This window comes from Phyllobates terribilis, unplaced genomic scaffold (genome assembly GCF_046119375.1).
Source record: "Phyllobates terribilis strain yellow unplaced genomic scaffold, ASM4611937v1 Scaffold_12__6_contigs__length_324123572, whole genome shotgun sequence".
Classification (NCBI taxonomy): Eukaryota; Metazoa; Chordata; class Amphibia; order Anura; family Dendrobatidae; genus Phyllobates; species Phyllobates terribilis.
The window spans coordinates 88,917,845-88,989,933 of NW_027362772.1; positions in this window are offsets into that span (position 1 = coordinate 88,917,845).

A 72,089-nucleotide genomic window follows, 5' to 3' on the forward strand; every position below is an offset into this window, starting at 1 on the left:
CCATAAGGGGGAGCTCCCTATATACAAAGATACATGATAAGATCCTGTCTGCAGTCACCACAAGGGGGAGCTCCCTGTATAAAGAGATACATGATAAGATCCTGTCTGCAGTCACCACTAGGGGGAGCTCCCTGTATAAAAAGATACATGATAAGATCCTGTCTGCAGCCACCACTAGGGGAAGCTCCCTGTATACAGAGATACATGATAAGATCCTGTCTGCAGCCACCACTAGGGGGAGCTCCCTGTATAAAGAGATACATGATTAGATCCTGTCAGCAGTCACCACTAGGGGGAGCTCCCTGTAAAAAGAGATACATGATAAGATCCTGTCTGCAGCCACCACTAGGGGGAGCTCTCTATACACAGAGATACATGATAAGATCCTGTCTGCACCCACCTCTAGGGGGAGCTCCCTGTATACAGAGATACATGATAAGATTCTGTCTCCAGTCACCACTAGGGGGAGCTCCCTCTATAAAGAGATACATGATAAGATCCTGTCTGCAGCCACCACTAGGGGGAGCTCTCTATACAGAGAGATACATGATAAGATTCTGTCTGCAGCCACCACTAGGGGGGGGGGCTCCCTGTATACAGAGATACATGATAAGATCCTGTCTGCAGCCACCACTAGGGGGAGCTCTCTATACAGAGAGATACATGATAAGATTCTGTCTGCAGCCACCACTAGGGGGAGCTCCCTGTATACAGAGATACATGATAAGATTCTGTCTGCAGCCACCACTAGGGGAAGCTCCCTGTATACAGAGATACATGATAAGATTCTGTCTGCAGTCACCACTAGGGGGAGCTCCCTGTATACAGAGCTATATAAGACCCTGTTTGCAGCCACCACTAGGGGGAGCTCCCTGTATACAGAGCTTTATAAGATCCTGTCTGCAGTCACCACTAGGGGGAGCTCCCTGTACACAGAGACACATGATAAGATCCTGTCTGCAGCCACCACTAGGGGGAGCTCCCTGTATTCAGAGATGCATGATAAGATCCTGTCTGCAGCCACCACTAGGGGGAGCTCCCTGTATACATAGATGCATGATAAGATCCTGTCTGCAGTCACCACTAGGGGCAGCTCTCTATACACAGAGATACATGATAAGATCATATCTGCTGTCACCACTAGGGGGAGCTCCCTGTATACAGATTACATGATAAGATCCTGTCTACAGTCACCACTAGGGGGAGCTCCCTGTATACAGAGATACATGATAAGTTTGTGTCTGCAGCCATCACTAGGGGAAGCTCCCTGTATACAGAGATACATGATAAGATTCTGTCTGCAGTCACCACTAGGGGGAGCTCCCTGTATACAGAGATACATGATAAGATCCTGTCTGCAGCTACCACTACGGGGAGCTCCCTGTATAAAGAGATACATGATAAGATCCTGTCTGCAGCCACCACTAGAGGGAGCTCCCTGTACACAGAGAGACATGATAAGATCCTGTGTGTAGCCACCACTTGGGGGTGCTACCTGTACACAGAGGCACATGATAAGATCCTGTTTGCAGTCACCACTAGGGTGAGCTCCCTGTACACAGAGATACATGATAACATCCTGTCTGCAGCCACCAGTAGGGGGAGCTCCCTGTATACATATATATATAATAGAATCCTGTCTGCAGCCACCACTAGGGGGTGCTCCCTGTATACAGAGATAAATAATAAGATTTTGTCTGCAGCCACCACTAGGGGGAGCTCCCTGTATACAGAGATATATGATAGGTTCAATCTGCAGCCACCACTAGGGGGAGCTCCCTGTATACAGAGATATATGATAAGGTTCAATCTGCAGCCACCACTAGGGGGAGCTCCCTGTATACAGAGATATATGATAAGGTTCAATCTGCAGCCACCACTAGGGGGAGCTCCCAGTATATTGAGATACATGATAAGATTCTGTCTGTAGCCACCACTAGGGGGAGCTCTCTATATACAGAGATACATGATAAGATCCTGTCTGCAGCTACCACTACGGGGAGCTCCCTGTATATCGAGATACATGATAACATTCTGTCTGCAGCCACCACTAGAGGGAGCTCCCTATATACAGAGATACATGATAAGATCCAGTCTGCAGGCACCACTAGATGGAGCTCCCCAATTATAGAGATACAAGATAAGATCCTGTTTTCAGCTCCACTAGGGGGAGCTCCCTGTATACAAAGATAAATAAGATTCCGTTTGCAGCCACCACTAGGGGGAGCTCCCTGTATACAGAGATACATGATAAAATCCTGTCTGCAGCCACCACTAGGAGGTTCTCCCTGTATACAGAGATACATGCTAAGATCCTGTCTGCAGCCACCTCTAGGGCGAGCTCCCTGTATACAGAGACACATGAGAAGATCCTGTCTGCAGCCACCACTAGGTGGAGCTCCCTGTATACAGAGATACATGATAAAATTCTGTCTGCAGCCACCACTAGGGGGAGCTCCCTATATACAGAGATAAATGATAAGATCCTGTCTGCAGTCACCACTAGGGGGAGCTCCCTGTATACAGAGATACATGATAAGATCCTGTCTGCAGTCACCACTAGGGGGAGCTCCCTGTATACAGAGATACATGATAAGAACCAGGCTGCAGCCACCACTAGGGGGAGCTCTCTATACACAGAGATACATGATAAGATCCTGTCTGCAGCCACCACTAGGGGGAGCTCCCTGTATACAGAGATGTATGATAAGATTCTGTCTGCAGTCACCACTAGGGAGAGCTCCCTGTATACAGAGATACATGATAAGATCCTGTCTGCAGCCACCACTAGGGGGAGCTCCCTGTATGCAGAGATACATGATAAGAGCCTGTCTGCACCCACCACTAGGGGGAGCTCTCTATACACAGAGATACATGATAAGATTCTGTCTGCAGCCACCACTAGGTGGAGCTCCCTGTATACAGAGATACATGATAAGATTCTGTATGCAGCCACCACTAGGGGGAGCTCCCTGTATAAAGAGATACATGATAAGATCCTGTCTGCAGTCACCACTAGGGGGAGCTCTCTATACACAGAGATACATGATAAGATATTGTCTGCAGCCACCATTAGGGGGAGCTCCCTGTATACAGAGATACATGATAAGATTCTGTATGCAGCCACCACTAGGGGGAGCTCCCTGTATACAGAGATACATGATAAGATCCTGTCTGCAGCCACCAGTAGGGCGAGCTCCCTGTATACAGAGATACATGATAAAATCCTGTCTGCAGCCACCACTAGGAGGTTCTCCCTGTATACAGAGATACATGCTAAGATCCTGTCTGCAGCCACCTCTAGGGCGAGCTCCCTGTATACAGAGACACATGAGAAGATCCTGTCTGCAGCCACCACTAGGTGGAGCTCCCTGTATACAGAGATACATGATAAGATTCTGTCTGCAGCCACCACTAGGGGGAGCTCCCTATATACAGAGATAAATGATAAGAACCTGTCTGCAGTCACCACTAGGGGGAGCTCCCTGTATACAGAGATACATGATAAGATCCTGTCTGCAGTCACCACTAGGGGGAGCTCCCTGTATACAGAGATACATGATAAGAACCAGGCTGCAGCCACCACTAGGGGGAGCTCTCTATACACAGAGATACATGATAAGATCCTGTCTGCAGCCACCACTAGTGGAAGCTCCCTGTATACAGAGATGTATGATAAGATTCTGTCTGCAGTCACCACTAGGGAGAGCTCCCTGTATACAGAGATACATGATAAGATCCTGTCTGCAGCCACCACTAGGGGGAGCTCCCTGTATGCAAAGATACATGATAAGAGCCTGTCTGCACCCACCACTAGGGGGAGCTCTCTATACACAGAGATACATGATAAGATTCTGTCTGCAGCCACCACTAGGTGCAGCTCCCTGTATACAGAGATACATGATAAGATTCTGTATGCAGCCACCACTAGGGGGAGCTCCCTGTATAAAGAGATACATGATAAGATCCTGTCTGCAGTCACCACTAGGGGGAGCTCTCTATACACAGAGATACATGATAAGATATTGTCTGCAGCCACCACTAGGGGGAGCTCCCTGTATACAGAGAAATATGATAAGATTCTGTCTGTAGCCACCACTAGGGGGAGCTCTCTGTATACAGAGATACATGATGAGATTCTGTATGTAGCCACCACTAGGGGGAGTTCCCTGCCTATGGAGATACAAGATAAGATCCTGTCTGCAGCCACCACTAGGAGGAGCTCCCTGTATACAGAGATACATGATAAGATTCTGTCTGCAGCCACCACTAGAGGGAGCTCCCTATATACAGAGATACATGATAAGATCCAGTCTGCAGCCAACACTAGGGGAAGCTCCCTGTATACAGAGATACATGAAAAGATTCTGTCTGCAGCCACCACTAGAGGGAGCTCCCTGTACACAGAGATACATGAAAAGATTCTGTCTGCAGCCACCACTAGGGGGAGCTCCCCAATTACAGAGATACATGATAAGAGAATGTTGGCAGCCACCACTAGGTGGAGCTCCCGGTATACAGAGATACATGATAAGATCCTGTCTGCAGCCAACACTAGGGCGAGCTCCCTGTATACAGAGATAAATAAGTTTCTGTTTGCATCCACCACTAGAGGGAGCTCCCTATATACAGAGATACATGATAAGATTCTGTTTGCATCCAACACTTGGGGGAGCTCCCTGTATACAGAGATACATGATAAGATCCTGTCTGCAGACAACACTAGGGGGAGCTCCCTGTATACAGAGATACATGATAAGATCCTGTCTGCAGCCAACACTAGGGGGAGCTCCCTGTATACAGAGATAAATAAGATTGTGTTTGCAGCCACCACTAGGGGGAGCTCCCTGTATACAGAGATACATGATAACATTCTGTCTGCAGCAGCCACTAGGAGGAGCGCACTATATACAGAGATACATGATAATATTCTGTTTGCAGCCACCACTAGGGGGAGCAACATGTATACAGAGATACATGATAAGATCCTGTCTGCAGCCACCACTAGAGGGAGCTCCCTGTATACAGAGATACGTGATAAGATTCTGTTTGCATCCACCACTAGGTGAAGCTCCCTGTATACAGAGATAAATGATAAGATCCTGTCTGCAGCCACCACTAGGGGGCGCTCCCTGTATATAGAGATACATGACAAGATTCTGTCTGCAAACACCACTAGGGGGAGCTCCCTGTATACAGAGATACATGATAAGATCCTGTCTGCAGACACCTCTAGGGCGAGCTCCCTGTATACAGAGACACATGAGAAGATCCTGTCTGCAGCCACCACTAGGTGGAGCTCCCTGTATACAGAGATACATGATAAGATTCTGTCTGCAGCCACCACTAGGGGGAGCTCCCTATATACAGAGATAAATGATAAGATCCTGTCTGCAGTCACCACTAGGGGGAGCTCCCTGTATACAGAGATACATGATAAGATCCTGTCTGCAGTCACCACTAGGGGGAGCTCCCTGTATACAGAGATACATGATAAGAACCAGGCTGCAGCCACCACTAGGGGGAGCTCTCTATACACAGAGATACATGATAAGATCCTGTCTGCAGCCACCACTAGGGGGAGCTCCCTGTATACAGAGATGTATGATAAGATTCTGTCTGCAGTCACCACTAGGGAGAGCTCCCTGTATACAGAGATACATGATAAGATCCTGTCTGCAACCACCACTAGGGGGAGCTCCCTGTATACAGAGATACATGATAAGAGCCTGTCTGCAGCCACCACTAGGGGGAGCGCTCTATACACAGAGATACATGATAAGATTCTGTCTGCAGCCACCACTAGGTGGAGCTCCCTGTATACAGAGATACATGATAAGATTCTGTATGCAGCCACCACTAGAGGGAGCTCCCTGTATAAAGAGATACATGATAAGATCCTGTCTGCAGTCACCACTAGGGGGAGCTCTCTATACACAGAGATACATGATAAGATATTGTCTGCAGCCACCACTAGGGGGAGCTCCCTGTATACAGAGAAATATGATAAGATTCTGTCTGTAACCACCACTAGGGGGAGCTCTCTGTATACAGAGATACATGATGAGATTCTGTATGCAGCCACCACTAGGGGAAGTTCCCTGCCTATGGAGATACAAGATAAGATCCTGTCTGCAGCCACCACTAGGAGGAGCTCCCTGTATATAGAGATACATGATAATATTCTGTCTGCAGCCACCACTAGAGGGAGCTCCCTATATACAGAGATACATGATAAGATCCAGTCTGCAGCCAACACTAGGGGAAGCTCCCTGTATACAGAGATACATGAAAAGATTCTGTCTGCAGCCACCAATAGAGGGAGATCCCTGTACACAGAGATACATGAAAAGATTCTGTCTGCAGCCACCACTAGGGGGAGCTCCCCAATTACAGAGATACATGATAAGAGAATGTTGGCAGCCACCACTAGGTGGAGCTCCCGGTATACAGAGATACATGATAAGATCCTGTCTGCAGCCAACACTAGGGCGAGCTCCCTGTATACAGAGATAAATAAGTTTCTGTTTGCATCCACCACTAGAGGGAGCTCCCTATATACAGAGATACATGATAAGATTCTGTTTGCATCCAACACTAGGGGGAGCTCCCTGTATACAGAGATACATGATAAGATCCTGTCTGCAGCCAACACTAGGGGGAGCTCCCTGTATACAGAGATACATGATAAGATCCTGTCTGCAGCCAACACTAGGGGGAGCTCCCTGTATACAGAGATACATGATAAGATCCTGTCTGCAGCCAACACTAGGGGGAGCTCCCTGTATACAGAGATACATGATAAGATCCTGTCTGCAGCCAACACTAGGGGGAGCTCCCTGTATACAGAGATAAATAAGATTGTGTTTGCAGCCACCACTAGGGGGAGCTCCCTGTATACAGAGATACATGATAAGATTCTGTCTGCAGCCACCACTAGGAGGAGCGAACTATATACAGAGATACATGATAATATTCTGTTTGCAGCCACCACTAGGGGGAGCAACCTGTATACAGAGATACATGATAAGATCCTGTCTGCAGCCACCACTAGAGGGAGCTCCCTGTATACAGAGATACGTGATAAGATTCTGTTTGCATCCACCACTAGGTGAAGCTCCCTGTATACAGAGATAAATGATAAGATCCTGTCTGCAGCCACCACTAGAGGGCGCTCCCTGTATATAGAGATACATGACAAGATTCTGTCTGCAAACACCACTAGGGGGAGCTCCCTGTATACAGAGATACATGATAAGATCCTGTCTGCAGACACCTCTAGGGCGAGCTCCCTGTATACAGAGACACATGAGAAGATCCTGTCTACTGCCACCACTAGGTGGAGCTCCCTGTATACAGAGATACATGATAAGATTCTGTCTGCAGCCACCACTAGGGGGAGCTCCCTATATACAGAGATAAATGATAACATCCTGTCTGCAGTCACCACTAGGGGGAGCTCCCTGTATACAGAGATACATGATAAGATCCTGTCTGCAGTCACCACTAGGGGGAGCTCCCTGTATACAGAGATACATGATAAGAACCAGGCTGCAGCCACCACTAGGGGGAGCTCTCTATACACAGAGATACATGATAAGATCCTGTCTGCAGCCACCACTAGGGGGAGCTCCCTGTATACAGAGATGTATGATAAGATTCTGTCTGCAGTCACCACGAGGGAGAGCTCCCTGTATACAGAGATACATGATAAGATCCTGTCTGCAGCCACCACTAGGGGGAGCTCCCTGTATACAGAGATACATGATAAGAGCCTGTCTGCACCCACCACTAGGGGGAGCTCTCTATACACAGAGATACATGATAAGATTCTGTCTGCAGCCACCACTAGGTGGAGCTCCCTGTATACAGAGATACATGATAAGATTCTGTATGCAGCCACCACTAGGGGGAGCTCCCTGTATAAAGAGATACATGATAAGATCCTGTCTGCAGTCACCACTAGGGGGAGCTCTCTATACACAGAGATACATGATAAGATATTGTCTGCAGCCACCACTAGGGGGAGCTCCCTGTATACAGAGAAATATGATAAGATTCTGTCTGTAGCCACCACTAGGGGGAGCTCTCTGTATACAGAGATACATGATGAGATTCTGTATGCAGCCACCACTAGGGGGAGTTCCCTGCCTATGGAGATACAAGATAAGATCCTGTCTGCAGCCACCGCTAGGAGGAGCTCCCTGTATATAGAGATACATGATAATATTCTGTCTGCAGCCACCACTAGAGGGAGCTCCCTATATACAGAGATACATGATAAGATCCAGTCTGCAGCCAACACTAGGGGAAGCTCCCTGTATACAGAGATACATGAAAAGATTCTGTCTGCAGCCACCACTAGAGGGAGCTCCCTGTACACAGAGATACATGAAAAGATTCTGTCTGCAGCCACCACTAGGGGGAGCTCCCCAATTACAGAGATACATGATAAGAGAATGTTGGCAGCCACCACTAAGTGGAGCTCCCGGTATACAGAGATACATGATAAGATCCTGTCTGAAGCCAACACTAGGGCGAGCTCCCTGTATACAGAGATAAATAAGTTTCTGTTTGCATCCACCACTATAGGGAGCTCCCTATATACAGAGATACATGATAAGATTCTGTTTGCATCCAACACTAGGGGGAGCTCCCTTTATACAGAGATACATGATAAGATCCTGTCTGCAGCCAACACTAGGGGGAGCTCCCTGTATACAGAGATAAATAAGATTGTGTTTGCAGCCACCACTAGGGGGAGCTCCCTGTATACAGAGATACATGATAACATTCTGTCTGCAGCAGCCACTAGGAGGAGCGCACTATATACAGAGATACATGATAATATTCTGTTTGCAGCCACCACTAGGGGGAGCAACCTGTATACAGAGATACATGATAAGATCCTGTCTGCAGCCACCACTAGAGGGAGCTCCCTGTATACAGAGATACGTGATAAGATTCTGTTTGCATCCACCACTAGGTGAAGCTCCCTGTATACAGAGATAAATGATAAGATCCTGTCTGCAGCCACCACTAGGGGGCGCTCCCTGTATATAGAGGTACATGACAAGATTCTGTCTGCAAACACCACTAGGGGGAGCTCCCTGTATACAGAGATACATGATAAGATCCTGTCTGCAGACACCACTAGGGGGAGCTCCCTGTATACAGAGATACATGATAAGATTCTGTCTGCAGCCACCACTAGGGGGAGCTCTCTATACACAGAGATACATGATAGGATCCTGTCTGCAGCCACCTCTAGGGGGAGATCCCTGTATACAGAGATACATGATAAGATTCTGTCAGCAGCCACCACTAGGTGGAGCTCACTGTATACAGAGATACATGATAAGATTCTGTCTGCAGCCACCACTAGGGGGAGCTCCCTGTATAAAGAGATACATGATAAGATCCTGTCTGCAGTCACCACTAGGGGGAGCTCCCTGTATGAAGAGATACATGATAAGATCCTGTCTGCAGCCACCACTAGGGGGAGCTCTCTATACACAGAGATACATGATAAGATACTGTCTGCAGCCACCTCTAGGGGGAGCTACCAGTATACAGAGATACATGAAAAGATTCTGTCTGTAGCCACCACTAGGGGGAGCTCTCTTTATACAGAGATACATGATGAGATTCTGTATGCAGCCACCACTAGGGGGAGTTGCCTGCCAATGGAGATACAAGATAAGATCCTGTCTGCAGCCACCACTAGGGGGAGCTCCCTGTATATAGAGATACATGATAATATTCTGTCTGCAGCCACCACTAGAGGGCGCTCCCTATATACAGAGATACATGATAAGATCCAGTCTGCAGCCACCACTAGGGGAAGCTCCCTCTATACAGAGATACATAATAAGATTCTGTCTGCAGCCACCACTAGAGGGAGCTCCCTGTACACAGAGATACATGAAAAGATTCTGTCTGCAGCCACCACTAGGGGGAGCTCCCCAATTACAGAGATACATGATAAGATCCTGTTTGCAGCCACCACTAGGTGGAGCTCCCTGTATACAGAGATACATGATAAGATCCTGTCTGCAGCCAACACTAGGGCGAGCTCCCTGTATACAGAGATAAATAAGTTTCTGTTTGCAGCAACCACAAGAGGGAGCTCCCTATATACAGAGAACCATGATAAGATTCTGTTTGCATCCAACACTAGGGGGAGCTCCCTGTATACAGAGATACATGATAGGATCCTGTCTGCAGTCACCACAACGGGGTGATCCCTGTATACAGAGATACATGATAAGATCCTGTCCGCAGTCACCACTAGGGGCAGCTCTCTACACACAGAGATACATGATAAGATCCTGTCTGCAGACACCACTAGGAGGAGCTCCCTGTATACAGAGATACATGAAAACATCCTGTCTGCAGTCACCACTAGGGGAAGCTCCCTGTATACAGAGATACAAGATGAGATTCTGTCTGCAGCCACCACTAGGGGGAGCTACCTGTATACAGAGATACATGGTAAGATCCTGTCTGCAGTCACCACTAGGGGGAGCTCCCTGTATACAGAGATACATGATAAGATCCTGTCTGCAGTCACCACTAGGGGCAGCTCTCTACACACAGAGATACATGATAAGATCCTGTCTGCAGACACCACTAGGAGGAGCTCCCTGTATACAGAGATACATGATAAGATCCTGTCTGCAGCCACCACTAGGGGAAGCTCCCTGTATACAGAGATACAAGATGAGATTCTGTCTGCAGCCACCACTAGGGGGAGCTACCTGTATACAGAGATACATGGTAAGATCCTGTCTGCAGTCACCACTAGGGGGAGCTCCCTGTATACAGAGATACATGATGATATCCTGTCTGCAGCTACCACTAGAGGAAGCTCCCTGTATACAGAGATATATGATAAGATCCTGTCTGCAGCAACCACTAGGGGGAGCTCCCTGTATACAGAGATACATGATAAGATCCTGTCTGCAGTCACCACTAGGGGGAGCTCCCTGTAGACAGAGATACATGATAAGAGCCTGTCTGCACCCACCACTAGGGGGAGCTCCTTTTATACAGAGATACATGGTAGGATCCTCTCTGCAGCCAACACTAGGGGGAGCTCCCTGTTTACAGAGATACATGATAAGATCCTTTCTGCAGTCACCATTGGGGGAGCTCCCTGTATACAAAGATAAATGATAAGATCCTGTTTGCAATCACCACTAGGGGGAGCTCGCTGTATACAGAGATACATGATAAGATCCTGTCTGCAGCCACCACTAGGGGGAACTCCCTGTATACAGAGATACATGATAAGATCCTGTCTGCAGCCACCACTAGGTGGAGCTCCCAGTATACAGAGATACAGGATAAGATCCTGTCTGCAGTCACCACTAGGGGGAGCTCCCTGTATACAGAGATACATGATAAGATCCTGTCTGCAGCCACCACTAGGGGGAGCTCCCTGTATAAAGAGATACATGATAAGATCCTGTCTGCAGTCACCACTAGGGGGAGCTCCCTGTATACAGAGATACATGATAAGATCCTGTCTGCAGCCACCACTAGGGGGAGCTCCTTGTATAGAGATACATGATAAGATCCTGTCTGCAGCCACCACTAGGAGGAGCTCCCTGTATACAGAGATACATGATAAGATCCTGTCTGCAGCCACCACTAGGGCGAGACCCCTGTAAACAGAGATACATGATAAGATCCTGTCTGCATCTACCACTAGGGGGAGCTCCCTGTATACAGAGACACATGATAAAATTCTGTCTGCAGACGCCACTAGGGGGAGCTCCCTGTATACAGAGATACATGATAAGATCCGGTCAACCGGCCACCACTAGGGGGAGCTCCCTGTATACAGAGATACATGATAAGATCCTGTCTGCAGCCACCACTAGGGGGAAATGCCTGTATACAGAGACATATGATAAGATCCTGTCTGCAGACACCACTAGGGGGAGCTCCCTGTATACAGAGATACATGATAAGATCCGGTCAACCGGCCACCACTAGGGAGAGCTCCCTGTATACAGAGATACATGATAAGATCCTGTCTGCAGCCATCACTAGGGGGAGATGCCTGTATACAGAGACATATGATAAGATTCTGTCTGCAGCCACCACTAGACGGAGCTCCATGTATACAGAGATACAGGATAAGATCCTGTCTTCAGCCACCACTAGGTGGAACTCCCTGTATACAGAGATACATGATAAGATTCTGTCTGCAGCCACCACTAGGGGGAGCTCCCTGTATACAGAGATACATGATAAGATTCTGTCTGCAGCCACCACTAGGGAGAGCTCCCTGTATACAGAGATACATGATAAGAACTTGTCTGCAGCCACCACTAGGGGGAGCTCCCTGTATACAGAGATACATGATAAGATCCTGTCTGCAGTCACCACTAGGGGGAGCTCCCTGTATACAGAGATACATGATAAGATCTTGTCTGCAGCCACCACTAGGGGGAACTCTCTGTATACAGAGATACATGATAAGATCCTGTCTGCAGCCACCACTAGGGGGGAGCTCCCTGTATACAGAGATACATGATAAGATCTTGTCTGCAGCCACCACTAGGGGGAGCTCTCTGTATACAGAGATACATGATAAGATCCTGTCTGCAGCCACCACTAGGGGGAGCTCCCTGTATACAGAGATACATGATAAGATCCTGTCTGCAGCCACCACTAGGGGGAGCTCCCTATATACAGAGATACATGATAAGATCCTGTCTGCAGTCACCACTAGGGGGAGCTCCCTGTATACAGAGATACATGATAAGATCCTGTCTGCAGCCACCACTAGGGGGAGCTCCCTGTATACAGAGATACATGATAAGATCCTGTCTGCAGCCACCACTAGGGGGAGCTCCCTGTATACAGAGATACATGATAAGATCCTGTCTGCAGCCACCACTAGGAGGAGCTCCCTGTATACACAGATACATAAGATCCTGTCTGCAGCCACCACAAGGGGGAGATCTCTGTACACAGAGATACATGATAAGATCCTGTCTGCAGCCACCACTAGGGGGAGCTCCCTGTATACAGAGATACATGATAAGATTCTGTCTGCAGCCACCACTAGGGGGAGCTCCCTGTATACAGAGATACATGATAAGATCCTGTCTGCAGCCACCACAAGGGGGAGATCCCTGTATACAGAGATACATGATAAGATTCTGTCTGCAGCCACCACTAGGGGGAGCTCCCTGTATACAGAGATACATGATAAGATACTGTCTGCAGACACCACTAGGTGGAGCTCCCTGTATACAGAGATACATGATAAGATCCTGTCTGCAGTCACCACTAGGTGGAGCTCCCTGTATACAGAGATACATGATAAGATCCTGTCTGCAGTCACCACTAGGGGGAGCCCCTGTATACAGAGATACATGATAAGATCGTGTCTGCAGCCACCACTAGGGGGAGCTCCCTGTATACAGAGATACATGATAAGATACTGTCTGCAGACACCACTAGGTGGAGCTCCCTGGATACAGAGATATATGATAAGACTCTGTCTGCAGCCACCACTAGGGGGAGTTCCCTGTATACAGAGATACATGATAAGATGCAGTCTGCAGTCACCACTAGGGGGAGCTCCCTGTATACAGAGATACATGATAATATTCTGTCTGCAGCCACCACTAGGGGGAGCTCCCTGTATACAGAAATACATGATAAGATCCTGTCTGCAGCCACCACTAGGAGGAGCTCCCTGTATACAGAGATACATGATAAGATTCTGTCTGCAGCCACCACTAAGGGGAGCTCCCTGTATACAGAAATACATGATAAGATCCTGTCTGCAGCCACCACTAGGGGGAGCTCCCTGTATACAGAGATACATGATAAGATCCTGTCTGCAGTCACCACTAGGGGGAGCTCCCTGTATACAGAAATACATGATAAGATTCTGTCTGCAGTCACCACTAGGGGGAGCTCCCTGTATACAGAGATACATGATAAGATCCTGTCTGCTGCCACCACTAGGGCGAGCTCTCTATACACAGAGATACATGATAAGATCCTGTCTGCAGCCACCACTAGGAGGAGCTCCCTATATACAGAGATACATGATAAGATTCTGTCTGCAGCCACCACTAGGAGGAGCTCCCTGTATACAGAGATACATGATAAGATCCTGTCTGCAGTCACCACTAGGGGAAGCTCCCTATATACAGAAATACATGATAAGATCCTGTCTGCAGCCACCACTAGGAGGAGCTCCCTGTATACAGAAATACATGATAAGATTCTGTCTGCAGCCACCAGTAGGGGGAGCTCCCTGTATACAGAGATATATGATAAGATCCTGTCTGCAGCCACCACTAGGGGGAGCTCCCTGTATACAGAGATACATGATAAGATCCTGTCTGCAGCCACCACTAGGAGGAGCTCCCTGTATACAGAAATACATGATAAGATCCTGTCTGCAGCCACCACTAGGGGGAGCTCTCTATACACAGAGATACAGGATAAGATCCTGTCTGCAGCCACCACTAGGGGGAGCTCCCTGTATACAGAGATACATGATAAGGTTATGTCAGCAGCCACCTCTAGGGGGAGCTCCCTGTATACAGAAATACATGATAAGATCCTGTCTGCAGCCACCAATAGGGGGAGCTCCCTGTATACAGAGATACATGATAAGGTTCTGTCTGCAGCCATCACTAGCGGGAGCTCCCTGTATACAGAAATACATGATAAGATCCTCTCTGCAGCCACCACTAGGGGGAGCTCCCTGTATTCAGAGATACATGATAAGATTCTGTCTGCAGCCACCACTAGGGGGAGCTCCCTGTATACAGAGATGCATGATAAGATCCTGTCTGCAGCCACCACTAGGGGGAGCTCCCTGTATACGGAGATATATGATAACATCCTGTCTACAGACACCACTAGGGGCAGCTCCCTGTATACAGAGATACATGTTAAGATCCTGTGTGCAGCCACCACTAGGGGGAGCTCCCTGTATACAGAGATACATGATAAGATTCTGTCTGTATGTGAGGAGCTCCCTCTATTGGTGACTGTATATATATACACATCTGTATGTGAGGAGCCCCCTCTAGTGGTGACTGTATATATACACATCTGTATGTGAGGAGCTCCCTCTAGTGGTGACTGTATATATACACATCTGTATGTGAGGAGCTCCCTCTAGTGGTGACTGTATATATACACATCTGTATGTGAGGAGCCCCCTCTAGTGGTGACTGTATATATACACATCTGTATGTGAGGAGCTCCCTCTAGTGGTGACTGTATATATACACATCTGTATGTCAGGAGCCCCCTCTAGTGAAGACTGTATATATACACATCTGTATGTGAGGAACCCCCTCTAATGGTGACTGTATATATATACACATCTGTCTGTGAGGAGCCCCCTCTAGTGGTGACTGTATATATACACATCTGTATGTGAATAGCCCCCTCTAGTGGTGACTGTATATACACATCTGTATGTGAGGAGCCCCCTCTAGTGGTGACTGTATATACACACATCTGTATGTGAGGAGCTCCCTCTAGTGGTGACTGTATATATACACATCTGTATGTGAGGAGCCCCCTCTAGTGGTGACTGTATATATATACACATCTGTATGTGAGAAGCCCCCTCTAGTGGTGACTGTATATATATACATCTGTATGTGAGGAGCCCCCTCTAGTGGTGACTGTATATACACATCTGTATGTGAGGAGCTCCCTCTAGTGGTGACTGTATATATACACATCTGTATGTGAGGAGCTCCCTCTAGTGGTGACTGTATATATACACATCTGTATGTGAGAAGCCCCCTCTAGTGGTGACTGTATATATATACATCTGTATGTGAGGAGCCCCCTCTAGTGGTGACTGTATATACACATCTGTATGTGAGGAGCTCCCTCTAGTGGTGACTGTATATATACACATCTGTATGTGAGGAGCTCCCTCTAGTGGTGACTGTATATATACACATCTGTATGTGAGGAGCCCCCTCTAGTGAAGACTGTATATATACACATCTGTATGTGAGGAGCTCCCTCTAGTGGTGACTGTATATATATACACATCTGTATGTGAGGAGCTCCCTCTAGTGGTGGCTGTATATGTACACATCTGTATGTGAGGAGCCCCCTCTTGTGGTGACTGTATATATACACATCTGTATGTGAGAAGCCTCCTCTAGTGGTGACTGTATATATACACATCTGTATGTGAGGAGCCCCCTCTAGTGGTGACTGTATATATATACATCTGTATGTGAGGAGCCCCCTCTAGTGGTGACTGTATATATACACATCTGTATGTGAGGAGCCCCCTCTAGTGGTGACTGTATATACACACATCTGTATGTGAGGAGCCCCCTCTAGCGATGACTGTATATATACACACATCTGTATGTGAGGAGCCCCCTCCAGTGGTGAATGTATATATACACATCTGTATGTGAGAATCTCCCTCTAGTGGTGACTGTATATATACACATCTGTATGTGAGGAGCCCCCTCTAGTGGTGACTGTATATACACACATCTGTATGTGAGGAGCCCCCTCTAGTGGTGACTGTATATATACACATCTGTATGTGAGGAGCCCCCTCTAGTGAAGACTGTATATATACACATCTGTATGTGAGGAACCCCCTCTAGTGGTGAATGTATATATATACACATCTGTATGTGAGGAGCGCCCTCTAGTGGTGACTGTATATATATACATCTGTATGTGAGGAGCCGCCTCTAGTGATGACTGTATATATACACATCTGTATGTGAGGAGCTCCCTCTAGTGGTGACTGTATATATACGCATCTGTATTTGAGTAGCTCCCTCTAGTGGTGACTGTATATATATACACATCTGTATGTGAGGAGCCCCCTCTAGTGGTGACTGTATATATACACATCTGTATGTGAGGAGCTCCCTCTAGTGGTGACTGTATATATACACATCTGTATGTGAGGAGCTCCCTCTAGTGGTGACTGTATATATACACATCTGTATGTGAGGAGCCCCCTCTAGTGGTGACTGTATATATACACATCTGTATGTGAGGAGCCCCCTCTAGTGGTGACTGTATATATACACATCTGTATGTGAGGAGCTCCCTCTAGTGGTGACTGTATATATACACATCTGTATGTGAGGAGCTCCCTCTAGTGGTGACTGTATATATACACATCTGTATGTGAGGAGCCCCCTCTAGTGATGACTGTATATATACACATCTGTATGTGAGGAGCCCCCTCTAGTGGTGACTGTATATACACACATCTGTATGTGAGGAGCCCCCTCTAGTGGTGACTGTATATACACACATCTGTATGTGAGGAGCTCCCTCTAGTGGTGACTGTATATATACACATCTGTATGTGAGGAGCTCCCTCTAGTGGTGTATGTATATACACACATCTGTATGTGAGGAGCCCCCTCTAGTGATGACTGTATATATACACATCTGTATGTGAGGAGCCCCCTCTAGTGGTGACTGTATATACACACATCTGTATGTGAGGAGCCCCCTCTAGTGGTGACTGTATATACACACATCTGTATGTGAGGAGCCCCCTCTAGTGGTGACTGTATATATACACATCTGTATGTGAGGAGCCCCCTCTAGTGGTGACTGTATATATACACATCTGTATGTGATGAGCCCCCTCTAGTGGTGACTGTATATATACACATCTGTATGTGAGGAGCTCCCTCTAGTGGTGACTGTATATATACACATCTGTATGTGAGGAACCCCCTCTAGTGGTGACTGTATATATGTACACATCTGTATGTGAGGAGCTCCCTCTAGTGGTGACTGTATATATATACATCTGTATGTGAGGAGCCCCCTCTAGTGGTGACTGTATATATACATCTGTATGTGAGGAGCTCCCTCTAGTGGTGACTGTATATATACACATCTGTATGTGAGGAGTCCCCTCTAGTGCTGACTATATATACACATCTGTATGTGAGGAGCCCCCTCTAGTGGTGACTGTATATATACACATCTGTATGTGAGGAGCCCCCTCTAGTGGTGACTGTATATATATATACACATCTATATGTGAGGAGCCCCCTCTAGTGGTGACTGTATATATACACATCTGTATGTGAGGAGCCCCCTCTAGTGGTGACTGTATATATACACATCTGTATGTGAGGAGCTCCCTCTAGTGGTGACTGTATATATACTCATCTGTATGTGAGGAGACCCCTCTAGTGGTGACTGTATATATACACATCTGTATGTGAGGAGCCCCTCTAGTGGTGACTGTATAAAAACATCTGTATGTGAGGAGCTCCCTCTAGTGGTGACAGTATATACACATCTGTATGTGAGGAGCCACCTCTAGTGGTGACTGTATATATACACATCTGTATGTGAGGAGCCCCCTCTAGTGGTGACTGTATATATATACATTTGTATGTGAGGAGCCCCCTCTAGTGGTGACTGTGTATATACACATCTGTATGTGAGGAGCCCCCTCTAGTGGTGACTGTATATATACACATCTGTATGTGAGGAGGCCCCTCTAGTGGTGACTGTATATACACATCTGTATGTGAGGAGCCCCCGCTAGTGGGGACTGTATATATACACATCTGTATGTGAGGAGCCCCCTCTAGTGGTGACTGTATATATACACATCTGTATGTGAGTAGCTCCCTCTAGTGGTGACTGTATATATATACATCTGTATGTGAGGAGCCCCCTCTAGTGGTGACTGTGTATATACACATCTGTATGTGAGTAGCTCCCTCTAGTGGTGACTGTATATATACACATCTGTATGTGAGGAGACCCCTCTAGTGGTGACTGTATATATACTCATCTGTATGTGAGGAGCCCCCTCTAGTGGTGACTATATATATACACATCTGTATGTGAGGAGCACCCTCTAGTGGTGACTGTATATATACACATCTGTATGTGAGGAGCTCCCTCTAGTGGTGATTGTATATATACACATCTGTATGTGAGGAGCCCCCTCTTGTGGTGACTGTATATATACACATCTGTAAGTGAGGAGCCCCCTCTAGTGGTGACTGTATATATACACATCTGTATGTGAGGAGCCCCCTCTTGTGGTGACTGTATATATATACACATCTGTATGTGAGGAGCCCCCTCTTGTGGTGACTGTATATATACACATCTGTAAGTGAGGAGCCCCCTCTAGTGGTGACTGTATATATATACATCTGTATGTGAGGAGCTCCCTCTAGTGATGACTGTATATATACACATCTGTATGTGAGGAGCCCCCTCTTGTGGTGACTGTATATATATACACATCTGTAAGTGAGGAGCCCCCTCTTGTGTTGACTGTATATATATACACATCTGTAAGTGAGGAGCCCCCTCTAGTGGTGACTGTATATATATACACATCTGTATGTGAGGAGCCCCCTCTAGTGATGACTGTATATATACACATCTGTATATGAGGAGCCCCCTCTAGTGGTGACTGTATATATACACATCTGTATATGAGGAGCCCCCTCTAGTGGTGAGAGTATATATACACATCTGTATGTGAGGAGCCCCCTCTAGTGATGACTGTATATATACACATCTGTATATGAGGAGCCCCCTCTAGTGGTGAGAGTATATATACACATCTGTATGTGAGGAGCCCCCTCTAGTGATGACTGTATATATACACATCTGTATATGAGGAGCCCCCTCTAGTGGTGAGAGTATATATACACATCTGTATGTGAGGAGCCCCCTCTAGTGGTGACTGTATATATGTGACACCCCAGGGGTCTGGTTTTCCACAGTAATGTAATGTTATGTCTGAGAGCAGGTGGGAGGTCTCTTGGTCAGGGATCCTGTGCATGCCACACCTCCTGCCCAGTCCTGGGAGGGGAAGAACTTCCCCTATATAAACCCGGGGCTGAGGCAGGGTTAGGGTGTAGAGAAGAAGTAGAGACAGAGAAGAGAAGCAGATATAGGAAAGAACATCAGGAGCTCTGTGGGAGCAGTGCTACAAGGAGTCAGGGGCTGGCAGCTGCAGAGCTCGCCCTGACTGAGAAGTTATCACCGGACCCGGAGTCCGAGGCTGTGGGGACTAACTCCTATCCAGCAGCAGAAACCGCCCGGCAGGGGATTGCAGGTCCTCTGGCCCAGAAACCCGAAGGCACGGTCACACGCGTGGGACCAGCACCGCCGTCGTGGAGTGGAAGCCACTAGAAGGCCCCGAGTCACCGGCCATACGGGTGAGCACCACACGGCACACTCAGGGACGTGGGCTACTTATACCCGCTTCTAGCAAGGTAGCCAGAAGAGTACAATTAGTTGGGGAGGCCTACAACTCCGCCTGGCCAGGGGAGATCCCATCTGCTCAAGGACTGACCAGGCCCCAATCGCTAGCCAGTACTCCCGGGAGGGTCTATCTTTGTCACCAGTAAAGACCCTGAACTACACCGTACCGTCTCCGAGTGGTTCCTGCTACCCCCATCATCCACGTCGGCTGCCCTGAGGCCATACCCCTCCCGTTGGGGGTTATACCATCCCCGCTGCACCATCCTTCCACCGGACTCAGCGGTCTGCTCTGCAGCGGCAGCTCCAAAGCTGCATTCAACGGGTGGCGTAGTCGTCCTACATCTACTGCTAATATACCGCCACTTAGTCTGACTTCCTGGGCACGGACCGGATCACCGCCACGAGACTACAACCCTCAAGAGATCCGGCTCCGGGTAAGCTCCCGCATGCGCAACGCAGCGCGACACAGGCCCAGGGGCGCGTCAACTTTTGGCGTAGTCGGCAGGATTTCGTGCCCGCAACCATCGGGTACTGCGTGCCTGAAAAAGACTGTTCAAACTGACCTGTGGTGAAGATTCCCGCCATCCGGCGCCATCTTCTGCCTTCTTCCCGCCATCCGTGGAGTTTTCCCGCCGTTGGACGCCATCTTGAGGACGCCGCGCGGGAAGAAGAGGGGCGTGGACTCCGAAAGCGCGCGAGAACTGAAGCCCCGCCTCACGTCCGGACGTTGCGTAAGGTCCTGGAAGGAGCCCAGCAGACGCCGACGTCACAGGAGCGCGACGGAAGGTCCTCAACCCTGACGATCCACTGCGGAGCCGCGGCCTACGGAAGAGGATCATCGCAAGGTAGGCCACGGTCCACTAGGGGGGAGGAAGATGTCGGATACGGAGGAGAGCTTCACTGCCTCAACCCCCGCCAGCGCCACCGCTGTTGCAGTCATGCCTTTCACCATGCCCTATATCCCGGGGGCGGCCTGGCTACCCCAGTACTCAGGGGAGTCACATACCCTGCATGACTTTAGAGAAAAGCTGGATAGCCTCTTCCAGGTGTACCCCCTCACAGAAGAGCAAAAAGTGAGCATCCTGGTGGCCCAATTAACCGGAGCAGCCCAAAGGGAGGTAAAGTCCTGGCCACCTGGGGGGAGGACTGTCGCAGGGATACTAACCCGGCTGAGGGACACCTTTGATACCCGCACCTCAGCCGAGATCAAGCTTAGATTCTACGGGTGCAAACAGCGAGCACATGAGAGTATAAGGGACTATGCCCTGAACCTACAAGAGGCCCTGAGAGCCATTAAGCAGACCGACCCTGACGGCGTGGGAGACGAGGACAGGCTGTTGACTGAACAATTTATAGAGGGTTTATATTGCAATGCCCACCGAACCCAGTTGCGGGCAATGGCCTTACAGGACCCTCATCTGGGATTTGCACAGTTCAAGGACAGAGCCATCCGGGTGCTTCGAGAACCGGCACCAGGTGGCGTTGTGACCCCCAGACGCCCCACTACCACTTACCACCAGGAGGCGGCGCCCTTGTCGGCAGGGCCTGTGGGGGCTGATGCGCAGGCTTTGAACAATGACCCGGCTCCAGACCTGCACCATCAGGTCCAAGAGCTAACTAAAAGCGTTGCTGCGCTAACCCGAACTGTGCAGTCTTTACAGGTTTCTACTCCAGGGAAGATCCAGCTGGCATCCGGACCGGAGGACATCCCGTGGCGTCGACCAAGGAGGACCCCACCGGCCAGAGGAAGACCCAGCGACCGATACAACGAGGACGGACAACCCATCTGCCGCCGCTGCAATCAACCCGGACATATGGCAAGGTACTGTCCTTTAAACTGGCACAACCTGGGGTAGAGGGCCAACCCCCAGGAAAAAGATCACCAGGCCCATCGAGCTGGCGCGACAAATATGTGGGAGGACGTCCAGTCTTGCCTGTGGTACTGGATGGCATCCCTATGAGTGCCCTACTGGACACCGGGTCACAGGTCACCACTATCCCATACGTGCTCTTCAAGCAGTACTGGAATGACTCGGATATAACCCGCTATCCAGACGACGACTTGAGTATCATCGCCAGCAATGGTCAGCCCGTGCCACAGATCGGATTTAAAGAGGTGACCATCAAAATCGGTAGAGTCGAATTGGCAGCACAGGGACTGATCATTGTAGACATTGACAAGCGCGAGAGTTACCCAAAGATAACTCTAGGAACTAATGTGATTGAAAATTGTCTTGCAGAGGTGATTTTCCTTTTACAGCAGGTTGCCAAGAACGCCAGCTCCGGCCAGCAGCGGGTGCTCCAGAAAGAGATCCGGGCACTGATGCGACGGCAACAGCTAGAACTCTCCGGTGGTGAGATTGGTAGTGTAAGAATGTGTGACCCTTTCCCTATTGCCATGCCCCCGAAAAGTGAAATGATGATTTGGTGCCGGGCAGCTATTGGTCTGAGAGGTAGAGATTACCAGGCAATGGTGGAACCAGTCTACTCAGACAGTAGGCCCACCATCTTGACAGCACGGGGGGTGGTTAATGTACGCCATGGGAGGGTGCCCGTTCGCATAATAAATATTGGGAAAAGGGAAGTATACCTGCCCCGGTATGCCACGCTAGCCAAATTATATACTATCAACCAAAATTCTATACAGTCCGTAGAACCCTTGCCTCCATCTTCCCCGGAGGAAGGTAACGGCTCTGAGAAAACGATGGAGGACTGGTGTCAGCAACTACATTTGGGTACTGACTCCACTCCCTCACACCAGAAACAGGGAGTCTATCGGGTGGTTCAAGAGTACGAGAGAGTGTTTAGTAAACACCCGTTAGACTTCGGGCGAGTCAAGGGGGTAGAACACCACATCCCCACGGGAGACCATCCTCCCATAAAGGAGAGATACAGACCCGTACCCCCTGCACACTACCAACACGCCAAGGGGATGCTTAGGGACATGAAGGAGGCTGGGGTGATCAGGGATAGCTGTAGCCCCTGGGCAGCTCCACTAGTCTTAGTCAAAAAGAAAGACAACACCATGAGGATGTGTGTAGATTACCGGAAAATCAACCGTATCACACACAAGGATGCGTACCCCTTACCAAGGATAGAGGAGTCTTTGGCTGCTTTAAGATCTGCTAACTTCTTCTCTACCTTGGATCTCACTAGTGGGTACTGGCAGGTTCCTGTAGCAGAGGCGGACCGGGAGAAGACCGCATTCACCACCCCGATGGGACTTAGCGAGTTTACCTGAATGCCGTTCGGACTCTGCAACGCACCAGGAACCTTCCAACGATTAATGGAGTGTTGTCTGGGCCACAGAAACTTTGAGACGGTCCTGTTGTACCTGGACGATGTCATCGTATATTCCAAGACGTATGAGGACCACCTGAAACACCTGGCGGAAGTGTTCGAAGCTCTGGCAAGCTACGGCCTAAAGGTGAAACCCTCCAAGTGTCACCTCCTGAAACCAAAGGTGCAGTACCTGGGACACGTGGTGAGCGCTGATGGAGTGGCTCCCGACCCTGATAAGATCACCGCAATTAAGGAATGGCCAAGTCCCTCCAGCGTAAAGGAAGTGCGGCAGTTCCTCGGGTTGGTAGGCTATTACCGCAGATTCATCCCCGGTTTCACCAAAAAGGCAGCTCCTATGCAGGACCTCCTGATAGGCCAGTCCCGGAAGGCCAAGATCCAGAAGCCACCCTTCAGATGGGAGAAGTTAGAAGAAGAGTCCTTCCGCCAGCTGAAGATGGCCCTCACGGGGGATGAAATCCTGGCGTACCCTGATTACAGCCAGCCCTTTATCCTCTACACCGACGCAAGTAACATCGGGCTAGGAGCCGTACTGTCCCAGATCCAGCAGGGGAAAGAACGAGTAATCGCTTACGCCAGCCGAAAACTGCGACCCACCGAAAGAAACCCTGAGAATTACAGCTCATTTAAGCTAGAGTTCCTGGCAGTGGTGTGGGCAGTCACCGAACGCTTTAAGCACTACCTCGCTTCTTCCCGGTTCACCGTGTACACGGATAACAACCCGTTGACACACCTGGACACTGCAAGACTCGGTGCCCTAGAGCAGAGATGGATGGCCCGTCTGTCCAACTATGAGTTCACAATCAAATACCGGGCAGGACGCTCCAATACCAACGCGGACGCTCTGTCCAGGATGCCAAACCTACCGGACGTAGGGGAAGATTCAGAGGGACTGGAAGAAGTCGAACTCCCTGCGTTCCACCGTCATGGGACTATCCAGTATTCCCATTGGGTAAGGAGTAAGCAAGCTGCTACGTTTAACCCCTTGCCTCACTACAACTGGGAGGAAACGCAAGACAGTGACCCTGCCGTCCGGCTGGTGAAGGAGATGCTGACTCGGCCAGATGCACGCCTTGACCCAGACGCTCCAGAGGAAGCCAAGCAACTGTGGGCTGAGAAGAGTCGACTGTTCCTTTACAAGGGGAAGTTGTGCCGCAGAATGGTTAACTCCCGGACGCATGAACTAATCTGGCAAGTAGTGGTGCCACGGAGAGACGCAGCCATGGTGATGGAAGCATACCACGACGGGGCTGGACACTTCGGATGGAAGAAGCTGGAGTTTCTGCTGCGTGGGCGGTTCCACTGGGTAGGCATGAGGGGAACCATCGAGAGGTGGTGCAGAGACTGTGGCCCGTGCAACCTAAGAAGGAAGGACCGTGCCAGCCAGAAGACTCCCCTGCGGTCCATCATCACCAGACAGCCGTTGGAACTGGTAGCCTTGGATCATGTAAAACTGACCCCAAGCAGAAGTGGCTACGTCTACGCGTTAACCATTGTGGATCATTACTCCCGGTTCTTGGTTGTCGTCCCCGTTAAGGACTTAACGGCTCAAACAGCAGCTAGAGCCTTCCAGCAGCACTTCTGCCGTCCACACGGGTACCCGGACCAAGTGCTGACGGACCAGGGACCTGCCTTTGAAGCGGAGGTCTTCCGGGAATTCTGCAATCTGTATGGCTGCCGGAAGATAAGGACGACACCCTATCATCCGCAAACTAATGGACTTTGTGAGAAAATGAACCAGGTGGTAATGGATCTCCTGAAAACGTTGCCCCTGGAAGAACGCAGTCTGTGGCCTGAGAAGCTGCCCGATCTAGTGGACCTATACAACCACATCCCGGTAGGTTCCACCAACTGTACCCCGGCTTACCTAATGAGGGCGAGACCTGGTAAGTTACCTGTTGACCTGGAAATGGGAGTCCTGACACCCGAGGACACTTCACCAGAAGCAGACTGGGACACAGAGAGGCAGCAGCAGTACCGGAAAGTACAGGAGAGCGTGGAGCGAAGTCTCTGTCAGGCTAGGGAAAGACAAGAGAAAACTTACAACCAGTATGCTCCCGCTGTTCCCCTGGTACCCGGAGAGCAGGTCTTGAAGAGGAAGAGACGGCTCCACAAGTTGGACGACCAGTGGGAGAAGGACCCGTACACCGTACTGCCCTCAAGCCACGAGAACCCGAAAGTCTGTACCATCAGTAAAGACGGAGGGGAGACCATAGCCATTGTATCCCGGGATCACCTGAAGAAGTGTCCCGAACAGCTACGGAACCCTGAAGAGGAACAAGAAGACCATCGACCCGTAGAGGAAAGGGAAGATATGGTTAGTACTGTGCTCGGAGACTTCCCTCGGTCCTGGACTCAAGTCAATGGTGCAGTTGTGGTACCCGTCCTCACGTTCCTCCAACCAGCATCCCAAGTGCCTACGGAGCAACAGGTAGAGCTGGAAGAGCAGCCGGTCCAGGAGGCAGAAGACTCCACACAAGCAGAACAGGAGGATCAACCCTCTGCTTATAGTGAGCCTGCCATACCCCTAGTGAGCCAAAGAGCCGGTAGACAGCTGCCCAGTTTACCCTTGACAGCTCCTACACCCTGTAGTTCAGGGCTAGACAGTCAGCTCCGTAGGTCCACTAGGGCCACTAGAGGCCAGTTACCCGCACGTTGGAGGATTTGAAGTGTATAAATTGTTTTATTTGTGGTTACCTGTTTTTCTTGTTGCTTGTGTATAATTATGTGTTTCTAGTTATTTATAGGAGTCCTTGGTGGATTTACCGGGAATCCTTTGTGTATAGTTGGAGCGTAACCCAGGACAGACTAAAGACTGTTAATGACTCGGGGCAGGACAGACCCCTACCTGGTTACGTCTCCCTGTTTTGGTGAAATGGACACCTTGCTTTTCTTCAAAGACTGCACCCGGTTGCGGACACGCCGTAACCATCTTTATGTGTTTTTCTTATTGTATTATTATTGTTTATACCTGTTATGTTTTTCTAAAAAAATATGTTTAGTCCCGGAGTACTAAATTTCACTAGGGGGGAATGTGACACCCCAGGGGTCTGGTTGCCACAGTGATAGAGATATTACGTCTGAGAGCAGGTGGGAGGTCTCTTGGTCAGGGATCCTATGCATGCCACACCTCCTGCCCAGTCCTGGGAGGGGAAGAACTTCCCCTATATAAACTTAGGGCTGAGGCAGGGTTAGGGTGTAGAGAAGAAGTAGAGACAGAGAAGAGAAGCAGATATAGGAAAGAACATCAGGAGCTCTGTGGGAGCAGTGCTACAAGGAGTCAGGGGCTGGCAGCTGCGGAGCTCGCCCTGACTGAGAAGTTATCACCGGACCCGGAGTCCGAGGCTGTGGGGACTAACTCCTATCCAGCAGCAGAAACCGACCGGCAGGGGATTGCAGGTCCTCTGGCCCAGAAACCCGAAGGCACGGTCACACGCGTGGGACCAGCACCGCCGTCGTGGAGCGGAAGCTACTAGAAGGCCCCGAGTCACCGGCCATACGGGTGAGCACCACACGGTACACTCAGGGACGTGGGCTACTTATACCCGCTTCTAGCAAGGTAGCCAGAAGAGTATCGTTAGTTTGGGAGGCCTACAACTCCGCCTGTCCAGGGGAGATCCCATCTGCTCAAGGACTGACCAGGCCCCAATCGCTAGCCAGTACTCCGGGAGGGTCTATCTTTGTCACCAGTAAAGACCCTGAACTACACCGTACCGTCTCCGAGTGGTTCCTGCTACCCCCATCATCCACGTCGGCTGCCCTGAGGCCATACCCCTCCCGTTGGGGGTTATACCATCTACGCTGCACCATCCTTCCACCGGCCTCAGCGGTCTGCTCTGCAGCGGCTGCTCCAAAGCTGCATTCAACGGGTGGCGTAGTCGTCCTACATCTACTGCTAATATACCGCCACTTAGTCTGACTTCCTGGGCACGGACCGGATCACCGCCACGAGACTACAACCCTCAAGAGATCCGGCTCCGGGTAAGCTCCCGCATGCGCAACGCAGCGCGACACAGGCCCAGGGGCGCGTCCTATACACATCTGTATGTGAGGAGCCCCCTCTAGTGGTGACTGTATAAACACATCTGTATGTGAGGAGCTCCCTCTAGTGGTGACTGTATATATACACATTTGTATGTGAGGAGCCCCCTCTAGTGAAGACTGTATATATACACATCTGTATGTGAGGTGCCTCCCTCTAGTGGTGACTATATATATATACACATCTGTATGTGAGGAGCTCCCTCTAGTGGTGACTGTATATACACATCTGTATGTGAGGAGCCCCCTCTAGTGGTGACTGTATATATACACATCTGTATGTGAGGAGCCCCCTCTAGCGGTGACTGTATATATACACATCTGTATGTGAGGAGCCCCCTCTAGTGGTGACTGTATATATACACATCTGTATGTGAGGAGCCCCCTCTAGTGGTGACTGTGTATATACACATCTTTATGTGAGGAGCCCCCTCTAGTGGTGACTGTATATATATACACATCTGTATGTGAGGAGCCTCCTCTAGTGATGACTGTATATATACACATCTGTATGTGAGGAACCCCCTCTAGTGGTGACTGTATATATATATACACATCTGTATGTGAGGAGCTCCCTCTAGTGGTGACTGTATATATACACATCTGTATGCGAGGAGCCTCCTCTAGTGGTGACTGTATATATACACATCTGTATGTGAGGAGCCCCCTCTAGTGGTGACTGTATATATACACATCTGTATGTGAGGAGCCCCCTCTAGTGGTGACTGTATAAACACATCTGTATGTGAGGAGCTCCCTCTAGTGGTGACTGTATATATACACATTTGTATGTGAGGAGCCCCCTCTAGTGAAGACTGTATATATACACATCTGTATGTGAGGAGCCTCCCTCTAGTGGTGACTATATATATATACACATCTGTATGTGAGGAGCCCCCTCTAGTGGTGACTGTATATATACACATCTGTATGTGAGGAGCTCCCTCTAGTGGTGACTGTATATACACATCTGTATGTGAGGAGCCCCCTCTAGTGGTGACTGTATATATACACATCTGTATGTGAGGAGCCCCCTCTAGCGGTGACTGTATATATACACATCTGTATGTGAGGAGCCCCCTCTAGTGGTGACTGTATATATACACATCTGTATGTGAGGAGCTCCCTCTAGTGGTGACTGTATATACACATCTGTATGTGAGGAGCCCCCTCTAGTGGTGACTGTATATATACACATCTGTATGTGAGGAGCCCCCTCTAGCGGTGACTGTATATATACACATCTGTATGTGAGGAGCCCCCTCTAGTGGTGACTGTATATATACACATCTGTATGTGAGGAGCCCCCTCTAGTGGTGACTGTGTATATACACATCTTTATGTGAGGAGCCCCCTCTAGTGGTGACTGTATATATATACACATCTGTATGTGAGGAGCCTCCTCTAGTGATGACTGTATATATACACATCTGTATGTGAGGAGCCTCCCTCTAGTGGTGACTATATATATATACACATCTGTATGTGAGGAGCTCCCTCTAGTGGTGACTGTATATACACATCTGTATGTGAGGAGCCCCCTCTAGTGGTGACTGTATATATACACATCTGTATGTGAGGAGCCCCCTCTAGTGGTGACTGTATATATACACATCTGTATGTGAGGAGCCCCTCTAGTGGTGACTGTATATATACACATCTGTATGTGAGGAGCCCCCTCTAGTGGTGACTGTGTATATACACATCTTTATGTGAGGAGCTCCCTCTAGTGGTGACTGTATATATACACATCTGTATGTGAGGAGCCCCCTCTAGTGGTGACTGTATATATACACATCTGTATGTGAGGAGCTCCCTCTAGTGGTGACTGTATATATACACATCTGTATGTGAGGAGCCTCCTCTAGTGATGACTGTATATATACACATCTGTATGTGAGGAACCCCCTCTAGTGGTGACTGTATATATATATACACATCTGTATGTGAGGAGCCCCCTCTAGTGGTGACTGTATATATACACATCTGTATGTGAGGAGCTCCCTCTAGTGGTGACTGTATATATACACATCTGTATGTGAGGAGCCTCCTCTAGTGATGACTGTATATATACACATCTGTATGTGAGGAACCCCCTCTAGTGGTGACTGTATATATATATACACATCTGTATGTGAGGAGCTCCCTCTAGTGGTGACTGTATATATACACATCTGTATGTGAGGAGCCCCCTCTAGTGGTGACTGTATATATATATATATATACATCTGTATGTGAGGAGCCCCCTCTAGTGGTGACTGTATATACACATCTGTATGTGAGGAGCCCCTCTAGTGCTGACTGTATATATATATACATCTGTATGTGAGGAGCCCCCTCTAGTGGTGACTGTATATATATATAAATCTGTATGTGAGGAGCCCCCTCTAGTGGTGACTGTATATACACATCTGTATGTGAGGAGCCCCACTAGTGCTGACTGTATATATACACATCTGTATGTGAGGAGCCCCCTCTAGTGGTGACTGTATATACACATCTGTATGTGAGGAGCCCCCTCTAGTGGTGACTGTATATACACATCTGTATGTGAGGAGCTCCCTCTTGTGGTGACTGTATATACACATCTGTGTGTGAGGAGCCCCCTCTAGTGGTGACTGTATATATACACATCTGTATGTGAGGAGCCCCCTCTAGTGGTGACTGTATATATATACACATCTGTATGTGAGGAGCCCCCTCTAGTGGTGACTGTATATATATACACATCTGTATGTGAGGAGCCCCTCTAGTGGTGACTGTATATATATACACATCTGTATGTGGGGAGCCCCCTCTAGTGGTGACTGTATATATATACACATCTGTATGTGAGGAGCCCCCTCTAGTGGTGACTGTATATATATACACATCTGTATGTGAGGAGCCCCCCCTAGCGGTGACTGTATATATATACACATCTGTATGTGAGGAGCCCCCTCTAGTGGTGACTGTATATACACATCTGTATGTGAGGAGCTCCCTCTAGTGGTGACTGTATATATACACATCTGTATGTGAGGAGCTACCTCTAGTGGTGACTGTATATATACACATCTGTATGTGAGGAGCCCCCTATAGTGGTGACTGTATATATATACATCTGTATGTGAGGAGCCCCCTCTAGTGGTGACTGTATATATACACACATCTGTATGTGAGGAGCCCCCTCTAGTGGTGACTGTATATATACACATCTGAATGTGAGGAGCCCCCTCTAGTGGTGACTGTATATACACATCTGTATGTGAGGAGCTCCCTCTAGTGGTGACTGTATATATACACATCTGAATGTGAGGAGCTCCCTCTAGTGGTGACTGTATATACACATCTGAATGTGAGGAGCTCCCTCTAGTGGTGACTGTATATACACATCTGTATGTGAGGAGCTCCCTCTAGTGGTGACTGTATATATACACATCTGTATGTGAGGAGCCCCCTCTAGTGGTGACTGTATATATATACACATCTGTATGTGAGGAGCCCCCTCTAGTGATGACTGTATATATACACATCTGAATGTGAGGAGCTCCCTCTAGTGGTGACTGTATATACACATCTGTATGTGAGGAGCTGCCTCTAGTGGTGACTGTATATATATATATATATACATCTGTATGTGAGGAGCCCCCTCTAGTGGTGACTGTATATACACATCTGTATGTGAGGAGCTCCCTCTAGTGGTGACTGTATATATACACATCTGTATGTGAGGAGCTCCCTCTAGTGCTGACTGTATATATACACATCTGTATGAGAGGAGCCCCCTCTAGTGCTGACTGTATATATACACATCTGTATGAGAGGAGCTCCCTCTAGTGGTGACTGTATATATATATATACATCTGTATGTGAGGAGCCCCCTCTAGTGGTGACTGTATATACACATCTGTATGTGAGGAGCCCCCTCTAGTGGTGACTGTGTATATACACATCTGTATGTGAGGAGCCCCTCTAGTGGTGACTGTATATATACACATCTGTATGTGAGGAGCTCCCTCTAGTGGTGACTGTATATATACACATCTGTATGTGAGGAGCCCCTCTAGTGCTGACTGTATATATACACATCTGTATGAGAGGAGCTCCCTCTAGTGGTGACTGTATATATATATATACATCTGTATGTGAGGAGCCCCCTCTAGTGGTGACTGTATATATACACATCTGTATGTGAGGAGCTCCCTCTAGTGGTGACTGTATATATATACACATCTGTATGTGAGGAGCCCCTCTAGTGGTGACTGTATATATAGATCTGTATGTGAGGAGCCCCCTCTAGTGGTGACTGTATATATACACATCTGTATGTGAGGAGCCCCCTCTAGTGGTGACTGTATATATACACATCTGTATGTGAGGAGCTCCCTCTAGTGGTGACTGTATATATACACATCTGTATGTGAGGAGCCCCCTCTAGTGGTGACTGTATATACACATCTGTATGTGAGGAGCCCCCTCTAGTGGTGACTGTATATACACATCTGTATGTGAGGAGCTCCCTCTATTGGTGACTGTATATATACACATCTGTATGTGAGGAGCCCCCTCTAGTGGTGACTGTATATATATATATATATATACACATCTATATGTGAGGAGCCCCCTCTAGTGGTGACTGTATATATGCACATCTGTATGTGAGGAGCTCCCTCTAGTGTTGACTGTATATATACACATCTGTATGTGAGGAGCCCCCTCTAGTGGTGACTGTATATATACACATCTGTATGTGAGGAGCCCCCTCTAGTGGTGACTGTATAAACACATCTGTAAGTGAGGACCTCCCTCTAGTGGTGACTGTATATATACACATCTGTATGTGAGGAGTCCCCTCTAGTGGTGAATGTATATACACATCTGTATGTGAGGAGCCCCCTCTAGTGGTGACTGTGTATATACACATCTGTATGTGAGGAGCCCCCTCTAGTGATGACTGTATATATACACATCTGTATGTGAGGAGCCCCCTCTAGTGGTGACTGTATATATACACATCTGTATGTGAGGAGCCCCCTCTAGTGGTGACTGTATATACACATCGGTATGTGAGGAGCTTCCTCTAGTGGTGACTGTGTATATACACATCTGTATGTGAGTAGCTCCCTCTAGTGGTGACTATATATATACACATCTGTATGTGAGGAGCCCCCTCTAGTGGTGACTGTATATACACATCTGTATGTGAGGAGACCCCTCTAGTGGTGACTGTATATATACACATCTGTATGTGAGGAGCCCCCTCTAGTGGTGACTGTATATACACATCTGTATGTGAGGAGCCCCATCTAGTGATCACTGTGTATATATACACATCTGTATGTGAGGAGCCCCCTCTAGTGGTGACTGTATATATACACATCTGTATGTGAGGAGCTCCCTCTAGTTGTGACTGTGTATATACACATCTGTATTTGAGGAGCCCCCTCTAGTGGTGACTGTATATATACACATCTGTATGTGAGGAGCTCCCTCTAGTGGTGACTGTATATATACACATCTGTATGTGAGGAGCCCCCTCTAGTGGTGACTGTATATATATATATACATCTGTATGTGAGGAGCCCCCTCTAGTGGTGACTGTATATACACATCTGTATGTGAGAAGCCCCTCTAGTGGTGACTGTATATATATATATATATATATATATATATATATATATATATATATATATATATATATATATATATATATACATCTGTATGTGAGGAGTCCCCTCTAGTGGTGACTGTATATATATATATAAATCTGTATGTGAGGAGCCCCCTCTAGTGGTGACTGTATATACACATCTGTATGTTGTGAGGAGCCCCACTAGTGCTGACTGTATATATACACATCTGTATGTGAGGAGCCCCCTCTAGTGGTGACTGTATATACACATCTGTATGTGAGGAGCCCCCTCTAGTGGTGACTGTATATACACATCTGTATGTTTGGAGCTCCCTCTAGTGGTGACTGTATATATACACATCTGTATGTGAGGAGCCTCCTCTAGTGGTGACTGTATATACACATCTGTATGTGAGGAGCCCCTCTAGTGGTGACTGTATATATACACATCTGTATGTGAGGAGCCCTCTCTAGTGGTGACTGTATATACACATCTGTATGTGAGGAGCCCCTCTAGTGGTGACTGTATATACACATCTGTATGTGAGGAGCCCCTCTAGTGGTGACTGTATATACACATCTGTATGTTTGGAGCTCCCTCTAGTGGTGACTGTATATATACACATCTGTATGTGAGGAGCCCCCTCTAGTGGTGACTGTATATACACATCTGTATGTGAGGAGCCCCTCTAGTGGTGACTGTATATACACATCTGTATGTTTGGAGCTCCCTCTAGTGGTGACTGTATATATACACATCTGTATGTGAGGAGCCCCCTCTAGTGGTGACTGTATATACACATCTGTATGTGAGGAGCCCCCTCTAGTGCTGACTGTATAAATACACATCGGTATGTGAGGAGCCCCCTCTAGTGGTGACTGTATATACACATCTGTATGTGAGGAGCTCCCTCTAGTGGTGACTGTATATACACATCTGTATGTGAGGAACCCCCTCTAGTGGTGACTGTATATATATACACATCTGTATGTGAGGAGCCCCCTCTAGTGATCACTGTGTATATATACATCTTTATGTGAGGAGCCCCATCTAGTGGTGACTGTATATATACACATCTGTATGTGAGGAGCCCCCTCTAGTGGTGACTGTATATATATACACATCTGTATGTGAGGAGCCCCATCTAGTGGTGACTGTATATATACACATCTGTATGTGAGGAGCCCCATCTAGTGGTGACTGTATATATACACATCTGTATGTGAGGAGCTCCCTCTAGTGGTGACTATATATATACACATCTGTATGTGAGGAGCTCCCTCTAGTGGTGACTGTATATGTATACACATCTGTATGTGAGGAACCCCCTCTAGTGGTGACTGTATATGTATACACATCTGTATGTGAGGAACCCCCTCTAGTGGTGACTGTATATGTATACACATCTGTATGTGAGGAACCCCTCTAGTGCTGACTGTATATATACACATCTGTATGTGAGGAGCCCCCTCTAGTGGTGACTGTATATATACACACATCTGTATGTGAGGAGCCCCCTCTAGTGGTGACTGTATATATATACACATCTGTATGTGAGGAACCCCCTCTAGTGGTGACTGTATATATACACATCTGTATGTGAGGAGCCCCCTCTAGTGGTGACTGTATAAACACATCTGTATGTGAGGAGCTCCCTCTAGTGGTGACTGTATATATACACATTTGTATGTGAGGAGCCCCCTCTAGTGAAGACTGTATATATACACATCTGTATGTGAGGAGCCTCCCTCTAGTGGTGACTATATATATATACACATCTGTATGTGAGGAGCTCCCTCTAGTGGTGACTGTATATACACATCTGTATGTGAGAAGCCCCTCTAGTGGTGACTGTATATATACACATCTGTATGTGAGGAGCCCCCTCTAGCGGTGACTGTATATATACACATCTGTATGTGAGGAGCCCCCTCTAGTGGTGACTGTATATATACACATCTGTATGTGAGGAGCCCCCTCTAGTGGTGACTGTGTATATACACATCTTTATGTGAGGAGCCCCCTCTAGTGGTGACTGTATATATATACACATCTGTATGTGAGGAGCCTCCTCTAGTGATGACTGTATATATACACATCTGTATGTGAGGAGCCTCCCTCTAGTGGTGACTATATATATATACACATCTGTATGTGAGGAGCTCCCTCTAGTGGTGACTGTATATACACATCTGTATGTGAGGAGCCCCCTCTAGTGGTGACTGTATATATACACATCTGTATGTGAGGAGCCCCCTCTAGTGGTGACTGTATATATACACATCTGTATGTGAGGAGCCCCTCTAGTGGTGACTGTATATATACACATCTGTATGTGAGGAGCCCCCTCTAGTGGTGACTGTGTATATACACATCTTTATGTGAGGAGCCCCCTCTAGTGGTGACTGTATATATACACATCTGTATGTGAGGAGCCCCCTCTAGTGGTGACTGTATATATACACATCTGTATGTGAGGAGCTCCCTCTAGTGGTGACTGTATATATACACATCTGTATGTGAGGAGCCTCCTCTAGTGATGACTGTATATATACACATCTGTATGTGAGGAACCCCCTCTAGTGGTGACTGTATATATATATACACATCTGTATGTGAGGAGCCCCCTCTAGTGGTGACTGTATATATACACATCTGTATGTGAGGAGCTCCCTCTAGTGGTGACTGTATATATACACATCTGTATGTGAGGAGCCTCCTCTAGTGATGACTGTATATATACACATCTGTATGTGAGGAACCCCCTCTAGTGGTGACTGTATATATATATACACATCTGTATGTGAGGAGCTCCCTCTAGTGGTGACTGTATATATACACATCTGTATGTGAGGAGCCCCCTCTAGTGGTGACTGTATATATATATATATATACATCTGTATGTGAGGAGCCCCCTCTAGTGGTGACTGTATATACACATCTGTATGTGAGGAGCCCCTCTAGTGCTGACTGTATATATATATACATCTGTATGTGAGGAGCCCCCTCTAGTGGTGACTGTATATATATATAAATCTGTATGTGAGGAGCCCCCTCTAGTGGTGACTGTATATACACATCTGTATGTGAGGAGCCCCACTAGTGCTGACTGTATATATACACATCTGTATGTGAGGAGCCCCCTCTAGTGGTGACTGTATATACACATCTGTATGTGAGGAGCCCCCTCTAGTGGTGACTGTATATACACATCTGTATGTGAGGAGCTCCCTCTTGTGGTGACTGTATATACACATCTGTGTGTGAGGAGCCCCCTCTAGTGGTGACTGTATATATACACATCTGTATGTGAGGAGCCCCCTCTAGTGGTGACTGTATATATATACACATCTGTATGTGAGGAGCCCCCTCTAGTGGTGACTGTATATATATACACATCTGTATGTGAGGAGCCCCTCTAGTGGTGACTGTATATATATACACATCTGTATGTGGGGAGCCCCCTCTAGTGGTGACTGTATATATATACACATCTGTATGTGAGGAGCCCCCTCTAGTGGTGACTGTATATATATACACATCTGTATGTGAGGAGCCCCCCCTAGCGGTGACTGTATATATATACACATCTGTATGTGAGGAGCCCCCTCTAGTGGTGACTGTATATACACATCTGTATGTGAGGAGCCCCCTCTAGTGGTGACTGTATATACACATCTGTATGTGAGGAGCTCCCTCTAGTGGTGACTGTATATATACACATCTGTATGTGAGGAGCTCCCTCTAGTGGTGACTGTATATATACACATCTGTATGTGAGGAGCCCCCTCTAGTGGTGACTGTATATATATATATACATCTGTATGTGAGGAGCCCCCTCTAGTGGTGACTGTATATACACATCTGTATGTGAGAAGCCCCTCTAGTGGTGACTGTATATATATATATATATATATATATATATATATATATATATATATATATATACATCTGTATGTGAGGAGTCCCCTCTAGTGGTGACTGTATATATATATATAAATCTGTATGTGAGGAGCCCCCTCTAGTGGTGACTGTATATACACATCTGTATGTTGTGAGGAGCCCCACTAGTGCTGACTGTATATATACACATCTGTATGTGAGGAGCCCCCTCTAGTGGTGACTGTATATACACATCTGTATGTGAGGAGCCCCCTCTAGTGGTGACTGTATATACACATCTGTATGTTTGGAGCTCCCTCTAGTGGTGACTGTATATATACACATCTGTATGTGAGGAGCCTCCTCTAGTGGTGACTGTATATACACATCTGTATGTGAGGAGCCCCTCTAGTGGTGACTGTATATATACACATCTGTATGTGAGGAGCCCTCTCTAGTGGTGACTGTATATACACATCTGTATGTGAGGAGCCCCTCTAGTGGTGACTGTATATACACATCTGTATGTGAGGAGCCCCTCTAGTGGTGACTGTATATACACATCTGTATGTTTGGAGCTCCCTCTAGTGGTGACTGTATATATACACATCTGTATGTGAGGAGCCCCCTCTAGTGGTGACTGTATATACACATCTGTATGTGAGGAGCCCCTCTAGTGGTGACTGTATATACACATCTGTATGTTTGGAGCTCCCTCTAGTGGTGACTGTATATATACACATCTGTATGTGAGGAGCCCCCTCTAGTGGTGACTGTATATACACATCTGTATGTGAGGAGCCCCCTCTAGTGCTGACTGTATAAATACACATCGGTATGTGAGGAGCCCCCTCTAGTGGTGACTGTATATACACATCTGTATGTGAGGAGCTCCCTCTAGTGGTGACTGTATATACACATCTGTATGTGAGGAACCCCCTCTAGTGGTGACTGTATATATATACACATCTGTATGTGAGGAGCCCCCTCTAGTGATCACTGTGTATATATACATCTTTATGTGAGGAGCCCCATCTAGTGGTGACTGTATATATACACATCTGTATGTGAGGAGCCCCCTCTAGTGGTGACTGTATATATATACACATCTGTATGTGAGGAGCCCCATCTAGTGGTGACTGTATATATACACATCTGTATGTGAGGAGCCCCATCTAGTGGTGACTGTATATATACACATCTGTATGTGAGGAGCTCCCTCTAGTGGTGACTATATATATACACATCTGTATGTGAGGAGCTCCCTCTAGTGGTGACTGTATATGTATACACATCTGTATGTGAGGAACCCCCTCTAGTGGTGACTGTATATGTATACACATCTGTATGTGAGGAACCCCCTCTAGTGGTGACTGTATATGTATACACATCTGTATGTGAGGAACCCCTCTAGTGCTGACTGTATATATACACATCTGTATGTGAGGAGCCCCCTCTAGTGGTGACTGTATATATACACACATCTGTATGTGAGGAGCCCCCTCTAGTGGTGACTGTATATATATACACATCTTTATGTGAGGAACCCCCTCTAGTGGTGACTGTATATATACACATCTGTATGTGAGGAGCCCCCTCTAGTGGTGACTGTATAAACACATCTGTATGTGAGGAGCTCCCTCTAGTGGTGACTGTATATATACACATTTGTATGTGAGGAGCCCCCTCTAGTGAAGACTGTATATATACACATCTGTATGTGAGGAGCCTCCCTCTAGTGGTGACTATATATATATACACATCTGTATGTGAGGAGCTCCCTCTAGTGGTGACTGTATATACACATCTGTATGTGAGGAGCCCCCTCTAGTGGTGACTGTATATATACACATCTGTATGTGAGGAGCCCCCTCTAGCGGTGACTGTATATATACACATCTGTATGTGAGGAGCCCCCTCTAGTGGTGACTGTATATATACACATCTGTATGTGAGGAGCCCCCTCTAGTGGTGACTGTGTATATACACATCTTTATGTGAGGAGCCCCCTCTAGTGGTGACTGTATATATATACACATCTGTATGTGAGGAGCCTCCTCTAGTGATGACTGTATATATACACATCTGTATGTGAGGAGCCTCCCTCTAGTGGTGACTATATATATATACACATCTGTATGTGAGGAGCTCCCTCTAGTGGTGACTGTATATACACATCTGTATGTGAGGAGCCCCCTCTAGTGGTGACTGTATATATACACATCTGTATGTGAGGAGCCCCCTCTAGTGGTGACTGTATATATACACATCTGTATGTGAGGAGCCCCTCTAGTGGTGACTGTATATATACACATCTGTATGTGAGGAGCCCCCTCTAGTGGTGACTGTGTATATACACATCTTTATGTGAGGAGCCCCCTCTAGTGGTGACTGTATATATACACATCTGTATGTGAGGAGCCCCCTCTAGTGGTGACTGTATATATACACATCTGTATGTGAGGAGCTCCCTCTAGTGGTGACTGTATATATACACATCTGTATGTGAGGAGCCTCCTCTAGTGATGACTGTATATATACACATCTGTATGTGAGGAACCCCCTCTAGTGGTGACTGTATATATATATACACATCTGTATGTGAGGAGCCCCCTCTAGTGGTGACTGTATATATACACATCTGTATGTGAGGAGCTCCCTCTAGTGGTGACTGTATATATACACATCTGTATGTGAGGAGCCTCCTCTAGTGATGACTGTATATATACACATCTGTATGTGAGGAACCCCCTCTAGTGGTGACTGTATATATATATACACATCTGTATGTGAGGAGCTCCCTCTAGTGGTGACTGTATATATACACATCTGTATGTGAGGAGCCCCCTCTAGTGGTGACTGTATATATATATATATACATCTGTATGTGAGGAGCCCCCTCTAGTGGTGACTGTATATACACATCTGTATGTGAGGAGCCCCTCTAGTGCTGACTGTATATATATATACATCTGTATGTGAGGAGCCCCCTCTAGTGGTGACTGTATATATATATAAATCTGTATGTGAGGAGCCCCCTCTAGTGGTGACTGTATATACACATCTGTATGTGAGGAGCCCCACTAGTGCTGACTGTATATATACACATCTGTATGTGAGGAGCCCCCTCTAGTGGTGACTGTATATACACATCTGTATGTGAGGAGCCCCCTCTAGTGGTGACTGTATATACACATCTGTATGTGAGGAGCTCCCTCTTGTGGTGACTGTATATACACATCTGTGTGTGAGGAGCCCCCTCTAGTGGTGACTGTATATATACACATCTGTATGTGAGGAGCCCCCTCTAGTGGTGACTGTATATATATACACATCTGTATGTGAGGAGCCCCCTCTAGTGGTGACTGTATATATATACACATCTGTATGTGAGGAGCCCCTCTAGTGGTGACTGTATATATATACACATCTGTATGTGGGGAGCCCCCTCTAGTGGTGACTGTATATATATACACATCTGTATGTGAGGAGCCCCCTCTAGTGGTGACTGTATATATATACACATCTGTATGTGAGGAGCCCCCCCTAGCGGTGACTGTATATATATACACATCTGTATGTGAGGAGCCCCCTCTAGTGGTGACTGTATATACACATCTGTATGTGAGGAGCTCCCTCTAGTGGTGACTGTATATATACACATCTGTATGTGAGGAGCTACCTCTAGTGGTGACTGTATATATACACATCTGTATGTGAGGAGCCCCCTATAGTGGTGACTGTATATATATACATCTGTATGTGAGGAGCCCCCTCTAGTGGTGACTGTATATATACACACATCTGTATGTGAGGAGCCCCCTCTAGTGGTGACTGTATATATACACATCTGAATGTGAGGAGCCCCCTCTAGTGGTGACTGTATATACACATCTGTATGTGAGGAGCTCCCTCTAGTGGTGACTGTATATATACACATCTGAATGTGAGGAGCTCCCTCTAGTGGTGACTGTATATACACATCTGAATGTGAGGAGCTCCCTCTAGTGGTGACTGTATATACACATCTGTATGTGAGGAGCTCCCTCTAGTGGTGACTGTATATATACACATCTGTATGTGAGGAGCCCCCTCTAGTGGTGACTGTATATATATACACATCTGTATGTGAGGAGCCCCCTCTAGTGATGACTGTATATATACACATCTGAATGTGAGGAGCTCCCTCTAGTGGTGACTGTATATACACATCTGTATGTGAGGAGCTGCCTCTAGTGGTGACTGTATATATATATATATATACATCTGTATGTGAGGAGCCCCCTCTAGTGGTGACTGTATATACACATCTGTATGTGAGGAGCTCCCTCTAGTGGTGACTGTATATATACACATCTGTATGTGAGGAGCTCCCTCTAGTGCTGACTGTATATATACACATCTGTATGAGAGGAGCCCCCTCTAGTGCTGACTGTATATATACACATCTGTATGAGAGGAGCTCCCTCTAGTGGTGACTGTATATATATATATACATCTGTATGTGAGGAGCCCCCTCTAGTGGTGACTGTATATACACATCTGTATGTGAGGAGCCCCCTCTAGTGGTGACTGTGTATATACACATCTGTATGTGAGGAGCTCCCTCTAGTGCTGACTGTATATATACACATCTGTATGTGAGGAGCCCCTCTAGTGCTGACTGTATATATACACATCTGTATGAGAGGAGCTCCCTCTAGTGGTGACTGTATATATATATATATACATCTGTATGTGAGGAGCCCCCTCTAGTGGTGACTGTATATATACACATCTGTATGTGAGGAGCTCCCTCTAGTGGTGACTGTATATATATACACATCTGTATGTGAGGAGCCCCTCTAGTGGTGACTGTATATATAGATCTGTATGTGAGGAGCCCCCTCTAGTGGTGACTGTATATATACACATCTGTATGTGAGGAGCCCCCTCTAGTGGTGACTGTATATATACACATCTGTATGTGAGGAGCTCCCTCTAGTGGTGACTGTATATATACACATCTGTATGTGAGGAGCCCCCTCTAGTGGTGACTGTATATACACATCTGTATGTGAGGAGCCCCCTCTAGTGGTGACTGTATATACACATTTGTATGTGAGGAGCTCCCTCTATTGGTGACTGTATATATACACATCTGTATGTGAGGAGCCCCCTCTAGTGGTGACTGTATATATATATATATATATATATACACATCTATATGTGAGGAGCCCCCTCTAGTGGTGACTGTATATATGCACATCTGTATGTGAGGAGCTCCCTCTAGTGTTGACTGTATATATACACATCTGTATGTGAGGAGCCCCCTCTAGTGGTGACTGTATATATACACATCTGTATGTGAGGAGCCCCCTCTAGTGGTGACTGTATAAACACATCTGTAAGTGAGGACCTCCCTCTAGTGGTGACTGTATATATACACATCTGTATGTGAGGAGTCCCCTCTAGTGGTGAATGTATATACACATCTGTATGTGAGGAGCCCCCTCTAGTGGTGACTGTGTATATACACATCTGTATGTGAGGAGCCCCCTCTAGTGATGACTGTATATATACACATCTGTATGTGAGGAGCCCCCTCTAGTGGTGACTGTATATATACACATCTGTATGTGAGGAGCCCCCTCTAGTGGTGACTGTATATACACATCGGTATGTGAGGAGCTCCCTCTAGTGGTGACTGTGTATATACACATCTGTATGTGAGTAGCTCCCTCTAGTGGTGACTATATATATACACATCTGTATGTGAGGAGCCCCCTCTAGTGGTGACTGTATATACACATCTGTATGTGAGGAGACCCCTCTAGTGGTGACTGTATATATACACATCTGTATGTGAGGAGCCCCCTCTAGTGGTGACTGTATATACACATCTGTATGTGAGGAGCCCCATCTAGTGATCACTGTGTATATATACACATCTGTATGTGAGGAGCCCCCTCTAGTGGTGACTGTATATATACACATCTGTATGTGAGGAGCTCCCTCTAGTTGTGACTGTGTATATACACATCTGTATTTGAGGAGCCCCCTCTAGTGGTGACTGTATATATACACATCTGTATGTGAGGAGCTCCCTCTAGTGGTGACTGTATATATACACATCTGTATGTGAGGAGCCCCCTCTAGTGGTGACTGTATATATATATATACATCTGTATGTGAGGAGCCCCCTCTAGTGGTGACTGTATATACACATCTGTATGTGAGAAGCCCCTCTAGTGGTGACTGTATATATATATATATATATATATATATATATATATATATATATATATATATATACATCTGTATGTGAGGAGTCCCCTCTAGTGGTGACTGTATATATATATATAAATCTGTATGTGAGGAGCCCCCTCTAGTGGTGACTGTATATACACATCTGTATGTTGTGAGGAGCCCCACTAGTGCTGACTGTATATATACACATCTGTATGTGAGGAGCCCCCTCTAGTGGTGACTGTATATACACATCTGTATGTGAGGAGCCCCCTCTAGTGGTGACTGTATATACACATCTGTATGTTTGGAGCTCCCTCTAGTGGTGACTGTATATATACACATCTGTATGTGAGGAGCCTCCTCTAGTGGTGACTGTATATACACATCTGTATGTGAGGAGCCCCTCTAGTGGTGACTGTATATATACACATCTGTATGTGAGGAGCCCTCTCTAGTGGTGACTGTATATACACATCTGTATGTGAGGAGCCCCTCTAGTGGTGACTGTATATACACATCTGTATGTGAGGAGCCCCTCTAGTGGTGACTGTATATACACATCTGTATGTTTGGAGCTCCCTCTAGTGGTGACTGTATATATACACATCTGTATGTGAGGAGCCCCCTCTAGTGGTGACTGTATATACACATCTGTATGTGAGGAGCACCTCTAGTGGTGACTGTATATACACATCTGTATGTTTGGAGCTCCCTCTAGTGGTGACTGTATATATACACATCTGTATGTGAGGAGCCCCCTCTAGTGGTGACTGTATATACACATCTGTATGTGAGGAGCCCCCTCTAGTGCTGACTGTATAAATACACATCGGTATGTGAGGAGCCCCCTCTAGTGGTGACTGTATATACACATCTGTATGTGAGGAGCTCCCTCTAGTGGTGACTGTATATACACATCTGTATGTGAGGAACCCCCTCTAGTGGTGACTGTATATATATACACATCTGTATGTGAGGAGCCCCCTCTAGTGATCACTGTGTATATATACATCTTTATGTGAGGAGCCCCATCTAGTGGTGACTGTATATATACACATCTGTATGTGAGGAGCCCCCTCTAGTGGTGACTGTATATATATACACATCTGTATGTGAGGAGCCCCATCTAGTGGTGACTGTATATATACACATCTGTATGTGAGGAGCCCCATCTAGTGGTGACTGTATATATACACATCTGTATGTGAGGAGCTCCCTCTAGTGGTGACTATATATATACACATCTGTATGTGAGGAGCTCCCTCTAGTGGTGTCTGTATATGTATACACATCTGTATGTGAGGAACCCCCTCTAGTGGTGACTGTATATGTATACACATCTGTATGTGAGGAACCCCCTCTAGTGGTGACTGTATATGTATACACATCTGTATGTGAGGAACCCCTCTAGTGCTGACTGTATATATACACATCTGTATGTGAGGAGCCCCCTCTAGTGGTGACTGTATATATACACACATCTGTATGTGAGGAGCCCCCTCTAGTGGTGACTGTATATATATACACATCTGTATGTGAGGAACCCCCTCTAGTGGTGACTGTATATATATACACATCTGTATGTGAGGAGCCCCCTCTAGTGATCACTGTGTATATATACATCTGTATGTGAGGAGCCCCATCTAGTGGTGACTGTATATACACATCTGTATGTGAGGAGCTCCCTCTAGTGGTGACTGTATATATACACATCTGTATGTTAGGAGCTGCCTCTAGTGGTGACTATATATATACACATCTGTATGTGAGGAGCACCCTCTAGTGGTGACTGTATATATACACATCTGTATGTGAGTAGCCCCCTCTAGTGGTGACTGTATATATACACATCTGTATGTGAGGAGCCCCCTCTAGTGGTGACTGTATATATACACATCTGTATGTGAGGAGCTCCCTCTATTGTTGACTGTATATATACACATCTGTATGTGAGGAGCCCCCTCTAGTGGTGACTGTATATGTATACACATCTGTATGTGAGGAACCCCCTCTAGTGGTGACTGTATATGTATACACAACTGTATGTGAGGAACCCCCCTCTAGTGGTGACTGTATATACACATCTGTATGTGAGGAGCTCCCTCTATTGGTGACTGTATATATACACATCTGTATGTGAGGAGCCCCCTCTAGTGGTGACTGTGTATGTATACACATCTGTAGGTGAGGAACCCCCTCTAGTGGTGACTGTATATATACACATCTTTATGTGAGGAGCCCCCTCTAGTGGTGACTGTATATGTATGCACATCTGTATGTGAGGAACTCCCTCTAGTGGTGACTGTATATGTATACACATCTGTATGTGAGGAGCCCCCTCTAGTGATCACTGTGTATATATACATCTGTATGTGAGGAACTCCCTCTAGTGGTGACTGTATATATACACATCTGTATGTGAGGAGCCCCCTCTAGTGGTGACTGTATATATACACATCTGTATGTGAGGAGCTCCCTCTAGTGGTAACTGTATATATATACACATCTGTATGTGAGGAGCCCCCTCTAGTGGTGACTGTATATATACACATCTGTATGTGAGGAGCCCCCTCTAGTGGTGACTGTATATACACATCTGTATGTGAGGAGCCCCCTCTAGTGGTGACTGTATATACACATCTGTATGTGAGGAGCTCCCTCTAGTGGTGACTGTATATATACACATCTGTATGCGAAGAGCCTCCTCTAGTGGTGACTGTATATATACACATCTGTATGTGAGGAGCCCCCTCTAGTGGTGACTGTATATACACATCTGTATGTGAGGAGCTCCCTCTAGTGGTGACTGTATATATACACATCTGTATGTGAGGAGCTCCCTCTAGTGGTGACTGTATATATACACATCTGTATGTGAGGAGCCCCTCTAGTGGTGACTGTATATATACACATCTGTATGTGAGGAGCTCCCTCTAGTGGTGACTGTATATATATACATCTGTATGTGAGGAGCTCCCTCTAGTGGTGACTGTATATATACACATCTGTATGTGAGGAGCCCCCTCTAGTGGTGACTGTATATATACACATCTGTATGTGAGGAGCCCCTCTACTGGTGACTGTATATATACACATCTGTATGTGAGGAGCTCCCTCTAGCGGTGACTGTATATATATACATCTGTATGTGAGGAGCTCCCTCTAGTGGTGACTGTATATATACACATCTGTATGTGAGGAGCCCCCTCTAGTGGTGACTGTATATATACACATCTGTATGAGAGGAGCTCCCTCTAGTGGTGACTGTGTATATATACACATCTGTATGTGAGGAGCCCCATCTAGTGAAGACTGTATATATACACATTTGTATGTGAGGAACCCCCTCTAGTGGTGACTGTATATATATACACATCTGTATGTGAGGAGCCCCCTCTAGTGGTGACTGTATATATACACATCTGTATGTGAGGAGCCCCCTCTAGTGGTGACTGTATATATACACATATGTATGTGAGGAGCCCCCTCTAGTGGTGACTGTATATACACATCTGTATGTGAGGAGCCCCCTCTAGTGGTGACTGTATATACACACATCTGTATGTGAGGAACCCCCTCTAGTGATGACTGTATATATACACATCTGTATGTGAGGAGCCCCCTCTAGTGGTGACTGTATATACACACATCTGTATGTGAGGAGCCCCCTCTAGTGATGACTGTATATATACACATCTGTATGTGAGAAGCCCCCTCTAGTGGTGACTGTATATATACACATCTGTATGTGAGGAGCCCCCTCTAGTGGTGACTGTATATATACACATCTGTATGTGAGGAGCCCCCTCTAGTGGTGACTGTATATACACATCTGTATGTGAGGAGCCCCCTCTAGTGGTGACTGTATATATATATATACATCTGTATGTGAGGAGCCCCCTCTAGTGGTGACTGTATATACACATCTGTATGTGAGGAGCCCCTCTAGTGCTGACTGTATATATATATACATCTGTATGTGAGGAGCCCCCTCTAGTGGTGACTGTATATATATATAAATCTGTATGTGAGGAGCCCCCTCTAGTGGTGACTGTATATACACATCTGTATGTGAGGAGCCCCACTAGTGCTGACTGTATATATACACATCTGTATGTGAGGAGCCCCCTCTAGTGGTGACTGTATATACACATCTGTATGTGAGGAGCCCCCTCTAGTGGTGACTGTATATACACATCTGTATGTGAGGAGCTCCCTCTTGTGGTGACTGTATATACACATCTGTGTGTGAGGAGCCCCCTCTAGTGGTGACTGTATATATACACATCTGTATGTGAGGAGCCCCCTCTAGTGGTGACTGTATATATATACACATCTGTATGTGAGGAGCCCCCGCTAGTGGTGACTGTATATATATACACATCTGTATGTGAGGAGCCCCTCTAGTGGTGACTGTATATATATACACATCTGTATGTGGGGAGCCCCCTCTAGTGGTGACTGTATATACACATCTGTATGTGAGGAGCCCCCTCTAGTGGTGACTGTATATATATACACATCTGTATGTGAGGAGCCCCCTCTAGTGGTGACTGTATATATATACACATCTGTATGTGAGGAGCCCCCCCTAGCGGTGACTGTATATATATACACATCTGTATGTGAGGAGCCCCCTCTAGTGGTGACTGTATATACACATCTGTATGTGAGGAGCTCCCTCTAGTGGTGACTGTATATATACACATCTGTATGTGAGGAGCTACCTCTAGTGGTGACTGTATATATACACATCTGTATGTGAGGAGCCCCCTATAGTGGTGACTGTATATATATACATCTGTATGTGAGGAGCCCCCTCTAGTGGTGACTGTATATATACACATCTGAATGTGAGGAGCCCCCTCTAGTGGTGACTGTATATACACATCTGTATGTGAGGAGCTCCCTCTAGTGGTGACTGTATATATACACATCTGAATGTGAGGAGCTCCCTCTAGTGGTGACTGTATATACACATCTGAATGTGAGGAGCTCCCTCTAGTGGTGACTGTATATACACATCTGTATGTGAGGAGCTCCCTCTAGTGGTGACTGTATATATACACATCTGTATGTGAGGAGCCCCCTCTAGTGGTGACTGTATATATATACACATCTGTATGTGAGGAGCCCCCTCTAGTGATGACTGTATATATACACATCTGAATGTGAGGAGCTCCCTCTAGTGGTGACTGTATATACACATCTGTATGTGAGGAGCTGCCTCTAGTGGTGACTGTATATATATATATATATATATACATCTGTATGTGAGGAGCCCCCTCTAGTGGTGACTGTATATACACATCTGTATGTGAGGAGCTCCCTCTAGTGCTGACTGTATATATACACATCTGTATGAGAGGAGCCCCCTCTAGTGCTGACTGTATATATACACATCTGTATGAGAGGAGCTCCCTCTAGTGGTGACTGTATATATATATATATATATACATCTGTATGTGAGGAGCCCCCTCTAGTGGTGACTGTATATACACATCTGTATGTGAGGAGCCCCCTCTAGTGGTGACTGTGTATATACACATCTGTATGTGAGGAGCTCCCTCTAGTGCTGACTGTATATATACACATCTGTATGTGAGGAGCCCCTCTAGTGCTGACTGTATATATACACATCTGTATGAGAGGAGCTCCCTCTAGTGGTGACTGTATATATATATATATACATCTGTATGTGAGGAGCCCCCTCTAGTGGTGACTGTATATATACACATCTGTATGTGAGGAGCTCCCTCTAGTGGTGACTGTATATATATACACATCTGTATGTGAGGAGCCCCTCTAGTGGTGACTGTATATACACATCTGTATGTGAGGAGCCCCCTCTAGTGGTGACTGTATATACACATCTGTATGTGAAGAGCTCCCTCTATTGGTGACTGTATATATACACATCTGTATGTGAGGCGCCCCCTCTAGTGGTGACTGTATATATATATATACACATCTGTATGTGAGGAGCCCCCTCTAGTGGTGACTGTATATACACACATCTGTATGTGAGGAGCCCCCTCTAGTGGTGACTGTATATATGCACATCTGTATGTGAGGAGCTCCCTCTAGTGTTGACTGTATATATACACATCTGTATGTGAGGAGCCCCCTCTAGTGGTGACTGTATATATACACATCTGTATGTGAGGAGCCCCCTCTAGTGGTGACTGTATAAACACATCTGTAAGTGAGGACCTCCCTCTAGTGGTGACTGTATATACACATCTCTATGTGAGGAGCTCCCTCTAGTGGTGACTGTATATATATACACATCTGTATGTGAGGAGTCCCCTCTAGTGGTGAATGTATATACACATCTGTATGTGAGGAGCCCCCTCTAGTGGTGACTGTGTATATACACATCTGTATGTGAGGAGCCCCCTCTAGTGATGACTGTATATATACACATCTGTATGTGAGGAGCCCCCTCTAGTGGTGACTGTATATATACACATCTGTATGTGAGGAGCCCCCTCTAGTGGTGACTGTATATACACATCGGTATGTGAGGAGCTCCCTCTAGTGGTGACTGTGTATATACACATCTGTATGTGAATAGCTCCCTCTAGTGGTGACTATATATATACACATCTGTATGTGAGGAGCCCCCTCTAGTGGTGACTGTATATACACATCTGTATGTGAGGAGACCCCTCTAGTGGTGACTGTATATATACACATCTGTATGTGAGGAGCCCCCTCTAGTGGTGACTGTATATATACACATCTGTATGTGAGGAGCCCCCTCTAGTGGTTACTGTATATATACACATCTGTATGTGAGGAGCTCCCTCTAGTTGTGACTGTGTATATACACATCTGTATTTGAGGAGCCCCCTCTAGTGGTGACTGTATATATACACATCTGTATGTGAGGAGCTCCCTCTAGTGGTGACTGTATATATACACATCTGTATGTGAGGAGCCCCCTCTAGTGGTGACTGTATATATACACATCTGTATGTGAGGAGCCCCCTCTAGTGGTGACTGTATATACACATCTGTATGTGAGAAGCCCCTCTAGTGCTGACTGTATATATACACATCTGTATGTGAGGAGCCCCCTCTAGTGGTGACTGTATATATATATATAAATCTGTATGTGAGGAGCCCCCTCTAGTGGTGACTGTATATACACATCTGTATGTGAGGAGCCCCACTAGTGCTGACTGTATATATACACATCTGTATGTGAGGAGCCCCTTCTAGTGGTGACTGTATATACACATCTGTATGTGAGGAGCCCCCTCTAGTGGTGACTGTATATACACATCTGTATGTTTGGAGCTCCCTCTAGTGGTGACTGTATATATACACATCTGTATGTGAGGAGCCTCCTCTAGTGGTGACTGTATATACACACATCTGTATGTGAGGAACCCCCTCTAGTGGTGACTGTATATATACACATCTGTATGTGAGGAGCCCCCTCTAGTGGTGACTGTATATACACATCTGTATGTGAGGAGCCCCCTCTAGTGCTGACTGTATAAATACACATCGGTATGTGAGGAGCCCCCTCTAGTGGTGACTGTATATACACATCTGTATGTGAGGAGCTCCCTCTAGTGGTGACTGTATATACACATCTGTATGTGAGGAGCCCCCTCTAGTGGTGACTGTATATGTATACACATCTGTATGTGAGGAACCCCCTCTAGTGGTGACTGTATATATATACACATCTGTATGTGAGGAGCCCCCTCTAGTGATCACTGTGTATATATACATCTGTATGTGAGGAGCTCCCTCTAGTGGTGACTGTATATACACATCTGTATGTGAGGAGCCCCCTCTAGTGGTGACTGTATATATATACACATCTGTATGTGAGGAGCCCCATCTAGTGGTGACTGTATATATACACATCTGTATGTGAGGAGCCCCATCTAGTGGTGACTGTATATATACACATCTGTATGTGAGGAGCTCCCTCTAGTGGTGACTATATATATACACATCTGTATGTGAGGAGCTCCCTCTAGTGGTGACTGTATATGTATACACATCTGTATGTGAGGAACCCCCTCTAGTGGTGACTGTATATGTATACACATCTGTATGTGAGGAACCCCCTCTAGTGGTGACTGTATATGTATACACATCTGTATGTGAGGAACCCCCTCTAGTGGTGACTGTATATATATACACATCTGTATATGAGGAGCCCCCTCTAGTGATCACTGTGTATATATACATCTGTATGTGAGGAGCCCCATCTAGTGGTGACTGTATATACACATCTGTATGTGAGGAGCTCCCTCTAGTGGTGACTGTATATATACACATCTGTATGTGAGGAGCTCCCTCTAGTGGTGACTGTATATATACACATCTGTATGTGAGGAGCTCCCTCTAGTGGTGACTGTATATATACACATCTGTATGTGAGGAGCTGCCTCTAGTGGTGACTATATATATACACATCTGTATGTGAGGAGCACCCTCTAGTGGTGACTGTATATATACACATCTGTATGTGAGTAGCCCCCTCTAGTGGTGACTGTATATATACACATCTGTATGTGAGGAGCCCCCTCTAGTGGTGACTGTATATATACACATCTGTATGTGAGGAGCTCCCTCTATTGTTGACTGTATATATACACATCTGTATGCGAGGAGCCCCCTCTAGTGGTGACTGTATATGTATACACATCTGTATGTGAGGAACCTCCTCTAGTGGTGACTGTATATGTATACACAACTGTATGTGAGGAACCCCCTCTAGTGGTGACTGTATATACACATCTGTATGTGAGGAGCCCCCTCTAGTGGTGACTGTATATGTATGCACATCTGTATGTGAGGAACTCCCTCTAGTGGTGACTGTATATGTATACACATCTGTATGTGAGGAGCCCCCTCTAGTGATCACTGTGTATATATACATCTGTATGTGAGGAGCCCCCTCTAGTGGTGACTGTATATATACACATCTGTATGTGAGGAGCTCCCTCTAGTGGTAACTGTATATATATACACATCTGTATGTGAGGAGCCCCCTCTAGTGGTGACTGTATATATACACATCTGTATGTGAGGAGCCCCCTCTAGTGGTGACTGTATATACACATCTGTATGTGAGGAGCCCCATCTAGTGATCACTGTGTATATATACACATCTGTATGTGAGGAGCCCCCTCTAGTGGTGACTGTATATATACACATCTGTATGTGAGGAGCTCCCTCTAGTTGTGACTGTGTATATACACATCTGTATTTGAGGAGCCCCCTCTAGTGGTGACTGTATATATACACATCTGTATGTGAGGAGCTCCCTCTAGTGGTGACTGTATATATACACATCTGTATGTGAGGAGCCCCCTCTAGTGGTGACTGTATATATATATATACATCTGTATGTGAGGAGCCCCCTCTAGTGGTGACTGTATATACACATCTGTATGTGAGAAGCCCCTCTAGTGCTGACTGTATATATACACATCTGTATGTGAGGAGCCCCCTCTAGTGGTGACTGTATATACACATCTGTATGTGAGGAGCTCCCTCTAGTGGTGACTGTATATATATATATATATATATATATATATATATATATACATCTGTATGTGAGGAGCCCCCTCTAGTGGTGACTGTATATATATATATAAATCTGTATGTGAGGAGCCCCCTCTAGTGGTGACTGTATATACACATCTGTATGTTGTGAGGAGCCCCCTCTAGTGGTGACTGTATATATACACATCTGTATGTGAGGAGCTCCCTCTAGTGGTGACTGTATATATATATATAAATCTGTATGTGAGGAGCCCCCTCTAGTGGTGACTGTATATACACATCTGTATGTTTGGAGCTCCCTCTAGTGGTGACTGTATATATACACATCTGTATGTGAGGAGCCTCCTCTAGTGGTGACTGTATATATACACATCTGTATGTGAGGAACCCCCTCTAGTGGTGACTGTATATATACACATCTGTATGTGAGGAGCCCCCTCTAGTGGTGACTGTATATACACATCTGTATGTGAGGAGCCCCCTCTAGTGCTGACTGTATAAATACACATCGGTATGTGAGGAGCCCCCTCTAGTGGTGACTGTATATACACATCTGTATGTGAGGAGCTCCCTCTAGTGGTGACTGTATATACACATCTGTATGTGAGGAGCCCATTCTAGTGGTGACTGTATATGTATACACATCTGTATGTGAGGAACCCCCTCTAGTGGTGACTGTATATATATACACATCTGTATGTGAGGAGCCCCCTCTAGTGATCACTGTGTATATATACATCTGTATGTGAGGAGCCCCATCTAGTGGTGACTGTATATATACACATCTGTATGTGAGGAGCCCCCTCTAGTGGTGACTGTATATATATCCACATCTGTATGTGAGGAGCCCCATCTAGTGGTGACTGTATATATACACATCTGTATGTGAGGAGCCCCATCTAGTGGTGACTGTATATATACACATCTGTATGTGAGGAGCTCCCTCTAGTGGTGACTATATATATACACATCTGTATGTGAGGAGCTCCCTCTAGTGGTGACTGTATATGTATACACATCTGTATGTGAGGAACCCCCTCTAGTGGTGACTGTATATGTATACACATCTGTATGTGAGGAACCCCCTCTAGTGGTGACTGTATATGTATACACATCTGTATGTGAGGAACCCCTCTAGTGCTGACTGTATATATACACATCTGTATGTGAGGAGCCCCCTCTAGTGGTGACTGTATATATACACACATCTGTATGTGAGGAGCCCCCTCTAGTGGTGACTGTATATGTATACACATCTGTATGTGAGGAAACCCCTCTAGTGGTGACTGTATATGTATACACATCTGTATGTGAGGAACCCCCTCTAGTGGTGACTGTATATATATACACATCTGTATGTGAGGAGCCCCCTCTAGTGATCACTGTGTATATATACATCTGTATGTGAGGAGCCCCATCTAGTGGTGACTGTATATACACATCTGTATGTGAGGAGCCCCCTCTAGTGGTGACTGTATATATACACATCTGTATGTGAGGAGCTCCCTCTAGTGGTGACTGTATATATACACATCTGTATGTGAGGAGCTCCCTCTAGTGGTGACTGTATATATACACATCTGTATGTGAGGAGCTCCCTCTAGTGGTGACTGTATATATACACATCTGTATGTGAGGAGCTCCCTCTAGTGGTGACTGTATATATACACATCTGTATGTGAGGAGCTGCCTCTAGTGGTGACTATATATATACACATCTGTATGTGAGGAGCACCCTCTAGTGGTGACTGTATATATACACATCTGTATGTGAGGAGCCCCCTCTAGTGGTGACTGTATATACACATCTGTATGTGAGGAGCCCCCTCTAGTGGTGACTGTATATATACACATCTGTATGTGAGGAGCTCCCTCTATTGTTGACTGTATATATACACATCTGTATGTGAGGAGCCCCCTCTAGTGGTGACTGTATATGTATACACATCTGTATGTGAGGAACCCCCTCTAGTGGTGACTGTATATGTATACACAACTGTATGTGAGGAACCCCCTCTAGTGGTGACTGTATATACACATCTGTATGTGAGGAGCTCCCTCTATTGGTGACTGTATATATACACATCTGTATGTGAGGAGCCCCCTCTAGTGGTGACTGTGTATGTATACACATCTGTAGGTGAGGAACCCCCTCTAGTGGTGACTGTATATATACACATCTGTATGTGAGGAGCCCCCTCTAGTGGTGACTGTATATGTATGCACATCTGTATGTGAGGAACTCCCTCTAGTGGTGACTGTATATGTATACACATCTGTATGTGAGGAGCCCCCTCTAGTGATCACTGTGTATATATACATCTGTATGTGAGGAGCCCCCTCTAGTGGTGACTGTATATATACACATCTGTATGTGAGGAGCTCCCTCTAGTGGTAACTGTATATATATACACATCTGTATGTGAGGAGCCCCCTCTAGTGGTGACTGTATATATACACATCTGTATGTGAGGAGCCCCCTCTAGTGGTGACTGTATATACACATCTGTATGTGAGGAGCCCCCTCTAGTGGTGACTGTATATACACATCTGTATGTGAGGAGCTCCCTCTAGTGGTGACTGTATATATACACATCTGTATGTGAGGAGCCCCCTATAGTGGTGACTGTATATATACACATCTGTATGTGAGGAGCTCCCTCTAGTGGTGACTATATATATACACATCTGTATGTGAGGAGCCCCCTCTAGTGGTGACTGTATATACACATCTGTATGTGAGGAGCCCCCTCTAGTGGTGACTGTATATATACACATCTGTATGTGAGGAGCTCCCTCTATTGTTGACTGTATATATACACATCTGTATGTGAGGAGCCCCCTCTAGTGGTGACTGTATATGTATACACATCTGTATGTGAGGAACCCCCTCTAGTGGTGACTGTATATGTATACACAACTGTATGTGAGGAACCCCCATCTAGTGGTGACTGTATATACACATCTGTATGTGAGGAGCTCCCTCTATTGGTGACTGTATATATACACATCTGTATGTGAGGAGCCCCCTCTAGTGGTGACTGTGTATGTATACACATCTGTAGGTGAGGAACCCCCTCTAGTGGTGACTGTATATATACACATCTTTATGTGAGGAGCCCCCTCTAGTGGTGACTGTATATGTATGCACATCTGTATGTGAGGAACTCCCTCTAGTGGTGACTGTATATGTATACACATCTGTATGTGAGGAGCCCCCTCTAGTGATCACTGTGTATATATACATCTGTATGTGAGGAGCCCCCTCTAGTGGTGACTGTATATATACACATCTGTATGTGAGGAGCTCCCTCTAGTGGTAACTGTATATATATACACATCTGTATGTGAGGAGCCCCCTCTAGTGGTGACTGTATATATACACATCTGTATGTGAGGAGCCCCCTCTAGTGGTGACTGTATATACACATCTGTATGTGAGGAGCCCCCTCTAGTGGTGAATATATATACACATCTGTATGTGAGGAGCTCCCTCTAGTGGTGACTGTATATATACACATCTGTATGCGAGGAGCCTCCTCTAGTGGTGACTGTATATATACACATCTGTATGTGAGGAGCCCCCTCTAGTGGTGACTGTATATACACATCTGTATGTGAGGAGCTCCCTCTAGTGGTGACTGTATATATATACACATCTGTATGTGAGGAGCCCCCTCTAGTGATGAATGTATATACACATCTGTATGTGAGGAGCTCCCTCTAGTGGTGACTGTATATATACACATCTGTATGCGAGGAGCCTCCTCTAGTGGTGACTGTATATATACACATCTGTATGTGAGGAGCCCCCTCTAGTGGTGACTGTATATACACATCTGTATGTGAGGAGCTCCCTCTAGTGGTGACTGTATATATACACATCTGTATGTGAGGAGCTCCCTCTAGTGGTGACTGTATATATACACATCTGTATGTGAGGAGCCCCTCTAGTGGTGACTGTATATATACACATCTGTATGTGAGGAGCTCCCTCTAGTGGTGACTGTATATATATACATCTGTATGTGAGGAGCTCCCTCTAGTGGTGACTGTATATATACACATCTGTATGTGAGGAGCCCCCTCTAGTGGTGACTGTATATATACACATCTGTATGTGAGGAGCCCCTCTAGTGGTGACTGTATATATACACATCTGTATGGGAGGAGCTCCCTCTAGTGGTGACTGTATATATATACATCTGTATGTGAGGAGCTCCCTCTAGTGGTGACTGTATATATACACATCTGTATGTGAGGAGCCCTCTCTAGTGGTGACTGTATATATACACATCTGTATGTGAGGAGCTCCCTCTAGTGGTGACTGTGTATATATACACATCTGTATGTGAGGAGCCCCATCTAGTGAAGACTGTATATATACACATTTGTATGTGAGGAACCCCCTCTAGTGGTGACTGTATATATATACACATCTGTATGTGAGGAGCCCCCTCTAGTGGTGACTGTATATATACACAGCTGTATGTGAGGAGCCCCCTCTAGTGGTGACTGTATATATACACATATGTATGTGAGGAGCCCCCTCTAGTGGTGACTGTATATACACATCTGTATGTGAGGAGCCCCCTCTAGTGGTGACTGTATATACACACATCTGTATGTGAGGAACCCCCTCTAGTGATGACTGTATATATACACATCTGTATGTGAGGAGCCCCCTCTAGTGGTGACTGTATATACACACATCTGTATGTGAGGAGCCCCCTCTAGTGATGACTGTATATATACACATCTGTATGTGAGAAGCCCCCTCTAGTGGTGACTGTATATATACACATCTGTATGTGAGGAGCCCCCTCTAGTGGTGACTGTATATATACACATCTGTATGTGAGGAGCCCCCTCTAGTGGTGACTGTATATACACATCTGTATGTGAGGAGCCCCCTCTAGTGGTGACTGTATATATATATATACATCTGTATGTGAGGAGCCCCCTCTAGTGGTGACTGTATATACACATCTGTATGTGAGGAGCCCCTCTAGTGCTGACTGTATATATATATACATCTGTATGTGAGGAGCCCCCTCTAGTGGTGACTGTATATATATATAAATCTGTATGTGAGGAGCCCCCTCTAGTGGTGACTGTATATACACATCTGTATGTGAGGAGCCCCACTAGTGCTGACTGTATATATACACATCTGTATGTGAGGAGCCCCCTCTAGTGGTGACTGTATATACACATCTGTATGTGAGGAGCTCCCTCTTGTGGTGACTGTATATACACATCTGTGTGTGAGGAACCCCCTCTAGTGGTGACTGTATATATACACATCTGTATGTGAGGAGCCCCCTCTAGTGGTGACTGTATATATATACACATCTGTATGTGAGGAGCCCCCTCTAGTGGTGACTGTATATATATACACATCTGTATGTGAGGAGCCCCTCTAGTGGTGACTGTATATATATACACATCTGTATGTGGGGAGCCCCCTCTAGTGGTGACTGTATATACACATCTGTATGTGAGGAGCCCCCTCTAGTGGTGACTGTATATATATACACATCTGTATGTGAGGAGCCCCCTCTAGTGGTGACTGTATATATATACACATCTGTATGTGAGGAGCCCCCCCTAGCGGTGACTGTATATATATACACATCTGTATGTGAGGAGCCCCCTCTAGTGGTGACTGTATATACACATCTGTATGTGAGGAGCTCCCTCTAGTGGTGACTGTATATATACACATCTGTATGTGAGGAGCTACCTCTAGTGGTGACTGTATATATACACATCTGTATGTGAGGAGCCCCCTATAGTGGTGACTGTATATATATACATCTGTATGTGAGGAGCCCCCTCTAGTGGTGACTGTATATATACACATCTGAATGTGAGGAGCCCCCTCTAGTGGTGACTGTATATACACATCTGTATGTGAGGAGCTCCCTCTAGTGGTGACTGTATATATACACATCTGAATGTGAGGAGCTCCCTCTAGTGGTGACTGTATATACACATCTGAATGTGAGGAGCTCCCTCTAGTGGTGACTGTATATACACATCTGTATGTGAGGAGCTCCCTCTAGTGGTGACTGTATATATACACATCTGTATGTGAGGAGCCCCCTCTAGTGGTGACTGTATATATATACACATCTGTATGTGAGGAGCCCCCTCTAGTGATGACTGTATATATACACATCTGAATGTGAGGAGCTCCCTCTAGTGGTGACTGTATATACACATCTGTATGAGAGGAGCCCCCTCTAGTGCTGACTGTATATATACACATCTGTATGAGAGGAGCTCCCTCTAGTGGTGACTGTATATATATATATATACATCTGTATGTGAGGAGCCCCCTCTAGTGGTGACTGTATATACACATCTGTATGTGAGGAACCCCCTCTAGTGGTGACTGTGTATATACACATCTGTATGTGAGGAGCTCCCTCTAGTGCTGACTGTATATATACACATCTGTATGTGAGGAGCCCCTCTAGTGCTGAGTGTATATATACACATCTGTATGAGAGGAGCTCCCTCTAGTGGTGACTGTATATATATATATATACATCTGTATGTGAGGAGCCCCCTCTAGTGGTGACTGTATATATACACATCTGTATGTGAGGAGCTCCCTCTAGTGGTGACTGTATATATATATACACATCTGTATGTGAGGAGCCCCTCTAGTGGTGACTGTATATACACATCTGTATGTGAGGAGCCCCCTCTAGTGGTGACTGTATATACACATCTGTATGTGAAGAGCTCCCTCTATTGGTGACTGTATATATACACATCTGTATGTGAGGAGCCCCCTCTAGTGGTGACTGTATATATATATATATATACACATCTATATGTGAGGAGCCCCCTCTAGTGGTGACTGTATATATATATACACATCTGTATGTGAGGAGCCCCTCTAGTGGTGACTGTATATACACATCTGTATGTGAGGAGCCCCCTCTAGTGGTGACTGTATATACACATCTGTATGTGAAGAGCTCCCTCTATTGGTGACTGTATATATACACATCTGTATGTGAGGAGCCCCCTCTAGTGGTGACTGTGTATATACACATCTGTATGTGAGGAGCTCCCTCTAGTGTTGACTGTATATATACACATCTGTATGTGAGGAGCCCCCTCTAGTGGTGACTGTATATATACACATCTGTATGTGAGGAGCCCCCTCTAGTGGTGACTGTATAAACACATCTGTAAGTGAGGAGCCCCCTCTAGTGGTGACTGTATATACACATCTGTATGTGAGGAGCTCCCTCTAGTGGTGACTGTATATATATATATATATATATATATATATATATATATATATATATATACATCTGTATGTGAGGAGCCCCCTCTAGTGGTGACTGTATATATATATATAAATCTGTATGTGAGGAGCCCCCTCTAGTGGTGACTGTATATACACATCTGTATGTGAGGAGCCCCACTAGTGCTGACTGTATATATACACATCTGTATGTGAGGAGCCCCCTCTAGTGGTGACTGTATATACACATCTGTATGTGAGGAGCCCCCTCTAGTGGTGACTGTATATACACATCTGTATGTTTGGAGCTCCCTCTAGTGGTGACTGTATATATACACATCTGTATGTGAGGAGCCTCCTCTAGTGGTGACTGTATATACACACATCTGTATGTGAGGAACCCCCTCTAGTGGTGACTGTATATATACACATCTGTATGTGAGGAGCCCCCTCTAGTGGTGACTGTATATACACATCTGTATGTGAGGAGCCCCCTCTAGTGCTGACTGTATAAATACACATCGGTATGTGAGGAGCCCCCTCTAGTGGTGACTGTATATACACATCTGTATGTGAGGAGCCCCCTCTAGTGGTGACTGTATATGTATACACATCTGTATGTGAGGAACCCCCTCTAGTGGTGACTGTATATATATACACATCTGTATGTGAGGAGCCCCCTCTAGTGATCACTGTGTATATATACATCTGTATGTGAGGAGCCCCATCTAGTGGTGACTGTATATATACACATCTGTATGTGAGGAGCCCCCTCTAGTGGTGACTGTATATATATACACATCTGTATGTGAGGAGCCCCCTCTAGTGGTGACTGTATATATATACACATCTGTATGTGAGGAGCCCCATCTAGTGGTGACTGTATATATACACATCTGTATGTGAGGAGCCCCATCTAGTGGTGACTGTATATATACACATCTGTATGTGAGGAGCTCCCTCTAGTGGTGACTGTATATGTATACACATCTGTATGTGAGGAACCCCCTCTAGTGGTGACTGTATATGTATACACATCTGTATGTGAGGAACCCCCTCTAGTGGTGACTGTATATGTATACACATCTGTATGTGAGGAACCCCTCTAGTGCTGACTGTATATATACACATCTGTATGTGAGGAGCCCCCTCTAGTGGTGACTGTATATATACACACATCTGTATGTGAGGAGCCCCCTCTAGTGGTGACTGTATATGTATACACATCTGTATGTGAGGAACCCCCTCTAGAGGTGACTGTATATGTATACACATCTGTATGTGAGGAACCCCCTCTAGTGGTGACTGTATATATATACACATCTGTATGTGAGGAGCCCCCTCTAGTGATCACTGTGTATATATACATCTGTATGTGAGGAGCCCCATCTAGTGGTGACTGTATATACACATCTGTATGTGAGGAGCTCCCTCTAGTGGTGACTGTATATATACACATCTGTATGTGAGGAGCTCCCTCTAGTGGTGACTGTATATATACACATCTGTATGTGAGGAGCTCCCTCTAGTGGTGACTGTATATATACACATCTGTATGTGAGGAGCTGCCTCTAGTGGTGACTATATATATACACATCTGTATGTGAGGAGCACCCTCTAGTGGTGACTGTATATATACACATCTGTATGTGAGTAGCCCCCTCTAGTGGTGACTGTATATATACACATCTGTATGTGAGTAGCCCCCTCTAGTGGTGACTGTATATATACACATCTGTATGTGAGGAGCCCCCTCTAGTGGTGACTGTATATATACACATCTGTATGTGAGGAGCTCCCTCTATTGTTGACTGTATATATACACATCTGTATGTGAGGAGCCCCCTCTAGTGGTGACTGTATATGTATACACATCTGTATGTGAGGAACCCCCTCTAGTGGTGACTGTATATGTATACACAACTGTATGTGAGGAACCCCCTCTAGTGGTGACTGTATATACACATCTGTATGTGAGGAGCTCCCTCTATTGGTGACTGTATATATACACATCTGTATGTGAGGAGCCCCCTCTAGTGGTGACTGTGTATGTATACACATCTGTAGGTGAGGAACCCCCTCTAGTGGTGACTGTATATATACACATCTGTATGTGAGGAGCCCCCTCTAGTGGTGACTGTATATGTATGCACATCTGTATGTGAGGAACTCCCTCTAGTGGTGACTGTTTATGTATACACATCTGTATGTGAGGAGCCCCCTCTAGTGATCACTGTGTATATATACATCTGTATGTGAGGAGCCCCCTCTAGTGGTGACTGTATATATACACATCTGTATGTGAGGAGCTCCCTCTAGTGGTAACTGTATATATATACACATCTGTATGTGAGGAGCCCCCTCTAGTGGTGACTGTATATATACACATCTGTATGTGAGGAGCCCCCTCTAGTGGTGACTGTATATACACATCTGTATGTGAGGAGACCCCTCTAGTGGTGACTGTATATACACATCTGTATGTGAGGAGCTCCCTCTAGTGGTGACTGTATATATACACATCTGTATGCGAGGAGCCTCCTCTAGTGGTGACTGTATATATACACATCTGTATGTGAGGAGCCCCCTATAGTGGTGACTGTATATATACACATCTGTATGTGAGGAGCTCCCTCTAGTGGTGACTGTATATATACACATCTGTATGTGAGGAGCTCCCTCTAGTGGTGACTGTATATATACACATCTGTATGTGAGGAGCTGCCTCTAGTGGTGACTGTATATATACACATCTGTATGTGAGGAGCCCCCTCTAGTGGTGACTGTATATATACACATCTGTATGTGAGGAGCTCCCTCTAGTGGTGACTGTGTATATATACACATCTGTATGTGAGGAGCCCCATCTAGTGAAGACTGTATATATACACATTTGTATGTGAGGAACCCCCTCTAGTGGTGACTGTATATATATACACATCTGTATGTGAGGAGCCCCCTCTAGTGGTGACTGTATATATACACATCTGTATGTGAGGAGCCCCCTCTAGTGGTGACTGTATATATACACATATGTATGTGAGGAGCCCCCTCTAGTGGTGACTGTATATACACATCTGTATGTGAGGAGCCCCCTCTAGTGGTGACTGTATATACACACATCTGTATGTGAGGAACCCCCTCTAGTGATGACTGTATATATACACATCTGTATGTGAGGAGCCCCCTCTAGTGGTGACTGTATATACACACATCTGTATGTGAGGAGCCCCCTCTAGTGATGACTGTATATATACACATCTGTATGTGAGAAGCCCCCTCTAGTGGTGACTGTATATATACACATCTGTATGTGAGGAGCCCCCTCTAGTGGTGACTGTATATATACACATCTGTATGTGAGGAGCCCCCTCTAGTGGTGACTGTATATACACACATCTGTATGTGAGGAGCCCCCTCTAGTGATGACTGTATATATACACATCTGTATGTGAGGAGCCCCCTCTAGTGGTGACTGTATATACACACATCTGTATGTGAGGAGCTTCCTCTAGTGGTGACTGTATATATATACATCTGTATGTGAGGAGCTTCCTCTAGTGGTGACTGTATATATACACATCTGTATGTGAGGAGCCCCCTCTAGTGGTGACTGTATATATACACATCTGTATGTGAGGAGCTCCCTCTAGTGGTGACTGTGTATATATACACATCTGTATGTGAGGAGCCCCATCTAGTGAAGACTGTACATATACACATTTGTATGTGAGGAACCCCCTCTAGTGGTGACTGTATATATATACATCTGTATGTGAGGAGCTTCCTCTAGTGGTGACTGTATATATACACATCTGTATGTGAGGAGCCCCCTCTAGTGGTGACTGTATATATACACATCTGTATGTGAGGAGCTCCCTCTAGTGGTGACTGTGTATATATACACATCTGTATGTGAGGAGCCCCATCTAGTGAAGACTGTATATATACACATTTGTATGTGAGGAACCCCCTCTAGTGGTGACTGTATATATATACACATCTGTATGTGAGGAGCCCCCTCTAGTGGTGACTGTATATATACACATCTGTATGTGAGGAGCCCCCTCTAGTGGTGACTGTATATATACACATCTGTATGTGAGGAGCCCCCTCTAGTGATGACTGTATATAAACACATCTGTATGTGAGGAGCCCCCTCTAGTGGTGACTGTATATATATACACATCTGTATGTGAGGAGCCCCCTCTAGTGGTTACTGTATATACACATCTGTATGTGAGGAGCCCCCTCTAGTGATGACTGTGTATATATACATCTGTATGTGAGGAGCCCCCTCTAGTGGTGACTGTATATATACACATCTGTATGTGAGGAGCCCCCTCTAGTGGTGACTGTATATATACCCATCAGTATGTGAGGAGCCCCCTCTAGTGGTGACTGTGTATATACACATCTGTATTTGAGGAGCCCCCTCTAGTGGTGACTGTATATATATACACATCTGTATGTGAGGAGCCCCCTCTAGTGGTGACTGTATATATACACATCTGTATGTGAGGAGCCCCCTCTAGTGGTGACTGTATATATACACATCTGTATGTGAGGAGCCCCCTCTAGTGGTGACTGTATATATACACATCTGTATGTGAGGAGCCCCATCTAGTGGTGACTGTATATAAAAATTTGTATGTGAGGAGCTCCCTCTAGTGGTGACTATATATACACATCTGTATGTGAGGAGCTCCCTCTATTGGTGACTGTATATATACACATCTGTATGTGAGGAGCTCCCTCTAGTGGTGACTGTATATATACACATCTGTATGTGAGGAGCTCCCTCTATTGGTGACTGTATATATACACATCTGTATGTGAGGAGCCCCCTCAAGTGGTGACTGTATATATATACACATCTGTATGTGAGGAGCTCCCTCTAGTGGTGACTGTATATATACACATCTGTATGTGAGGAGCCCCCTCTAGTGGTGACTGTATATATACACATCTGTATGTGAGGAGCCCCCTCTAGTGGTGACTGTATATATACACATCTGTATGTGAGGAACCCCCTCTAGTGCTGACTGTATATATACACATCTGTATGTGAGGAGCCCCCTCTAGTGGTGACTGTAAATACACATCTGTATGTGAGGAGCCCCCTCTATTGGTGACTGTATATATACACATCTGTATGTGAGGAGCCCCCTCTAGTGGTGACTGTATATGTATACACATCTGTAGGTGAGTAACCCCCTCTAGTGGTGACTGTATATATACACATCTGTATGTGAGGAGCCCCCTCTAGTGGTGACTGTGTATGTATACACATCTGTATGTGAGGAGCCCCCTCTAGTGGTGACTGTATATATACACATCTGTATGTGAGGAGCCCCCTCTAGTGGTGACTGTATATATACACATCTGTATGTGAGGAGCCCCCTTTAGTGGTGACTGTATATGTATACACATCTGTATGTGAGGAGCCCCCTTTAGTGGTGACTGTATATGTATACACATCTGTATGTGAGGAGCTCCCTGTAGTGGTGACTGTATATATATACATCTGTATGTGAGGAGCTCCCTCTAGTGGTGACTGTATATATACACATCTGTATGTGAGGAGCTTCCTCTAGTGGTGACTGTATATATATACATCTGTATGTGAGGAGCTCCCTCTAGTGGTGACTGTATATACACATCTGTATGTGAGGAGGCCCCTCTAGTGGTGACTGTATATACACATCTGTATGTGAGGAGCCACCTCTACTGTTGACTGTATATATACACATCTGTATGTGAGGAGCCCCCTCTAGTGGTGACTGTATATATACACATCTGTATGTGAGGAGCTCCCTCTAGTGGTGACTGTATATATACACATCTGTATGTGAGGAGCTCCCTCTAGTGGTGACTGTATATATATACATCTGTATGTGAGGAGCCCCCTCTAGTGATGACTGTATATATACACATCTGTATGTGAGGACCCCCCTCTAGTGGTGACTGTATAGATACACATCTGTATTTGAGCAGCTCCCTCTAGTGGTGACTGTATATATACACATCTGTATGTGAGGAGCTCCCTCTAGTGGTGACTGTATATATACACATCTGTATGTGAGGAGCCCCCTCTAGTGCTGACTGTATATACACATCTGTATGTGAGGAGCTCCCTCTAGTGGTGACTGTATATACACACATCTGTATGTGAGGAGCTCCCTCTAGTGGTGACTGTATATATACACATCTGTATGTGAGGAGCTCCCTCTATTGGTGACTGTATATATACACATCTGTATGTGAGGAGCTCCCTCTAGTGGTGACTGTATATATACACATCTGTATGTGAGGAGCTCCCTCTATTGGTGACTGTATATATACACATCTGTATGTGAGGAGCCCCCTCAAGTGGTGACTGTATATATATACACATCTGTATGTGAGGAGCTCCCTCTAGTGGTGACTGTATATATACACATCTGTATGTGAGGAGCCCCCTCTAGTGGTGACTGTATATATACACATCTGTATGTGAGGAGCCCCCTCTAGTGGTGACTGTATATATATACATCTGTATGTGAGGAGCCCCCTCTAGTGGTGACTGTAAATACACATCTGTATGTGAGGAGCCCCCTCTATTGGTGACTGTATATATACACATCTGTATGTGAGGAGCCCCCTCTAGTGGTGACTGTATATATATACACATCTGTAGGTGAGTAACCCCCTCTAGTGGTGACTGTATATATACACATCTGTATGTGAGGAGCCCCCTCTAGTGGTGACTGTGTATGTATACACATCTGTATGTGAGGAGCCCCCTCTAGTGGTGTCTGTATATATATATATACACATCTGTATGTGAGGAGCCCCCTCTAGTGGTGACTGTATATATATATATACACATCTGTATGTGAGGAGCCCCCTCTAGTGATGACTGTATATAAACACATCTGTATGTGAGGAGCCCCCTCTAGTGGTGACTGTATATATATACACATCTGTATGTGAGGAGCCCCCTCTAGTGGTTACTGTATATACACATCTGTATGTGAGGAGCCCCCTCTAGTGATGACTGTGTATATATACATCTGTATGTGAGGAGCCCCCTCTAGTGGTGACTGTATATATACACATCTGTATGTGAGGAGCCCCCTCTAGTGGTGACTGTATATATACCCATCAGTATGTGAGGAGCCCCCTCTAGTGGTGACTGTGTATATACACATCTGTATTTGAGGAGCCCCCTCTAGTGGTGACTGTATATATATACACATCTGTATGTGAGGAGCCCTCTCTAGTGGTGACTGTATATATACACATCTGTATGTGAGGAGCCCCCTCTAGTGGTGACTGTATATATACACATCTGTATGTGAGGAGCCCCCTCTAGTGGTGACTGTATATATACACATCTGTATGTGAGGAGCCCCATCTAGTGGTGACTGTATATACAAATTTGTATGTGAGGAGCTCCCTCTAGTGGTGACTATATATACACATCTGTATGTGAGGAGCTCCCTCTATTGGTGACTGTATATATACACATCTGTATGTGAGGAGCTCCCTCTAGTGGTGACTGTATATATACACATCTGTATGTGAGGAGCTCCCTCTATTGGTGACTGTATATATACACATCTGTATGTGAGGAGCCCCCTCAAGTGGTGACTGTATATATATACACATCTGTATGTGAGGAGCTCCCTCTAGTGGTGACTGTATATATACACATCTGTATGTGAGGAGCCCCCTCTAGTGGTGACTGTATATATACACATCTGTATGTGAGGAGCCCCCTCTAGTGGTGACTGTATATATACACATCTGTATGTGAGGAACCCCCTCTAGTGCTGACTGTATATATACACATCTGTATGTGAGGAGCCCCCTCTAGTGGTGACTGTAAATACACATCTGTATGTGAGGAGCCCCCTCTATTGGTGACTGTATATATACACATCTGTATGTGAGGAGCCCCCTCTAGTGGTGACTGTATATGTATACACATCTGTAGGTGAGTAACCCCCTCTAGTGGTGACTGTATATATACACATCTGTATGTGAGGAGCCCCCTCTAGTGGTGACTGTGTATGTATACACATCTGTATGTGAGGAGCCCCCTCTAGTGGTGACTGTATATATACACATCTGTATGTGAGGAGCCCCCTCTAGTGGTGACTGTATATATACACATCTGTATGTGAGGAGCCCCCTTTAGTGGTGACTGTATATGTATACACATCTGTATGTGAGGAGCCCCCTTTAGTGGTGACTGTATATGTATACACATCTGTATGTGAGGAGCTCCCTGTAGTGGTGACTGTATATATATACATCTGTATGTGAGGAGCTCCCTCTAGTGGTGACTGTATATATACACATCTGTATGTGAGGAGCTCCCTCTAGTGGTGACTGTATATATATACATCTGTATGTGAGGAGCTCCCTCTAGTGGTGACTGTATATACACATCTGTATGTGAGGAGGCCCCTCTAGTGGTGACTGTATATACACATCTGTATGTGAGGAGCCACCTCTACTGTTGACTGTATATATACACATCTGTATGTGAGGAGCCCCCTCTAGTGGTGACTGTATATATACACATCTGTATGTGAGGAGCTCCCTCTAGTGGTGACTGTATATATACACATCTGTATGTGAGGAGCTCCCTCTAGTGGTGACTGTATATATATACATCTGTATGTGAGGAGCCCCCTCTAGTGATGACTGTATATATACACATCTGTATGTGAGGACCCCCCTCTAGTGGTGACTGTATAGATACACATCTGTATTTGAGCAGCTCCCTCTAGTGGTGACTGTATATATACACATCTGTATGTGAGGAGCTCCCTCTAGTGGTGACTGTATATATACACATCTGTATGTGAGGAGCCCCCTCTAGTGCTGACTGTATATACACATCTGTATGTGAGGAGCTCCCTCTAGTGGTGACTGTATATACACACATCTGTATGTGAGGAGCTCCCTCTAGTGGTGACTGTATATATACAAATCTGTATGTGAGGAGCTCCCTCTAGTGGTGACTGTATATACACATCTGTATGTGAGGAGCCCCCTCTAGTGGTGACTGTGTATATATACACATCTGTATGTGAGGAGCCCCCTCTAGTGAAGACTGTATATATACACATCTGTATGTGAGGAACCCCCTCTAGTGGTGTCTGTATATATATATATACACATCTGTATGTGAGGAGCCCCCTCTAGTGGTGACTGTATATAAACACATCTGTATGTGAGGAGCCCCCTCTAGTGGTGACTGTATATATATACACATCTGTATGTGAGGAGCCCCCTCTAGTGGTTACTGTATATACACATCTGTATGTGAGGAGCCCCCTCTAGTGGTTACTGTATATACACATCTGTATGTGAGGAGCCCCCTCTAGTGATGACTGTGTATATATACATCTGTATGTGAGGAGCCCCCTCTAGTGGTGACTGTATATATACACATCTGTATGTGAGGAGCCCCCTCTAGTGGTGACTGTATATATACCCATCAGTATGTGAGGAGCCCCCTCTAGTGGTGACTGTGTATATACACATCTGTATTTGAGGAGCCCCCTCTAGTGGTGACTGTATATATATACACATCTGTATGTGAGGAGCCCCCTCTAGTGGTGACTGTATATATACACATCTGTATGTGAGGAGCCCCCTCTAGTGGTGACTGTATATATACACATCTGTATGTGAGGAGCCCCCTCTAGTGGTGACTGTATATATACACATCTGTATGTGAGGAGCCCCCTCTAGTGGTGACTGTATATATACACATCTGTATGTGAGGAGCCCCCTCTAGTGGTGACTGTATATATACACATCTGTATGTGAGGAGCCCCCTCTAGTGGTGACTGTATATATACACATCTGTATGTGAGGAGCCCCCTCTAGTGGTGACTGTATATATACACATCTGTATGTGAGGAGCTCCCTCTAGTGGTTACTGTATATATACACATCTGTATGTGAGGAGCCCCCTCTAGTGGTGGCTGTATATATACACATCTGTATGTGAGGAGCACCCTCTAGTGGTGACTGTATATATACACATCTGTATGTGAGGAGCCCCCTCTAGTGGTGGCTGTATATATACACATCTGTATGTGAGGAGCTCCCTCTAGTGGTGACTGTATATATACACATCTGTATGTGAGGAGCCCCCTCTAGTGGTGACTGTATATATACACATCTGTATGTGAGGAGCTCCCTCTAGTGGTGACTGTATATATACACATCTGTATGTGAGGAGCCCCCTCTAGTGGTGACTGTAAATATACACATCTGTATGTGAGGAGCCCCCTCTAGTGGTGACTGTATATATACACATCTGTATGTGAGGAGCTCCCTCTAGTGGTGACTGTATATATACACATCTGTATGTGAGGAGCTCCCTCTATTAGTGACTGTGTATATACACATCTGTATGTGAGGAGCTCCCTCTAGTGGTGACTGTATATATATAGACATCTGTATGTGAGGAGCTCCCTCTAGTGGTGACTGTATATACACATCTGTATGTGAGGAGCCCCCTCTAGTGGTGACTGTATATATATACATCTGTATGTGAGGAGCCCCCTCTAGTGGTGACTGTATATATACAAATCTGTATGTGAGGAACCCCCTCTATTAATGACTATATATATGTACACATCTGTATGTGAGGAGCCCCCTCTAGTGGTGACTGTGTATATACACATCTGTATGTGAAGAGCCCCCTCTAGTGGTGGCTGTATATATATACACATCTGTATGTGAGGAGCTCCCTCTAGTGGTGACTGTATATATATACATCTGTATGTGAGGAGCCCCCTCTAGTGATGACTGTATATATACACATCTGTATGTGAGGACCCCCCTCTAGTGGTGACTGTATAGATACACATCTGTATTTGAGCAGCTCCCTCTAGTGGTGACTGTATATATACACATCTGTATGTGAGGAGCTCCCTCTAGTGGTGACTGTATATATACACATCTGTATGTGAGGAGCCCCCTCTAGTGCTGACTGTATATACACATCTGTATGTGAGGAGCTCCCTCTAGTGGTGACTGTATATACACACATCTGTATGTGAGGAGCTCCCTCTAGTGGTGACTGTATATATACAAATCTGTATGTGAGGAGCTCCCTCTAGTGGTGACTGTATATACACATCTGTATGTGAGGAGCCCCCTCTAGTGGTGACTGTGTATATATACACATCTGTATGTGAGGAGCCCCCTCTAGTGAAGACTGTATATATACACATCTGTATGTGAGGAACCCCCTCTAGTGGTGTCTGTATATATATATATACACATCTGTATGTGAGGAGCCCCCTCTAGTGGTGACTGTATATAAACACATCTGTATGTGAGGAGCCCCCTCTAGTGGTGACTGTATATATATACACATCTGTATGTGAGGAGCCCCCTCTAGTGGTTACTGTATATACACATCTGTATGTGAGGAGCCCCCTCTAGTGATGACTGTGTATATATACATCTGTATGTGAGGAGCCCCCTCTAGTGGTGACTGTATATATACACATCTGTATGTGAGGAGCCCCCTCTAGTGGTGACTGTATATATACCCATCAGTATGTGAGGAGCCCCCTCTAGTGGTGACTGTGTATATACACATCTGTATTTGAGGAGCCCCCTCTAGTGGTGACTGTATATATATACACATCTGTATGTGAGGAGCCCCCTCTAGTGGTGACTGTATATATACACATCTGTATGTGAGGAGCCCCCTCTAGTGGTGACTGTATATATACACATCTGTATGTGAGGAGCCCCCTCTAGTGGTGACTGTATATATACACATCTGTATGTGAGGAGCCCCCTCTAGTGGTGACTGTATATATACACATCTGTATGTGAGGAGCCCCCTCTAGTGGTGACTGTATATATACACATCTGTATGTGAGGAGCCCCCTCTAGTGGTGACTGTATATATACACATC